We start from the raw sequence: 59,355 nt of genomic DNA on the forward strand, positions 1-59,355 counted from the left end.
AAAGCGCTTACTTGAACCATATTTTTCATATGCGCATTATTCTCGCCCCCCAGTTTCCGGACGTTCGACTATTCCCAAAGCGATACTGGGCCCAGTGCGGCCCGAGCGCACATACAGCTCTTCTCCCAGTGGATCGCGGATGCCAGCGACACACCCAGCGTTAAAAAGCTAATCCCAGCGTTTTTCTCCCATCGTACCAGTGCGACCAGTGTCTTTCCGGCACTGCTCCACTGAATATCACAGACCTCCACCGTTCCCAGCAGACCCAGTGTGAAACAAGCGCGAAAATCTTACTCGTTTCTCACTGGAAGGCACTGGTGTCACACAAGAGACGCACTGGAAGACTATAGGGGGTATTCACATGACGTCACAGCTGACGTCAGTATGCAGCCGACGCCATCTTTGCGTCCTGTTTTGACTAGTACTAGTACGGGGCGGCGGTTAGGTTAGCTGTTCGTGCGCGTTCGTTTGCTCTGTCACTCTGTCTCATGCCAGCACTGTTATGAAAACTCAGTCGGTATCACGAGTGACAGTTCGATATATCGGCAAAGTGTGCGCGATGCAGACAGAGACCTAGCTGTACGAAACAAAACTTTGGTACCATTTCCCGTGTGCAGTCGATATGCGCAACTGCACGGTAAGCGTCGGCCTGTGCCCACGCATAAATATGTGCGACATTTATGAATTCCTTGTCCTACAGACGAGCTTCATCACAAGAAACCAATCGCAAGCCTACTGACCACTCGAAGAACGCAACTACGTTACAAGCTGCTGGGTTAAGAGCCGCGGTTGAAGCAGACGAACTCGCTCTTTGTGCAATTACGTGCGTGCCGTCCAACGTTTATACCAACTAAACCGCCGAGTTTTTGTTGCCGATATTCTGCAGAGAAATGGCGTTTAGTATTCAATATCTTTTATGCAAAACTTGTTTGGTGGCTTGCCTCAATCGATCAGAACAAGTCGGATGTTTGCATCGTCTGTGGCGGTAAGGAAGCAAAAGAAACCGCTGCCACACGCCATAGCGACAACAGCGATGACACCGGTAGCGCCACCTCGTTGCCTTGCGGGCTCGAAATAACTTTTTGCAACAAAAGTCTTGAAATACAGCGCAGTTTTGGCCAAGCTAAACTTGATTTGTTATTAGAGATATATACGTTTATAAAGTTCTTAAAACCTTCTGCAAAACAACTCTGCCCGCCTACGTTCCTGCGCCGAATCTGCATGCGGTCTGCTTTGATTTGCAGCCGACACAGACGATGCGAACATCCGACTTCTTCTGATCGAATGAGGCAAGTACGGCAAACACAAAGTTTACCAAGTCCTCTTTGAAGGATTTTATTGCAACAAAACACGAGGAGGCGTTGGCGGCGCGCTGAATGCATGCGCATGACTGCAAGCGATACATTGCTGCGCTGCTCGTTTACCGGGAATGTGTCTTCCGAGTGCGTGAAGAACAGTCGTGCACAGACAGTGACAAGGGCTGGCTGCTAGGGCACACCCAGAAGATTTAAGTCCAGCCCATGCTGACATACATTTCTCATATTCCATGATAATTGTGCGGTTGTGCCGTGCCAGCCATATGTGGCGTCGCATCTCAGGGAAGTGTCTCGTTCGGGTAGAGTTGTTCGTGTGTACTTCCCGGAGGTGCAGCGGTGGCGTAGCGGTAGAACATCCGCGGTAGAACATCCGCCTCGCATGCAAGAGGACCGGGGTTCAAATCCCGGTGCCGCGCAATTCTCCACCGGATTTAAAAAAAAAGGAAAGAAAAAATCCGCGTGTCGATGGAATTGCATAAACAGGTTTGGGGTGCGACCTGATGCCGGTGAACACCTCCGGCAACGCACTCCCTCACCAGAACAGGAGTTGGCCACCCTGGTGCAGTAATTGGCCGCAACCTCTCATGATAAGCTCCACAAAACCCCGGCCCTCAGTCACCAGCGGCTGCGGAACAACTGACCACGGCGGCGGTCAGACCTGTGACGCAGCAGGGGGTGCTAAGAAAGCCTGGCTCCGCTGGACAGGCCGCCATTGGAAACTGACCCTGGCAACATTTAATGCTAGAACCCTAGCTAGTGAAGCTAGTTTAGCAGTGCTCTTGCAGGAACTAGAAGGTATGAAATGGGATGTCATAGGGCTTAGTGAGGTTAGGAGGCCGAAGGAGGCATATACTGTACCGAAGGATGGGCATGTACTGTGTTATCGAGGTTTACTGGAGAGGCGAGAACTAGGAGTAGGTTTCCTTGTCAATAAGTATATAGCGGGTAATATCGATGAATTCTATAGTATTAATGAGAGGGTGGCAGGCATTGTAATTAGGCTTACTAAGCGGTATAAACTGAAGGTTGTACAGGCCTATGCACCTACATGTAGTTATGATGACCAGGCAGTTGAAAGCTTCTACGAAGATGTAGAATCGGCAATGCGAAAAGTAAAGACGCAGTATACTGTACTAATGGGCGACTTCAATGCCAAGGTAGGGAAAAAGCAGGCAGGAGACAAGGCAGCAGGTGACTATGGCATTGGTTCTAGGAATAGCAGGGGGCAGTTACTAGTTGAGTTTGCAGAACGCAGTAACTTACGAATCGTGAATACCTTCTTCAGCAAAAGGAAGAACCGGAAATGGAAATGGAAAAGTCCGAACGGGGAGACTAAAAATGAAATCGACTTCATAATGTGTTCAACCCCCGCCATTATGCAAGATGTAGAGATAATCGGGAAAGTGCGATGCAGTGACCGCAGGATGGTGAGGTCCCGAATTAGCCTAAATCTGAAGAAGGAACGCAACAGATTAGTAAGAAAGAAACCCATCAACGAATTAGCGGTGAGGGGGAGGGCAGAAGAGTTCAGGATCTTGCTACAGAATAGGTATTCAGCTCTAACCGAGGATGGTGACATTACCCTAGAAGCAAGGAACAATAATTTCAGAGATATCATTACTGAGTGCGCGGTAGAAGTAGGCGGTAGGACAGTTAGAGAGGATACCGGTAAGCTGTCTAAGGAGACGAAAGATTTGATTAAAAAACGCCAGAGAATGAAAGCTTCCAATCCAACAGACCGGATCGAACTGGCCGAGATATCAAAGCTAATCAATAAGCGCAAGGTGGCCGATATAAGGAAGTATAACATGGAGAAAATTGAGCATGCTGTAAAGAACGGGGGAAGCCTTAAAGCAGTAAAGAAGAAATTGGGCATAGGCAAAAACCGGATGTATGCGATAAGGGACAAGGCGGGCAACGTCATCACTAATATGGACATGATAGTCAAAGTAGCCGAGGAGTTCTATACAGATCTCTACAGTAGCCAAAGTAGTCAGGACCGTAATGAGATTGGCGGTAGGGAAAAACAATCAGACGTTCCACCAGTGACGAAGGACGAGGTCAAGAAAGCACTAGAAACTATGAAAAGGGGGAAATCAACTGGAGAGGATCAGATAACTACAGATTTGCTGAAGGACGGGGGGGATATCGTGCTAGAAAAACTGGCCACCCTGTATACGCAGTGCCTGGTGTCATCGACGGTACCGGAAGCATGGAAGAATGCAAACATTATCGTCATTCACAAGAAAGGGGACTCTAAGGACCTTAAAAATTACAGACCAATCAGCTTACTGTCTGTTACGTATAAGGTATTTACTAAGGTAATCGCTAATAGAATCAGGACGACCTTAGACTGCAATCAAGCAAAGGATCAAGCAAAGGATCAAGCAAAGGATCAAGCAGGGTTTCGGAAACGGTACTCTACTATCGATCATATCCATACCATCAATCAGGTGATAGAAAAATGCTCGGAATATAACCAGCCCTTATACATAGCATTCATTGATTACGAAAAAGCATTTGACTCAGTTGAAACCTCGGCGGTGATGCCGGCATTGCGAAATCAGGGGGTAGACGAGCCGTACGTGAAAGTGCTGGAAGATATATATATTGGCTGGACAGCAACCATAGTTCTGCATAAAGAAAGTAACAAAATTCCCATAAAGAAAGGTGTTAGGCAAGAGACACAATCTCCCCAGTACTATTCACAGCTTGTTTAGAAGAAGTATTCAGAGACTTGGAATGGGAGCAGTTAGGGATAAGGGTAGATGGAGAATACCTCAGTAATCTGCGATTTGCTGATGACATTGCCTTGCTAAGCAACTCGGGAGATGAACTACAAATAATGATTGATGACCTAGACAGGGAAAGTAGAAAGGTAGGCTTGAAAATCAATATGCAGAAGACTAAGGTAATGTTCAACAGCCTAGGGAAGGAACAGCAGTTTACATTAGGTAGCGAAGTACTGGAAGTAGTAGGCGAATATGTCTACTTAGGACACGTAGTAACCGCAGATCCCGACCATGAAAAGGAAATAACAAGAAGAATAAGATTGGGATGGAGCGCATTTGGCAAGCACTCGCAGATTATGTCTAGCAGCTTACCGGTATCGCTAAAGAGGAAAGTATATAACAATTGCGTCTTACCTGTACTCACCTATGGGGCTGAAACGTGGACGCTAACCAAGAGAGTTCTACTTAAGTTGAGGACAACCCAGAGGGCTATGGAACGAAAGATGGTAGGGGTAACATTAAGAGATAGGAAGCGTGCAGAGTGGGTCAGAGAAATAACTCAAGTTACCGTCATTCTAGTAGACATAAGAAATGGACATGGGCAGGACATGTAGTGCGAAGAGAGGATAACCGATGGTCGCTTAGGGTAACAAACGGGATTCCAAGGGAAGGAAAGCGTAGCAGGGGGCGGCAGAAAGTTAGGTGGACGGGTGAGGTTAAGAAGTTCGCAGGGGTCAAGTGGATGCAGCTAGCACAGAACCGGGTTAAGTGGAGAAATATGGGAGAGGCCTTCGCCTTGCAGTGGGTATAGTCAGGCTGATGATGACTTCCCGAAACCTTAAAATGCCGAGGTCTTTCGCGCAGCTCCTCAGCTTTCGTTGTTTACACTGTGCACGCGTCTATTTCAGTCTACGATAGCTCAATAAACAACATATAGCTGCGGGTGCCACTGCTTGTAGAACCGCACGACAGCACTTGATATGTACGTTCGCCCTGTTCATTCCGTGGACACAAAAATGGCCGACTGGGGGTTTATGTTTCATCGCCGCCGCTGATGTGTCCGTCCGGGGCCCGGGCTGTCTGCAGGCGGCGGTGGGGGAGGGGGACGCTACGGGCGTGCAGTGCAATGCGTCTGGCCAGACTTCAGTCGGGATCGAGACTCTGAAAGTGGTGGTGGTGTGCTCGCTAACCGCGCGTGTGTGTGGTGCGTCAGCCAGGGAGCGCCTGCTCGTCGCAAGGTGTCCGGCCCAGCGAGGAATGTCTCAGGCGAGCCGATGACGACAGCACAACGCTCACCTCGGATCGGACCCTACCACCCCGAACAGCTAAGCACTCGCTACACTGTCATCTTGGGAACTCTTTCTTTAACTGTTCCCTCTCAAATTCTTCTGTGTTGTATATTCTTTCATCTGTATATTTGGATGCTGTTATTCTGTTCTGTTTATTCTGTGCCACCTGCTTTTCTGGATTAGGATTTAGCAGTTTTAAATGGGCTGATTTTTGTTTAGAAAAAAATCCTTTTCCTTTCATTCCCGACTCCTGTGTCGTACCTCCGGTCGGTCGCTGATCAGGCGTGGACCTATCGCCTGTTAGCCACCTGGACCTGAATTAGATTTAACACACGGGTAGAGGTGTTTGTCCCTCTTCCCACGCGCGTGCTGGCTGCAGTCGCGCAGGCAAAGTTGAGGTTGGGTTCCCTATAAGGCTTTTAAAAGCCTCAAGTGAGTTTTATACATTTCTGTGCAGTTGGCCCCACGTCATGCGGGGCAATTTTACATCGCCAGTCATCGCTAAAGCTTGCTTGACGTAGTTATCTCGGGATGGCTCGGAAATTTGGATCCCTTTCGGTTGTATCGATTTTACACTCACACAGATGAGGTTGAATACGATTACTTGAGGGGTTAGGTGGGAAGCATTCGGAGGGATCTAGGGACTGACCGAATTTGCAGCATGAGTGTTTGGAGCCCTGGTAGCCATAGTCACTGTCCACAATCCACTCACATACTTTGCGAGCTCTATTTATAATTGACAAAAAACTCGTTGCTTTAGACCTTCAGCACTACAATATGAGTGTTATCGCCAAGGCGACAGCCATTCTAACGCTGACGCGTTGCCTCAATTGTCATTGTTTCTGCTAGGTTCTGACACCTTAGTACTCGCTCAAGGGGTGGGGCTTTTGGATCAAATGGGCATTGAAGAGGTACGCTACTCGGGAACGATCGGGTTCTTGCGTGCTCATAATGTGCACATGCAGTTAAACTCGTCTGAATGCTTGCGTGCCGAATCTTTTGTATATCCAGCTTACGTGATCTCTCAATTATTTCGCAGCCTGGGAGCGAAAATGTAAGCTTCGGTGCACCGATTTCCTTCTTTTTGCGTGTTCTATTGTATATCGTGGGATTGTGGGAAAATTAAGAAACAGATTTTAATTTTATATCTACTGAAATTCACAGCTTTCTTCTAACGCGTCTACAAAGAGCTACACGGGCATGTGAACTCAACGACCGCATGGGCCGAGGAGCGCGGCGGAGATGTCAGATGCACTTGGTTTGGCCGCTGGAATCTGGCCTGTTTGGGAGGTTCTGTTCTCCCCGCTGGCGCAATTGTGCGGTTCATACGCAATGCAACGGAATATGAAGGTAATTGCCATAAAAGAGATACCATTTTTTGTGGAGCTTGAATCTTTAAAAAGAGCACTGCGGAGAGCTCTAGAATATATCCTTTACTATTATATTTAGATAGAGTGAGGAATAATTGTGCTATTTATTACATATCGCACTGATTTCAGTTTTTACCTTGTTTGAAGTTAAAAATCCCCACGCTCGAGAAGCTGCGAAAGAGTTCGGGGTGTGGCCAGAATACTTCGCCAATGAGTCAATTTCTCTAGAGCTTGTGTCGGGGGGAAGAAAGGAGGGTAGATAGAGACTTCGTGCTCGAGTAACCCGAACAAAGCTTTGTGGAGCGGCTAGAAATAGAATATTTGTTCATTGTAATATGTTGCAAATACTTTTTAAAGATTTCTAGCTAATAAATTATTTCCTTGGTCTCTCACGTTTACTTCAAACCCGTCAGTGAGAAGAAGACAACAGTAGAGAGAGAGAGAGACAGAGAGAGAGAGAAATAAAATAAACTCGAAATCGTCCACGGAGTTGGGTGGGTGTTTTACTTAGCCTATCATCGTAATGGATTGGGCTGCCTTCCAGGAGAGACACGTGTAGACAGCTTCATCTTCCGCTCCGTTTGGATGAGAACTCGAGTGTTTATTTCTCCAATTGTTTGCAATTCCGTGTCATATGGATGATTCCAGGGACTTCTATACGTGCGGTGCATGTGTTTCTTTTTTTTTAATTTCTTGTGAAGGCGAACCTAACTTCCCTTTACCTTCAGCGTGCCTCGAATGAAAAAGCCTTGTTTCCGAGCCATATTTGTCGCGCAAGAGATGAGGAGGTGTTAAACAATCTCGGACCCGTGCCCCACGCAGTGGGCCGTAAGGAGGCCCCGAGAGGTCCGGCAGATCACTTCTGAGATCCAATTAGCCGCCGTCACGTCTGGACCCGTTCGCAACAGCGTGCTCTCCCCTCACATGCAACTGTCCCGCAGGTGTTGTCTGAGCGGAGATGTCGTCAGCGCAGCTTGACCGCAAGGCTGCGTGGGCGACCAAAAAGGATCTTCCGGCCTCAGAGGCCTGTTTGCTTTCAGACTGGTTTAAGGCCAAGGTAAGTGTATGCTAATCCCATGTATGTGTTCGTGCTTTTCTTTATTACCAGAAATGAAAATCGTCAAAACACGCAAAACAATGACTTTCGGCAAAACAGTGCCGGTACGCGAGTGTCAAATTGCACTGTGGCAATTCGTTTACTTGGGAGGCGGGTTGAATCGCAAAAGTTAATATTACAGCCTAGAAGGAGAGTGAATCTGCATATTTATAAGAATTATAATCGATGACATTCTGTAAAGCAGAAAATGAATACCGCTGGGCCGTTTGGAAGGTTCATGGTCTCCCCGTTTGCCTTTGTGTGCAATTGTGCGTGTCATATACGCAGTACAATTAAGTATGAGGGTAATTGCCAGAAGGAGAGCGCTAAACCCCTATACCACATTGTGGAGCTCAAAGTAAACCGGGTATTACGGAGAGCTCTAGAATTAATGCTTCAAAATATCTGCCAATATAGTGAGGAATAACGGCGCTATTTATTATATATTGCACCGACTTCAATCACTGAGAGCTCTAAAATATATTCTTTACTATTATCGGCGGATAGCGTGCAAACAATATATACCGCACTGATTTCAGTTGTCGCCTCGTTTGGAGTTGTTATAAGCGGGTGTCACCACGCTCGAGTAGCTGCGGAAGAGAAAAAAAGGAATAGGATTATAAAGGATTAGAAAGGAAGAGCAAGCGACACCCCAAAATGTAATGAAAATTTTTATTATCTCCCAGAAAAGATTCTAAAATCTGCAAATGGACAAATTACAAGCAAACCCCTGCATGAATGGGTGAATTGCCATATTTCTGTATTATGCATGATTTCGTTTTTTCTATTTGCCTTGGCAACATTCCTTGGGAATACTTATTTACACGCCTAGACATCGTCATGATCATAGATTTCCAAATGTCTAGTATTGAGCGGACGGCTCCCTCATTTTCAGCGCCGAAGGCCAAAGTGCAGCGTCAATCGTGCCAGTTTTCTAATTTCATATACTGACACGTCTGACGCCGCGTGCCATGTCTTTCTTTCAATGAAGACGAGCGCATTATTAATCGTGGACGAATGGCCCACTCGAGACACACGTACTGCTGTGTATAAATCCTCTCCCCACGAGATGCGCTTTTCATAGGAACTTTGTCTTCTTGGCATCAGCGAGGGTATCATTGATACGCGCTCAATTGGTCATTAACTAGAAATTATATAGGGCGAAATGACATTAAAATGTTTAGCCTAGCCGCGGTGACTAGTTAGACTATAAGAGTGCTAAACACAAAGACGGGGTTTCAATCTCGACTATGGCAGCCATTTCTCGATAGAAGCTAATTATGAGGTGCCTGTGCACTTTGTGACGTCAGCGCACATTTCGGAGCTCTCCACTGTTGCGTCTCTTATAGCCTGAGTTGCTTTGGGACGTTACACCCCATGAACCAAACCAAGCGTCACCCCAAAATTTAATGAAAATGCTGTTTAGTACAGAAAACAGATTCCAAAACCCGCAAATGAACAAATTAAAAGCAAACCAGTACATGAATGGCTTTATTAGCATACTTCGGTATTATGCTGTTTTTTTTTGCCTTGGTAACTTTTCTTGGGAATAATTATTCAGACCGCTAATGTTTTCATCGAAATGAATATCCTTCTGAACCCTTCGATTCGCAGATGTTGATAACGAAAGGATGGTACGTTGGCTCCGAGTGTGCCTTGTCCTTTGAATTCTCGTGAAATGAAAACACGATGCGCCATATTTGAACCTCGTACCAATTACTCAAACACTTGAGGGCCCGTTGGATTCGTTTCCTATCCTTTTGAACTTAAAGTTCATCAGAACATTGTCAGCAATAGCACACTCATACTTATTAGTTGTTCAAAATGGGAAAACTTGTATGTACTAAAAATGAACATGTCCTGTATCAAAGCAGAAAATTCTTGTGATTGAAACCTTTACATGTTATATATAATGGTGACACGTGCAATAGACGAAAGTGTCACCGGAATGCCCCTCCTTGCGTGGCCTCTAGAAATGATCCTCCGAAGAAAGTTGGAGCGTTTGCTCACCGTACGAATGTTTTTTGCCAAAGGTTTTTGCCTTTTGCGATAAAAGAATGGATTGTCTGTCGAAAAGTGTAGCCAATGTTCCATCTACCATGTATTCCACAGCCCTACTTCAGGTCTGGTTCCAGTGAGTTTCGCTGCGGTTTCTGTGGACAAGCACTCGGAGACTTCAGATATGCGTTCCGCGAAAGCTACGGAAGTATTCCGAAAAAGGTGTCGATACTCGTGCGAAAAATTGGTAACAAGTACCTTGGACTGTCCACAGTTAAGATGGATGAAACTGCGAGCCACGCAGACTCCCTGCGTCAACAGTAACGAGAGGTTAGTTTCGGCTATTGCATCACCATCGTGAAGTGCATTGCATTTGACATTAACGAAGGTGCTGGTTCGGGGTGGCAGCGTGACACTGTCCGCATAAACGCGAAGCACATTGAGTGGTCGCTGTGTACTGCTGAGGGCCACTGCTTTCTCAGTAGAAAACGAGACCTTAAAATCCCGGAGGTCAATAATTGCGCCATATTCACGAAAAAACTCTACGCCCAGAATTAGGTCACGTGAGCAGCTTTTCAGAAGGAGGCAGCTTACCACAAATGTCGACTCTTGAATTTGAACCCTGGCCGTGCACATGCCTAGAGGAGTAACCAGATGATTACCCGCAGTGCGAACGTGTGTGCCAGCCCACGGAGTCAAAACCTTCTTGAGAATTGCGGCAAACTGTCTGCTCAAAATAGAATAAATCGCGCCAGTATCCAACAAAGCTCGAACATGGCGAACATCCAGTATTACGGTATGTCCAACGAAAGCTGCTGGCGAATATCAGGCTTCAGAGTGTTTGAGTGCTCTGCGTCGGTGTACGCGGTATGCTTCACCTGCAATTCGTCGTTGTTTCAGGCGCGTTGTCGCGTCATCTGTTCCACCGGCAATTCGTCGTTGTTGCGGGTGCGTTGGTGCGTCGTCGGTTCCACTGGCAATTCGTCGTTGTCGCGGGTGCGTCGTGGTGGCGTCGAGGTAGCATTATAATCGGTAACCGCGGACTTTTCCAATGTCGAGGCGTAGTCTTTCCGTGTCCGCGTCGATGGGGGATCTCCCGCGCAGCGATGTCCAGCGAGCCTACTCCCGAAGGTCGCTGGTTTCAGTTTTCCCGCCGGGGGCTGGGCGATCGGCCCTGCACTTCCCATGAGGACCTCGCAGCAGATGGCGAAGGGCGAGCCCTGGGCGACGGTGATCGAGATTGCCGCAGACGAGACGGAACACCACGGCGCTGGTATTAGACGACATCTTCAACGGCTCGGGGCCGTTCGGCGTAGCGAGGCCGCGGAGAATCGGCAGAAAAACCTTCGAGGCCCAGTCGACGGTAGGGACAGCGCCGATAGACATGACCCGGTTCGCCGCAGTGAAAGTATAAAGGCCGTCGGTCGGGGGTACGCCACTCGTCTGCGTTCCGTCTAGACGGTCGGGAATCCGTTACGTAGTGGATCACGGGGCTGGTGTTGTCGGTGCAGCTACGTTAGCAGGAATGAGGGTCGGCGACTGGGGTGGAGAGTATTGTAGCACCTCGGCGTATGTGGGGCGGTGACAATCAGGTGGCGTAAGAGGAGGCGCAGGGTGAGGTTCACCGCTTGGAAACGGAGGCCGGAGCGCTTGCTGCACTTCGTTGCGGACAACACTTGCAATGAAGGTAGAAGCTGGTTGAGGTGCGCCATACAGCAGTCTGAGTTCGTCGCGCACAATCGAATGTACGAGCTCCCGTAGCGCCGATGCGTTCATGCCATGCGATGGTAACTCAGCAGAGACGGAGGTGGCGTGGACGGTACGATTCTGCGCCGAAGCTCGCTGCTGAAGCACTTTTTCTATCGTGGATGTTTCCGCAAGGAATTCTGCGACAGTTTTCGGTGGGCTGCGCACCAGGCCAGCAAAAGCTGCTCTTTGACGCCAAGCATGAGGTAGAGCAGCTTTTTGTCCTCGGACATTGTAGGGTCTGCCCACTTGAAGAGGCGTGTCATGTCTTCGATATATGCCGCGACGGTTTCGTTAGGCATTTGAACCCGAGATTGGAGAGCGCGTTCGGCCCATTCGCGGCGATCTGAGGTACCGTCAGTAGCCGCAAGATGACGCTTGAACTCAGTCCAGGAAGACAGCTGCTCTTTAAGGTTCTCGAACCATGTCCGAGCGTCATCCTGAAGGCTGAAGTAGACGTTGCGAAGCTGGGCGGCCTCATCCCAGAGGTTGAAGGTAGCTACCCTTTCGCAGTGCTGCAACCAGTCGTCGACGTCTTCATAGGTGCCCACGTGAAAGGTCTTTGGGACGCGGGGGTTCTGAAATGTCACGTAAGTAGGGGCCGCTCCAGTCATGGCCGATGGGGAAAACTCCGGTGGTAGGCCTCGTTGCCTGCGGCTGGTGCGGCGAAGAGACGTTTCCTCGAATATATGACCAGCGATCCTGCTTAGCGGAGGGGTACGAGACATCAGACATTACCTCCACCAGATTTGTCACGATGTTGGGCACTGGGGCTAGCTTAACTGAGCCGGTACAGGCGAAATTCCACGGTCCGAATTCTAGGTATCTCCTGCAAGTGCGGAGCCGATTCACTTCGTCTTTCGCTCCGAGCGCCCCCTGGAAATATACTCAGAGGTATTTTTAAATTCTAAGCAATAATTTATACGTATTTATGAAAACGAGCAGCGAATACGCATAAAAAAGCGCGTTGCTGCACCGAATTATGAAACCATTCGGACGCGAAAAAAGCGGCTGACTGCCTAGGCGTCGATATAGCGCTGCTCTCCCACAGCCGGTCTCATGGAGGAGGATATTTTTCCAGGTCTTGGGCGCGCAATCACGTAACAGAAGAGTGATGTCAAAAAGACATCACTCCTGCGTGTCCCGTCTATTATTTTGTCTTTATTTATTCTACTGGATGGAAAAAGGGTGATTGCAAGAGGTCTGGAGGAGGGCAAGCGTCTAGACGTCGTACAAACAAAGCGCACAGCAGCATGCAGGCTTTCTTATTTTTGTTTTCTTAGCAGTGAGGGGCGGGCAGGCTAGCAGCTAGCTAGCGCAGACAGCGCGGTTTCAAACCAATGACGGCTTGGAGCTGCCATCGGTTAAGTACAGAGTAGTATGCATGTTCGCTTAAAGCCCCTCAATGCTCGCTCACTTCCTTCCTTTCTCCTCCGCCCCCCCCCCCCCCCCCTAGCAGTGAGGTATGGGCTGATTGTACCTGAGCGGTGGCCGAGGTACCCCTAAAGATCTTACTGCTTCCGTGCGAAGCGCATTAGCTTTTGTACCTTAAGTTACGCCCGTTATGTGAAACAACTATAAGGACGGAAAATTGTCTCTCCATAAGCTATAAGCAACATCTTGTATAACTTTGCAGCTTGATTACAGCTACGCGCCCTTAGCAGATTCTCTCAGTCTAGAAAGTGATGTCTTTTCCGCCACTACCAGACTGCAAGTTAGCCGGCGCGCGTTCGAGCATATTACTCATGCGCTGCTACTCAATATATACGGTCAGTACTCTTGCACCTTTTCATACAATGAGGAAAGGAAACGCAAAATTTCTGCAGTACGCTGCGAAGTAGTAGACCCCCAACTCCGGGTTCATGTTTCTCCTCGAATATCACCACACCACCCAACCACCAAAATATTGCGAACGCACCGAATCGGTGCTTATTCGACCCCCCCCCCCCCCCCCATCGCACCTTTTACTGAGCAGCGCACCTCTCTCAAGAAAGCAAAAACATATAAAAGGACGACGGGCATCGGGAACGTGACGTATAGGCTACGTCAGTCATGTGTCACGTGTTTGCGCACTCAGGACCACGGTGCCCGGGACCTGCGATGATTCTCCTGTCTCACGGGGCGCTCGCGCGCTCTCTGTCTGCTTCGATGCTGGGCGTGCCAGCCCGTTGCCAGCTCCCCCGTTCGCCGCTGCTTATACCCCCTTCCCCTCGTCCTGCGTGGCGGCGAGGGTGCTCTCCGGTTGCCGAAACGCCGGCTCGCTATCAGTGGATCAGGGTGCGTGCATCCCAAGCCGAAACGCAGAGTCACGTTCTCTTTACTCGCTAGCGATGTCAGCGGCATCAGTCTCTCGCTGCTACCTCTTCGCCACGCAACGTTCCTATTGGCTAGCGCCCTGCCTCCCGCGACCTCTCGATACCTTAATTGCTTTCTTCGCTGCTCCTCGAATGCCACCCTTGTGCGGGGATAATCAGAGTGCCCGATCGGTGGCGGCGGATCTCGATATCCGCACGGCCCGAGCCGAACGCATAGCCGCCGCCGTTTTCCACTGCCAACCGCCTGCCTAAAAGTTGTTTGCAATTGTACATACATGTCTTGCTCGAATTTTATTTGCCCCAATCTATCGAAAAGCTGGAACAGCTGATGAGCTGCGCTCAAATTTCTTATTAGGGAGTAACGTATTCGTCAACATTTTTTTTCACTATGTACATTTTAAATTGCACTGTACATTACGTGCACTATTTGCATTATTTTTATTGCTCCTAATTAGGCTAGTTGGGAACGAATTCAGAAAAGGTGATAGCCTACAAGAAAGACATACACAGCAGGTCCTGTCCTGTCCCCCTATCTTCTGTGTGTCGGTCTTGTGCGTTAGCAACATGTCTAGAGTGCCCTGGATATGTTTGCCATTTTCTTTATCTTGAAATAAACTTTTATTATTCTGTATTGCATACTACGCTTGTAATCCCCCTAGACTATTTGCTCATGGGCGATGTACGTACATAGAGCATTAGGTTATTAAATACAAAATAAAAATACTGCACCAAGTTCGTGTTGCTTTCTATAGCACTACTTTAGTTTTACTTATGTGTGACCACGACATTTTGGCCACATTTAGCTAAAGCGGGTAGAAAGGACTTCCCTTTCTACGGCGGAAAATGGGAGCAATTAATGACGATTATAAAGCGAATTTTAGTATCCGCCTAAAAATTCTTACCGACAGTGTTCATGGTTCCTGTCTGTTACTCGCCTGATGAGTCCTCGTTCATGCGTATGCGCTCTCCTCTTATCTTATTACTTAATTGTTGCCTCTATTATTTCGGACATGCTCATTCGGATATGGTAGCAAGCCTCAAAATGATGTTAAAGACAGCTCATCATAGGTAAAACGCCTCGCTATAACAAAGCCGTAAGAATGTGCTTGCGTGGCCGAAGAGTAACGTGTAGAAGTAGTAGTTCTAGTAGTCGTAGCAGTACTACTAATAGTAGCAGTAGTACTACTAGCAGTAGCAGTATTGCTAGTGGTAATAGTGGTTCATTTCGACTTGTTGTACAATATACTCCTGACGTGAAGATAAAGGATGAAGGCAAATAAAGCCTACTGGCAACGCCTACACCCCGGACTGCATAATGTGGCAAAAGGTGGCCGATGAGTCAAAAGCAAATCCACAACAATCGTGCTTATGCAATAACGATATAGTAATAATAGCACAGTAGCCTAGTAGAGGAATACACTCGTAAAATACGAAATGTAAATAAAGGATGGTAATTGGTTATTTAATAAATATATATGAAAACCAGAAGGAAAAGGTGTTTGCCGGCCCCTGTATCTGCAGCTATCTACTATCTGAAGCACTTGAACTGGGGTGGCGGAAATAAAGGAATAGTAAATAAAGGATAGGGAAAGTGAAACAGGTGAGCGAACGGAAGTAACAGTCGGGCGGGATAAAAATACAAATGAAGGTATATACGCTATATACGCGAAATATATTACATTGATTGAGGCTCACGATCAACTGGGGGTTCTGTAGGCCGAAGACATCAGGAGCGAATGACGTTACAGCCGACACGGATCTAGCATCCGGCCGCGGCATCAGGTGCCACCACCATCTCAGTCAGAAGGCGGGGCTAGTTGCTGAGTCATCATTAATTAAAAGGCTAGAACGTGTAACTAGTACAGAGACATATAAGAACACAGAACGAGCGCTAAACATGAGCTGACGTTTTAATTCTATAAAATGTACGGAAAAGGTAAAATGTGACATAAATGCACTTCCGATGCGCACGCGCACACTGGAATACAACAATGCAAGAAATACCTAACCAAAATCTGTTCCTGAGGTGCATTTCTTCCTTTCTTGGGAAGGCAAGTGAGGAGTGCTGACACAGCTATCACCTTCCCTGCTAGTACCCAACAGGCCTCACATATCTCACGTCATCACCCTGTGCCTCCCTTATCGAGCACACACGTGACATCAAACGCCAGTACGCGCCCGCAACGCTTACAATACTTGGCTAAATGACCGCCCCTCAGCAACGAATCCACCAGCGTGCGGTGCTCTCGTAGCCGTTCGTTTAGGCAGCGTCCAGACTGCCCCACGTAGCATCTGCCGCGGGAGATTGCTATGCGGTATACGACGCCAGTAGTGCAAAGTACAAACTTGCATACGGGCGTTATGCAATAGTGAGAAAAGTTGGAGGGAAGTGCTGTGTGGACGTTTTGTTCACTGCCCTCGAAAAGCTGGTCCGCATGTGCAAAGCCGTCAATGAGGAGAAGAAGCCGGTCTGCACCGTAAACCACAATTGTAAGTTTCAGAAACATTTTAAAATGACACCCTGTGCATACACTTATTTCGCGGCATTTAACGATAACAGCAAAAGAGGTTCTTCATGTCAGTGGTGCTATTATGTACCCGAAGAAGGGAGTCAAATAAAATTCGTTTTGCCGTTTTGGAGCTCTGCATACTCACTAGCGAGAGACATGCGCCGCCAGCTGGTCACGTAATAGGTGTAAGAGCAACAAAATTAAATCTGTTAACCGCTACTGGAGTATAAGTTTCGAAACCCCTCTCCAAATGCAATCACTTTTATCCCATTTATGAGCAGCTGAATGCTGTCATGGGGATAGAGATGCTGTATCATTCATGGATGAGGAGCCGAGGCATATCATAATTGCAATTTTATACCTGATTGGCAACTTATTTTGCGACGAGATATTGAAATATTTCATAAATGCCTTGGTTTATATACAGTGTATAGATTGTTTACAATGTACAGAAATAAATTGCCTTTAGATTTATTACAGCCCTAAGGCTAGTGGCGGCTACGGCGGACACCATGCAAAGGCAGACTACTTTAATTAGTTCGGTAGTAGCTGAAGGCATTAATAGAATTTTATATTTCATATTATGAGGTAGGTTGTATTTGCAATGCTTTATTTTCTGAATTCGAGCTCGTCCTCTAAATAGTATAAGTGAGAAGCAAAATGTCATACGCAATTTACAGCGCACATTAGAAGGCCCACAAATGTCGCCCTTAAAGACGGATTCCCCACCGTTCTAAAGAGCCAGCCGCCTGTTAGACGCAGTTCTCCAATGAGAGATTTTTTCACTAAGCTGCCATCACCCGAGAGCCACACAGGCAGGCGACGGTTTGCTGTTAGTTTCATTTCAAAATGGCCACCGATGATAGCCGCCGCGTCGGTAAAGAATTAGCGCACTTATTCCGCTCGTAACTGGACTCAAAGCGGCGAGGAGTAGCTGTCTATGCCATACGCGCCGCAGGTGCAGCGTTATAATGTGAAGCCACCTATCAGACTGAGATCAGAATTATTTCCTTTGCGGCGTTATTTTGAAGATGAGCTGCAATTCTTGAATACAATAAACCTCGCAAAAGAAAGTGAACTTTTGGTCGTTCTACAGACATCCATTATTTATTATATTATTACGGGGGTTGACTTATAATTTACAAAATAGGCGGGGAATGCAAGATAGCAAGGAACAGTTGGAATTTCGCTTGTCCCAGCCCAAGTCCACGCACTTCCACCTCGTCCTTCTCCCCCTCATGCTTAACTGCGCGCAGAACAACAAAATTGGCGTAAAATATATAGCTATATAATCAATATTTAATAATTACCAACAATTTAATGTTCACAGGTCCCGCTGAGCATCGTTTTCGATATGTGCGTTTTAAGCACTATTCCCGAGCAGTTGTCAGGGATATAGGTGATGCTAGCAGAGAGAAAGAGAAATAATAGAACGGAAAGTCAGGGAGGGTAACTAGGTTATGACCAGTAGGCTACCATACATTTGGGGAAGGGAAGAATGGGAGAGAAAGGGAAAAAATAGTGCCAAAGAAAGCAGTCTGCCATATGTCCAGATACTTATAGTACAAGGAGGTAGAAAGCGTATACATTTCGAGTATGGAACTCAACCCCGAGTCCTTTAAAAACTTGAGCAGCGCCTTCACTGCTTTACGTTCGTAATAGGTGTCGTGCGTGAGCCTAGCGTCTTAGCTTCTTTAAGAGAGTCCAAGGGGCGGAGTTTAGTAACCTAGAAAGGACGCTCACGCTCAAACTGATAGTCACAAAGTATGTGCGCAATCGTTTCAACTCACTCCCACTGCTCATGCGCTGGATAGTGTCCCATTCCGATGAGACGGGAATAGCCGTTTATAAACGCCACGCCTAGCTACAGGCGACGCAGTATTATAAGCATCACAGTAGGGGGGGGGGGGGGGGGCGAATAGTTTATGCAGAAAGGTATCTGCAGGTCAAAGTTGTGCGAGCGGGATGTCCAGCCTCCAGGCGTAAAACACCTGGAATGTTCCAGAAATGCGGCTAGAAAATCATGCTGATGCTAGCAGACCTTTTAAAAGGTCAGCCACTTGTTTTTTGCCAGGTACACTTATGCCAATACGTTTGTTTGGCCACTCATATTGATCCCTCTCATAATGGTTCGACAGAATCTCATATACGCCTTCCGAAAAACATGAAAATATAGAATATTTTGCTACAGTAGAAGAACAAATTGTGACCCGAGGTAGGCCATAGCACTGAGATTGTTTGCGAACAGAAACTGCAGTAAAGAAACAGTGACTGTGCTTAGACCTTAAATTAAGCACTCATCTTGTGCTTTTATATTTTTACCACTTTAGCCAACCTATGCTCTTCGCCAACGAACTTCAATATAAGGATGACACATGCACAGTGCACCGTGCGAACTACGACTCTGGCAGCACTCGTGGGGGTTCCTCTAGCCTCTGAAGAATACAACGTCATTTTCTGGAGAAAGAAATACTCTTCCTTCGCTCAGGCTTGGGGAACAGATACCCTCACCGCATATGGCTATGGATGTAACAAAATGCTTTGTCGAGTGCATGAGAAATACCCACGCTACTCAAAGCATCGGCACAAAATGGGGAAATGATTCGAATGTCTTGGGCTCTATAAATCCCAGTATATTGCCGACACACTCGTACACTGAGCCGATGTTTTTTGCTTTACAGGAAACATTTGGTAACAGTGACTAGTTTTGTGAGCTTGTTTTATGAATTCTTATAAATGGTTTTCAAGCTCGGTCACTGCGATATCTAATTTGAAACAGATGCGAGGCAGATGCAATGAACATCTTCCCTGTTTATTACATTGAAGTGCTGGAACCGCGCTAAGCGTTTGTAATGGATTCTATGAAACACGGTAGAAGAGGGCGATACAGATATAGTGAAAGCCTTCCGCGCTACAGCCTTCACTCAAGTTTCACGTGGACAGGTCTGCCATCGAACTGACATCACTAAGACCAATATCCTCTCTGTGACAAGAGAGAGGAGGAGCAGCGTAGGAAGCAGAACTTGTCTCTGAAATACTTTTCTCATCTCGCACTCTCCGAGCCCTGACCTCTTGCTTTCAGGCCGTATTTCTAGACCCATAATTGCCTGCACAGCGAGCAATGAATTTTATTCAGCGGTTGTGATATCTTGCTCATTGAAAACGTCCCGAGAGGAAAACGTGCGGCACAATAATAAACCAAAACGAAAGCGTAAAAAGCCATATTTGCATCAAAGGTACCTTGACGCAAACATTGCAGCTAGCTGTTTTTTAAAGCTAACTAAGAGTTTTGGATTTATACGCTTTACCTCTAGCCAGTTAGTACAATGTTAACTCCTTTAGTAACCGGCAAAGGTGTTATTAACGGGCAATTCTGTAGAAAATAGTCTGCAGACTATTCTGTAGCTGTGAACAGCCCTCAGATTATTGAACCGGCCTACACCACTCCGTCTTTTAATTAAAATGTTTAGTGCATATATTGCACGTAACTATAGATGTAGAACTACACAACTGGTCAGCAAGGATAAGCAAAATATATATGACTGCTAAAATGTGAGGCGCAGAAACAGACAAAAAGTCTTCGTCCAAACACATTCAGTTGATTAAGGATTTCTAAAGAAATCGCCTTTTATGGTTCAAAGCAGATTGGAATGTGTGAATAGCTTCCTCCGAACCGGGTCAGCGTTTAATACACGTGACGTAGTGCTCCTCTAAGATCATTCACCAGCTGCGGAATGTTGCCCGTAACCCACACACTTCACCAGCGTCTCTTCAAGTCCACAGCTTTTTGATTACGCAACGATGCCTGTTTGCAAGTGCAGCATCCGCGCTGCGGTCACGCATGCTATTCAGCTCCTTATTGCGACAGCTTTACCAATGATTCACCGTGTACGCATTCATGAATCTTTTGCTTTCAATAAAAACAGGCCTCTTTGTCACGACTCGCAAGCGTTAAGGAAGAAAATTGTGCTATTGTGGAGTATGACCATGATTACCATGTACAGCTGGAAGTTTCACTTACTGAGGACATCTGTTTACGCAGAAAACATGGGCTGGCCTATGCTTAATCGGTAGTCAGCGCCTCGGACCGGCGTAAGCGGTCGTCTACGCTTGTTGCCCCTAAGAGCATGGAACCAGCGAGAGATGGAGGCACGCGACGGCTCATGTCGATATTGTTGTCGTTTCTGCTGCTAGGGTATTGCCTCGGGGTCGCAATGACAGAGTCATTGTTCGAGATGTACGCGGTCACACCTTACCAGACCGGTGGAGGTACGTATAAAGAATTTTCAGCTAATCTATGAAGCATTGCAACCGGCAGGCGCTGCATGATTTTGCACACACGAGCGGGGTAATTTCATCGAGCCGATATGCAATGTCGACAATTGGAAAGTATTGAGTTTTCCGGGAAATTGAAAGGGGCTGACTAAAGTGAAACGTGTATTTCTAAAGCATCCACACGAGCATTTGAGGAAGATAGCGCAGAGTGAAAGGTGAGCTCAGGATATTACAGCCATTGAGCTTTAGCTGCAGAGTTATTTGGAATAGCTGCCACTGCCGAACAGCTAGGGACTGCTACTAAGAACAGGCTCAAAAGAAACAACTCAGGGAGTATCCAGTTAATGACGTGAAGCGGTTGCGTGGAAAAGCAGAATGAATTTGTAATTACTTACAACAACGCTCCGGGTACAGGCAGAATTTCCAACGTTATTTAGAAAGCTGGAACGGTTAGGTGCTGCCACTCCTTGCATTGCGTTCGAGGTGAATACTTTACAGCTGAGCGTGGGACAAATTGCAGCGCGCCCTCTTACAGAATATGTCCATGCAGATGTGTACTGTTCCGGAAATTCGGCGCATGGGTACGATGACTCCCAGTGGGCAGAGTATTTTGGCGGCGGCTGCGAAGGACGCCAGTGCAAACGCTCGAGCACCGGCGACCTGCTAGTGCACCACTTCAGGTACATAACTGCACACGAAACGTGATGGTTGTTGGCGCTAGACGAGAAAGTACCAAAGCTGCTTCGGTGCACGCCTTCAGACTGCTAGTAAACCCTGCTCATTGTAAAACCCCAGTACATATTTTCGGTCCCCATTCTTGGCAGAAAAGAAGAAAGCTACATGGGCTGACTGCCCGTAAATGTGTTATTCCGCCGAACTGTTCGACCGCGCCGGAGCGCATGGCGCTTTGCTCCCTTTTCGGAGCTTTCACATTATTGCTGGTGCAAGTGGTGCCATCTATGGAAATATCTTTTAAACAGAATCGCCTTGCATTTATTTGCATGAATAAATGTTATTCATTTTGAAATTTCACAGTTTTGTTAGGAATATGCTCTAAATATTGAACATTGACAACGTGCCCATAGGTTTGAGTATACTCTAGAGCGTAGGATTTAGGGCTTGTTTCAGGTCCGTATCTTCCACTCACCCACCAAAATCACTTAGCGGAGCATAACCTATTCAAATCTTTGACACTATTAGCCTACCATGTAGTGTGTTGCAAATGTACCGTGAGCATTTACGTCACCAGTGCGCACGTTTTTGTTCGTCCTGTCATGTGCGAGATTCCTTTGAGGGCGCCAGGTATCTGACACCTATGCGCGCGCATGCCGATTTAAGACGATTTTACCTGCGAATACTGCCGGTGAGCGTTCTCCTGATATCTCAAAAGCGGTAACGCGGTATCTGGTTCAATATGAGATGTATGTATTCATACAGTGGTGACGGAAGCCCGGTGGACAGGTAGGCACAGAAAGCGCCGAGAAAAAATCAGCTGGCTGGTTGTGCCCACAAAGAAGGGGATAATTTGAACGGAGCGATAACAAGTTGCGTGTCAGGCGGTCCTCAGAAGAAAGAAACCTTGCCGCTCTTGGCATCACTTGATTCAAATCCAGTAAAAACATTCAGAAGGCATAGCTTGATAAAACAGACCTCGTTCCAGCGCATATCACCGGGGCTACCTTCATTTCTGTGATATGCGCTAGAACTATGTCTTTTGAATATAAACACAAAATCTCCCAGATTTCCGCATTAAATATCTTAACAAGGCGTGAGAAAAATCTACAACCATGCAGGCCAATATGGAAGCTGCGACGATTCGCGATAAATCTCGGTGCGTCGCCGACTGTTGGCTTCTTTCCTTCACACACACACACACACATATATATATATATATATATATATATATATATATATATATATATATTGTGAAAGAAGGCCAGATCGAGACGCCAAAGTCGTGACGGCAAGGCAAGGTACGCCGTGACAGCGTTTTAATCTGATGGTGAACCCAGGCGCGAGCTGGAGCCGGCGCCGCGGGACGATGACGATGATTTGTACAAAAGAAAGAAGAAGATTATGGTATGTACAAATGAAAGAAGATCCGTGGAAGGCTCACAATATATATATATATATATATATATATATATATATATATATATATATATATATATATATATATATATATATATATATATTGGCGACGACTCCCGTCACGATGTGGCAGATCACATTTGCTCGCTTTAAGCGCGGAGCAGACGTACAAAGCTTCGCGGCTATGCAAATCAAGATATGCAGGATTTGTCAGTGGGTTTTTAACAAGGCGTGAGAGAGAGAGAGAGAAAACTTTTAATGTGCATAATAATGAGCATAATAATTCGCAGTAGCTGGGTGGTCGGTGCCCCTAGTCCAGGGCTCCGCTGGCAGCAGCTGACTTGCGGACTAGCTGGATAATCCAGGCTTGCTGGTCCAGGTTGTCGCTGGTCAGGGCCGCCTCCCACTGCTCTTGTGTCGGACATGGCACTATTAACAAGGCGACAATACGGGCCCCGAGAAACTCGGTAATGTCTCTATAAACAAAAAAGTATGTACCTCGAAAGCTTTCTCAGTCATTTAATACTAAGTGCTCCTCTAAGCGATAATGAATGCAGCGGTATATAAGAATGAGCTCAAAAAAATTTCTTATTTAGTATCTCCACAGTGGTGTAGCATTTTGCTTCCTCATAATTCTTATAATGTGGTTTTTCAAAAGTGGTTGAATCACTACTGTTTTCTTATCATTCCCCTAATCATTGTAATTCCTGTTAAGGCAGTCATATCTGCAAAGATATAAGGGGGGGGGGGGGGGGCGGGTTATTTTTAAATGTTATCATACAGATTTCTGAACTAATTTCGTCTATAGAACTGCCAGGGCAAAAACAAAATTTACTTTATGTAATCGAATTCATTTTTGACACGTCTTAAACTAAAAGACTGGTTGACATTTTTATAACTTCAAATGGGTCAGCCAACCCCGAGTTTGGAGCATGATGGCCTTAGATTGTGCCATAAAACAAAACACAACACAACTCAAAAGGTCAGCCAACCCCGAGTTTGGAGCATGATGGCCTTAGATTGTGCCATAAAACAAAACACAACACAACTCAAAAGGTCAGCCTTGTTTTAAGTACGGATTAAATATCTCTCGCTTACCTGTCGCGTTCACACTTAGTATGATTTATTCTTTTTGGGCGGGATATCCCAACAAACGTAGCAACGTCATACATTGACTACATTTCGTAAGCAATAATTAAGAAGACGGCACGTTTTGTATAATACAATAATTTCACCTCTCCAATCAATTTAGGCGTGATCGGAAACGCTGACAATTAGAAAATTAACAATTTTGCATTTACAAACATGCATGAAGGCCTTCAAGCTATTTGAGCCACAGATGAACCTTCCTTTTCAGCCTCATTCAGCTATCCGGAGTATCGGGGATATATTTAATAATGAGCAAACGATCTGCCGAAAATATTCAGTACCTCTTTCAGTACCTTTTCATTGATTATTATTCAGTATTTATCCAGTAAAATATTTAGTACCTCTTAAAATGTTTCTCAAAACCAAATTGGCTAACTTTGTCGCGCATTGAATGTCTATGCAGCCGTACACAGCGTTTCCTTCCCATCAGCATTCATTTTCCAGAGAATGCAGTGGTCATATTGCCGCATAGACGAGGACGCAAAAGAAAAAGCGCGAGACTGGAAGAAGAAAGAGGAACCTTTAGCGCAAGACTCGTTCCAGTCGATTATTAAAACCTTCTTATCTTAGGTCCTCCTTGGCGTTCTATCGAGACGTGACACTGGTGGAGCGCGCTGGGGTATGCATAAAACTCCTTCCGGCAGTCCACAGAGGATCCCAGACATCGACACGCCCGTGCATCGCGCTAGCCGCCACCTTTTAGGCCTATCCCCGGAGTTCAGCCAACTGCCAAACGACTCTTCAAACGCCCAAGTTCACCAGGTCTCCCAAGCAATGGCACATCCCAACCCTACGCCGGTGACTCTTCAGAACACCAAGGTGCCAGAGTGCTTTCGCGGGGAAGCGTTTGAAGATGTGGAGGACTGGCTTGACCAGTTTGAGCGAGTGACCAAGATAAATCAATGGAGCGCAGACCAGAAGCTTTCCAATGTTTATTTCGCCCTTCAGGACAATGCGAGAACGTGGTTTGAAAACCACGAGGCCAGCTTATCACATGGAATGACTTCCGCCGCCAGCTGGTAGACACATTTGCGAGAAGTGATCGACGAGACAATGCGCTACGCCTGCTTGAAGTGCGCGTCCAGAAGCCGAATGAGAGCGTGGCTATGTTTGCGGAAGACATGGCACGCCTTTTTCGCCGTGCCGACCCTGATATGAGTGAGCCAGGAAAGCTACAGCATCTCATGCACGGTGTTAAAGAACAGATGTTTACCGGCTTGGTACGCAACCCACTCAAAACCGTGGGTGAGTTCATTAAGGACGCTACGGCTATAGAGCGAGCCTTCCAAGATCGCTGCCGCCAGTACAACCGTCCTGTCAACTGTGCCGCGACGACTACGGCGGCGCTGACTGCAACAGATAAGACCACTCTTCGAGACATAATTAGAGAGAATGTCCTTGAGGAGTTGCAGCGAATTACGGCTGCGAAGGCTCAGTCGTCAGGGGACCTCATGGAAGCTGTGAGGAATGAAATTCTGTGTTCCCTATCACCGTCTGCACCACGCAACGAGTCTCGTCCAGTCGACAACGTGGCGGCCATTTCCGAACCATACCACGCTCCCCAACCGGTCAGCTACAAGACGGACATTCCTGCATCTTAACACGAGCTGCATCCCGAGAGCTATGCCGCGGTCCTTCGTCGCCCACCTCCAGACCACGCCCCACCGAGCTCACTGAGCTCACCGAGCCGTCCGGAGAGGCGGTACTTCCAGGGACCTCAGTGGGCGCCTTCCAGGCGCTCTCAACTGCGCCGAACTGACAGGTGGCGCAGTTATGACAGCCGACCACTTTGTTTCTACTGCCATGTATATCGGTACTGCCGCTACCGCGAAGAGGGGCAAGCCTTTCTGCCTGCTTCTGCTCGCCGCCGCTTCGACACTGACTCTGTCCAAATCGAGGACGACCCTCCGGTCAGCAGGGAATCCGAATCCCCAGGCTTCCGCCGCCGCTCCTCCCCATCGCCACAACGTTATTCGCCGATGCGTCGCAGTACTGCTGACGTTAGCGGACGGCGGTCCCCTAGCCCTGGCCGGGGAAACTAACAGCCGCAACCTCGCGAGGGGAGGTTGCAACCAGTCGAAAAGTGTTAAAACCCTCATCACCACCGCAATTGCCGACAACCCGTGCTTCTGACACCGCCGTTAACATTGACATTGCCGCACTACCGCCGAAAATGGCGTCTACGTTACCGACGAAAATGCCGCACCAGATGATCAGCCATGACGACGAAGCTGACAGCGCCGACCTTGCCGCACTTCCGCTTCAAATGCCGAAAGAAACGAGCAAGCCAGATAACTTTGCTAGCGCTGACCTCGCCGTTTCCGTTGATGGGCTGAAGGTACATGCTGTGGTGGATACCGGGGCGGATTTTTCAATTATTAGCCAGAAACTGGCCGACACACTGCGAATAGCCAAAACTGAATGGACTGGGCCAGTAATAAGAAGTGCTAGGGGTCAGCTACTGGCACCGACAGGGAAATGCACTGCTCGGATAGGAATAGGAAATGCGGTGTTTGTTGGCAGCTCCGTTATTCTCCCTGACTGCTGCAAAGACCTCATCTTGGGTATGGACTTTCTGCGTCTTTATGGGGCTGTAATCAGCATCCGTGACAGCGTCGTTGCCATCACTAATAACCAGGAAGACCTTGGTTATGCGCAAGTACCACTATTACCCTTACGCATTGCCAATGAGACGGTGACATTACCTCCGCGATCATGCTCTCTTGTTGAAGTGAAATGCGACGTGGCGCGTACAGGCGATGGCGTCGCCGAACGGCCAGTTACCCTGGTGCTCAGCCGAAGTGTTTCTATAGCTCGATGGCTGGTCAACAGGATCAATGGGCATACCGAAGTGCTGCTGACAAACTTCAGCGACGAGCGTCAGCAAATTCCGAAAGGCACAACTGTAGCCTTTTTCGACAGCCTCCAAAATGCGCAGCACTGCTGCTTGCTGCAACAGAAAGGATCAGCGTGCAAGACACCCGTAACCATCGTCGATGTGAGCCCAAATTTGTCTTCTTCAGAACGGGACCGCGTTTTGGATCTCATAGATCAATTTCGAGACTGTTTTGCTTCAGAATCGCGGATCGGTCAAACGCCTTTGACAAAACATCGGATTATCACGGATGACTCGATTTTCCCGATTCGACAAAATTCTTACCGGGTGGCTTCAAAAGAACGTGAAGCCATTCAGCACTAGGTGGCCGAAATGCTTAGAGACGACGTTACCCAGCCGCCACAGAGTCCCTGGGCTTGCCCCGTGGTAGTTGTCAAAAAGAAGGGCGGCAGCTTACGAGTTTCCATAGACTATCGCAAGCTCAACCAAGTAACCAAAAAAGACGTTTACCCTCTCTCTCGCATCGACGATTCCCTTGATCGCCTACGAAACGCACGTTACTTCTCATCGATGGACTTGAAAAGTTGATATTGGCAAATCGAAGTGGATGAGAGGGATCGCGAGAAGACAGCATTCGTCACTCCCGACGGATTGTATGAGTTTAAGGTCTTTCCATTCGGTTTATGCTCGGCGCCAGCAACATTTCAGAGGTTGATGGACATTGCACTCTCGGGACTTAAGTGGCAAACATGCCTAGTGCATCTTGACGACGTGATTGTGCTTTCGACCACGTTTGAAGAGCATCTAATCTGTTTGCTAGCTGTGTTTCAGGCGATAAGACCTGCGGGCCTCGCACTAAAACCCGAGAAGTGCCACTTCGGTTACGAGGAGCTTCAGTTCTTAGGTCACGTCGCTAGCCAAGAAGGTGTCCAGCCTGATCCTGAAAAGCTCTCCGCAGTCACCAAGTTCCCAACGCCTACGGAGAAAAAGACATGGCGGCGCTTCCTGGGTCTTTGCGCCTATTACCGTCGGTTTATTGCTGGCTTCTCACGAATTTCCTGGCCATTAACTTCCCTGACGCGTGACAACGCTGTCTTTCGCTGGAGTGAAGAAGAGCAACAAGCTTTCAATGAGCTGCGGAGGCGTCTACAGCCACCACCTATCCTGGCGCACTTTGATGACGACGCCCCTACACTGCTTCATACAGATGCCAGCAATGTGGGCTTATAGGGGCTGGATTGGTGCAGCGACAGGATGGTGTGGAAAAAGTAATTGCTTACGCCTGCAGGACCCTATCTAAAGCAGAAGCGAACTATTCGGCAACCGAAAAAGAATGCTTTGCAGTGATATGGGCGGTTATGAAGTTCCGGCCTTATTTGTACGCTCGCCCTTTTCAAGTCGTCTGTTGGCTGACGAATTTAAAGGACCCTTCAGGGAGACTCGCGCGTTGGAGTCTTCGATTACAAGAATTCGACATGGCAGTTATATACAAATCTGGAAAGGAGCACACGGATGCAGATTGCCCTTCGCGAGCGCCGGTCGAACCTTCCACTATGACTGATGAAGACACTGCGTTTTTAGGTGTCATAGATGACGCAACGCTTTCCCAACAGCAGCGAGAGGACCAGGAATTGCTCCCTCTAACTGATGTCTCAGCGAAGCGAACTACAGTTGTGCCTAAGATTGTCGCCCGAGTAATCTCTTCATTCTTTATTGGCAATAACGTACTTTCCAAGAAGAACTTCTGTCCTGGGGGAAACAGTCATCTACTCGTCGTCCCATCGGCTCTCCGCACTGAAGTTTTGCAAGCGTGCCAGGACGAGCCAACCGCCGGTCACCTAGGCTACACGCGCACGTTGGCTAGAGTACAGCACAGATACTACTGGCCAAAACTGCCGGCGACAGTGAAACATTATGTACGTACGTGCATAGACTGCCAGCGCCGTAAATCACCCCCTATAAAACCAGCCGCCCTACTCCACCCTCTTCAAGTGCCAACGACACCTTTTCATCAAATTGGTATGGACATCCTGGGACCATTTCCGACGTCTACAGCCGGGAATAAATGGATAATTGTCGCCACCGATTATATGACCCGCTATGCGGAGACCAAGACTCTGCCAAGGGGTACCGCTGCCGAAGCAGCTAGGTTCTTCGTTGAGAACATTGTCCTGAGGCATGGCGCTCCGGCACTTATAACTGACCGAGGAACTGCATTTACGGCCGAGCGTTTGGAGACCGTTCTTCGCCTCAGTGGTACTAGTCACCGTAAAACTACGGCCTATCACCCTCAAACCAATGGGTTGACGGAACGCCTCAATAAGACCCTCACAGTCATGCTTTGCATGCATGTCGACGTGAACCATAAGAATTGGGACGAAATACTTCCCTACGTCATGTTTGCCTACAATACGGCACGCCAAGACACCACTCGCATGACACCATTTATCCTTCTTCACCGGCGACCTGTAACAACTATGCTGGATGCAATGTTGCTCCCGAATGCCAACACCGATGATCTCGATCAGGACGCCGAGTAATTCGCTCAGCGTGCAGAGGAAGTTCGCCAACTAGCGCGTATGCGGATCAAAAATGAGCAGGAGCATGATGCACGATGCACCAGTCATAGACACCGACATGTAATGTACGAACCTAGCGACAAAATGTGGGTCTGGACGCCTATTCGCCGCCGTGAACTTTCCGAAAAACTATTGAGGCCATACTTCGAACCCTATGTTGTTCAGCGACATTTAACCGACGTCACTTATGAGGTGGTGCCAGACGGGGTGTCGACGTCAAAGCGACGCCAGCACCAAGCTAACATCGTCCACGTCGTACGTGTGAAGCCGTATCACTCGGGCTGACCTTTTGTTCTCATCGGGACAATGCTTCCTGTGGAGGGAGTAAATGCCGCATAGAAGAGGACGCAAAAGACCACGACTGGGAACAAAAGCGCGAGCCTGGAAGAAGAAAGAGGAAGCTTGAGCGCAAGACTCGTTCCAGTCGATTATTAAAACCTACTTATCTTAGGCCCTCCTTGGCGTTCTATCGAGACGTGACAATATGCTGTTCCTGCTAACATGTATTGACCAAGTACCTCACCTGCATTTAATTCAGGCTGGGAACTTTTTAATTACACAGTATGTTCTCTAATCCATATTACTTTATTTCTCCTCCATACACTCCCAACTGGCAATGCTTATTTGGGCTCATTCTCTACAGGTTTGTTTTTTACCTCTTGGGAGTACTACGAGCATGTTAATGATATTCAAAATTACACTTAGCATTGAATGCCATCAATTGATACGAATGGCTTCCCTAATGGGTCTGTGTGCAGACTAGGTTATTATGTGCATTTTAAGACATTTTAGCCTAACAAGAATCTTCACTCTTCTGCTTTATCTCCTACAGATGCCGCCCGGGCACCATTTCGCCGTCTCGCCAATGTCGGAGCCAACAAGAGGATAGCTTTTTTCCCAATTGCTGCCTTCCTGTTTGCAGCGATGCACTGTACTAAAAGCGACAGCCGCTCAGAACGCCTGTGTGCTCGAAGGCTTGCAAAGATGGCCACCATCATGATTCATCCTCTTAAAATAAAACTCGTCACATAATACAAACTGTTTCGTCGAAACGCATGCTTTACCACCATGAAAATTCATGCTTTTAGAACAAAACTCGACACACAATAAAATGTAAAGACGACGTTGCCCAGTTACAAAGTGACTTATCATGTGTTCTTGAATGGTGTTCTAAATGGAAAATGAAGTTAAATACTAAAAAATGTGTTCATGTTACGTTTTCACGTAAAAAACATAAGTTAGCCTCACAGTATAGCATCAGCGGTATTGTAGTGACACAAAAAGTGGCGCATAAATACTTAGGTGTGACACTTATCGCCGACTGTTCATGGAATACACATGTGGATACCGTAGTTGCAAAAGCCGCCAGGACCTTAAGCTTTATACAGCGAAATCTGAAACACGTGCCGCCTTGTTTGAAATCAATAGCCTACTTAACCTACGTTCGACCACTGCTCGAATACGCTTGTGCCGTATGGGACGCTTGGCAAATAACACTCAGCAATAAAATTGAAAACATTCAAAATAGAGCAGCAAGGTTTGTCCTGTGACGGTACTCGAGAACTGATAGCTGCACTGTCATGGAAAATGAATTAGGATGGGAAACCCTCTCCTCTCGAAGAAGGAAATTAAAACTTAAACTGTTGTACCAAATTTACCACAACAAAACAGGCATTCGAAAGGAAATATACTTACATAGGCCACATTATGTTTCTGCTCGCACAGATCATTGTTTTAAAATTTTGGAATACAGTGCCAGAACTAACATGTATGCCAGTTCCTTTTTTGTTCGATCCATCAGTGAATGGAATCGGCTTTCAAGTCATCAAGTGTTCTCCATAAACGAAGATGTGTTTTTTTCCACTCTGTGACCCCCCTGCTGCAGCGCCCTCGGGCTAAGCGGGGTAATCATTGAATAAAGAATAAAGAAATAAAGAAATGAATGCTTTTTTAGAACAAAACACGTTCCTTAATAGAAACTGTTTCGCTGAAATGAGTGCTTACTACCATGACGATTCGTGATTTAAAACAAAACTCGTCACATAATAGAAACTGTTTCGTCAAAATGAATGCTTAACTACCATGACGATTCATACTTTTAGAACAAAACTCGTCACATAGTAGAAACTATTTCGTCGAAATGAATGCTTTACCATCATGGCGATTCATGCTTTCCGAACAAAGCTCGTCATATAACTCGTCACAGAAAAGAAAGTGGGCAAGACGGCAGCAGGTCTGGAACCATGCTTACCTGGCGTATATTTCTTCTTGTGCAGTTGTTCAGCGCCTTCATAATCGGAAACGCTCCCCTATCATATGCTAATCTGCGGCATGTAGACGTGGAAATTCTTCAAGACAGCATGGAACCTACCGACCCGGAAACATGCGATGTCACTGATTTCCAGACACCGACTCATTCCATCATCAACGGTTGCCAGTCCTCCTTCCATGTGATGTCACACTGCTTTGACTATTTAAAGCCTGAGCTGACGGCCTGGGCCTTCAGTGGGCAAGACGGCAGCAGGTCTGTAACCATGCTTACCAGGCGTATATTTCTTCTTGTGCAGGTTAGTTATTTAGCCAATACAAAACGTTATCGAAGTAACGACGTATGTCTTGTGCTTCTGTCTTGCCCTGACACATCTAAACGTGTGTTTTTGAGTTGTCGGCGCTTTTTTGCGGACTTTCTTGTTCAGTGCGGAGACATAGAGCAAAATCCAGGGCCTAATAATTTGGTTCAAAATGATAACTCGGGCAGTAATTCAACCACTGCATCAGGGACCAATCATAACCTCCTCCTCAGTGTTCTAGACAGTCAGAATGAAATCGTTCGCCCTATGAACGAATTCTCTGTAGCAAAGGCTTCTCTGACAGACGCGTCATTACAATGCAGGACAATACTTGATTTTCTGGAGTCCTCCGTCTTATCGGCGGCTCACGAGAAAGTCGTCGTAGTCGAAACTCTGGTTCAGACAATTAATTGAAAAGAATGTTGCGGCCAATGCAGATAAAAATGACGAAATTGAAAACCGTAGCTGTCGAAACAATATTATCATTCATGGTCTCGAGGAACCAGCCAACGAAAGCCTGGAAACGCTGCGCGATACAATAATTGAAGATGCTGGGCAGAGTAAACTGAAAATCAGAGTTCATGGAATAGAGAGATGTCACAGGCTTGCAAACGAAATCCGCTAGCGAAATTGTCCGGTTATTGTAAAGCTTACTGATTACCGAGGAAAGGTTTTGGCATTAAAGAACTGCTCAAAACTGAACGGATCTAGGCAATACGTCACTGATGATTTCTCGCAGAAAATACGCGCTATTTGAAAAAAAAAATTGTGGGACTGTACTGCTAGCAACAGGGACCGTAAAGAACGCATGAAACTAGTATTGGATAAAATATCAGGGAATGGAAATCTTTAGCTATGGAATTTCGATAAACTACAAAAGTAGCCGTTCCAAATTGAACAAAATCGTGACAAGAGAAAAGCTCCTTCCCATTGGAGCTCTTGAACGTTAACTGCCGAAGCGTTGTAAATAAAGTTGCAGATTTGAAATACTTGATTACCATTTATGACCCTGACGTGGTAGCAATTACTGAAACCTGGTTACGTGATGAGATACGTATATGACATCGAATTTGTTCCCCCTGACTTCGAAGTTTATCGTCTGGATCGCAACAATAGGGGCGCCGGCGTTGCGCTACTATTGAAGAAGAAACTTAAAGTTCTGCGCATGAATGATCGAACTAACCTGGAATGCTTGTTTTGCAAAATGATCTGTGGTGACCACTCTGTAATTGTTGGCGTTGTCTACAGACCACCAGGTTCTGGTTTCGATGTGCTAGAGACCTTGAAAACCTACATTATGAACAGCACGACAAATAATACAAAGATTGTGCTGTGTGGCGATTTCATTCTTCTGGGTATAGATTGGCCTACATTTTCGTCGGGTAGTAGTGATGTTGTCCATAATGAAGAGCTCATTGACATTGTGTTGTTCTGTTTCGATTTTATCTGTTGGTCAGAGATTACACACGTTTTCAGGGTAACAGTAAGTCGGTTCTAGATCTGGTTTTTGTACGTGGCAACATCCCCGGTGAAATTCAATGCGAGGTTGTTGATGGCATTTCAGATCATAAAGCTGTCTTAGTTCGCTTTAGCTCAATTAAGCAAACATGGTCAACTAATATAGCTCGTGCGCCAGTTTTTTCTTCTACAGATGACGTTAGCATTATAGATAGATTATAACTATTATTTGGTGACCGTCTATTTGGCGCTAATAATAATTCTGATGAAACTCAATCTGGTTGAAGTTCAAGACCACTGTATTTGCCTGTATTCAGCTGTTCGTTCCCTTTAAACTTAGGAGAACAAACGTGACTAATCCATGAATCACGACAGATGTAGTTTATTTAAAAAGAAAAGTTAATTGTCTTAAAAACAAAAGAAGAGACGCAAAACTCAAAACATAGGTGATGAAATGAGGCTTTTGTCCGTGAAGCTAAAGAATAAAATTCATCACGAATGGAACAGTTTTTACAATGGTCACTTGAGTAGGCTATTATATGAATCTCCGGCTAAGTTCTGGCGATTAATATCACCAAAAACATCTCGCGCTGACACTTTTGTGATAAACAATCGGTCAAGATCTGTAGAAGCAGAAATCTCAGTCGCTTTCAATGAGCATTTCAAAGTGGTCTTCGCACGTGATAACTCATGTACACCTCATTTTGCTGAATTTGATAGCCTGGCTGCCATTGATAACTTGGAAATAACCGAACCGGGCGTGTTTAACCTTTTATTGAATTTAGACGAGAAAAAATAACCTGGGCCCGATGAAACACCCAATTCCTTTCTGAAGAGGTACGCTGAATGGTCGTCGAAATTTCTGACAGCTATCTCAACGCATCCCGCTCGTGAAGTACTTTGCCGGAAGACTGGAAACTGTCAAAAATAAAGCCGTTGCATAAAAACGGGAACGAGCAACTGATCTCGTATTATCGACCAATAGCCCCAACCTGTACCTGCTGTAAGTTATTGGAGCATATCATCCATGAAAGCTTTAGCGTATATGTCGATACTCACTGTATCACTGTATTCTTTCACCAGCTCAGTACGGTTTTAGGAGGCGTTTCTCGATTGTGACCTACCTTGTTGAAGCAATCCATGACTTTTCATCTGCTATAAACAACCGAAGTCAAGTAGACGCATTGCTTTTGGACTTAGCTAAAGCATTCGACAAGATCTTTTACTCAAAACTACTAATTAAACTTCGTACCATATTAAACAATTCTATACTCTGTATTTAGTTTCAAGCGTACCTGATATCTAGACATCAATATGTTGTTTATAGAGAACTTCCTTCTAAATTTTTGCCAGTTGAATCAGGCGGACCCAAAGGATCAGTAATGGGACCTTTACTTTTTCTGATTTTTATTAATGACGTTTATGGTTGTGGCGCAATGCTCCGGTTAATGCTGACGACTGTGTAATAATTCTGGTAATAATTCACATGAAGATTATGTTAAGTTGAATAATGACCTCAATCGGCGTCTGAAGTGGTGTGATACCTGGCCGGTGTGTGTAAACTATGCCAAAAGTGTTGTTTTAACTGTGACAAATAAGAAGCGTCCACTGACTTTTGACTGTTCAGGTCACGGTAACCAACTTGTACGAGCTTCTGAATGCAAGTACCTAGGTCTTCACATAACTCACGATTTGCATTCGGACCATCATACTGCAAACATTTTTAATAAATCTATGACAAAATTGCATTACCTGAAGCCATGTCTCCGTAACTCGTCAAAGGCTGCTAGCGTATAAATCTCTCGTGTTACCTCTTCTTGAAGGCGGTAATATATTTGGGATCCGTTTACGTTAATTGTATTAATAAAGTGAAAAGAGTACAAAAGAAATCTGCCAGGTTTATCTTCAATCAATGGGGCAAAACGTCGGCTACAGAACTCAGGGATAGAGCAGGTTTGATTGCATTGTCAAACAGAAACAAGATAGCTCACTTGCGTTTCCTGTTCAAAGTTGTGAAAGCCAAAGTAAGTAGCAACACTCGTGGATTTGTCACACTTTCTTTTTGTTATGCTACGAGACGCAGGAATCCTTTTACTTTGTTTCAATTCTTCCCTCGTACGGTTGCGGAATGGAACGGCCTCGATGGTGCATGGTTTGAGGTGGAAGACATCCAGCAATTTCAGGCGTTCATTGAACGTAGCATGTGAAATTTAGTCATTGTCATTTACAGTAACTTTTTGTTCTGTAACTCCATTCATGTGTCTACGGTTTCATGTATTTCATCCCTTTTGACTTTATTTTATTAATGTTTTTACAATTTTGGTGCCCACTGTTGTCATTTCCACCCTGCCACGGCTCTTACCTTAGGGCGAGCAGTATTGCAAAAAAATAAATCATTAAGTAAATAAATATTAGAAACTGTGTCGTCCAAAATAATTCTTAACCACTATGGCGATTCATGCTTTTTGAACTAAACTCGTCCCAAAATAAAAACTGTTTCATTGAAATGAACGCCTAACAACCATGGCGATTCATGCTTTTACAACAAAACTCGTCACATAATAGCATCTGTTTCGTCGAAATAAATGTTAACCATCATGGCAATTCATGCTTTTAGAATAAAACTCGTCACATAATAGAAACTGTTTCGTCGAAATGAATGCTTATCCACCTTGACGATTTATGCTTTTGGAACAAAGTTCGTCACATAATAGAAACTGTTTCGTCGAAATGAATGCCTAACCACCATGGCGATTCATGCTTTTAGAATAAAACTCGTCACATAACAGAAACTGTTTCGTCGAAATGAATGCTTAACCACCATGACAATTTATGCTTTTGGAACAAATTTCGTCACATAATAGAAACCGTTTCGTCGAAATGAATGCTTATCCACCATGGCGGTTCATGCTTTTAAAACAAAACTCGTCACATAATATAAACTGTTACGTCGAAATGAATGCTTAACCATGCTTTGCAGATATCCTCAAGCATAAATGGCTCATGCTTCCTGAGCTATGCTTCTTCTTCAAGCTTCTTTCACGGAAACTGCACCGTCACTGGCCCTTCATTATGTACTTCTTGTCAAATGACAGATGGCAATGCATCTAAAGCCTCAACTCCCGTCGTTCTCTCCTGTCTCGACCGCGCATACCACAACACTGGAACGTCATCGACAAGCCCCCAACGTTACACAAAAGCAACACACCGGCCAATCCTCTTCAGTGGGTCTGGCAACGGCATGGAAAACGGTTCTTGCAAACATGTGTGCTTCATTTTTAAAGTAGCCACAAATACGCTTTCAAATGCTATAGGAGCGGTGAGCGTCTCTTATTGCTGCTGTCCGACCCTCAGCACTGTGTGTATTTTTCTTGCGTACTGCATTCATTAAGACCTTTGTTGCAACAGTCCGGCGATGTCGAGGCTAATCCAGGCCCAAAGCTAAATAAATTCTAACAAAACTGCTAGCCGTACAAGCACAAATCAAAGCAGAGCTTTCCGCGCTCCTCTCTAGAATGGCTTATTTTGAACAGAGTATTACAATAATAGAGGCGTTGGCTCCACCTGCAAACGGCACTCTTCAGCGCGTTCATAATCTTGAGAAAACTATTGAGTACCTTAACGATGTCATCACTAAACTTGACCGCCAAAACGATGACATGAAAAACGCATCCTATAGAAATTACGTAATCATCTACGGCTTGTAGGAACCATCAAATGAAACTTTTGAGACGCTATTAGCTTCTGTATCGGAGTTGCTGTATTCCGAACTTGGAATTAAATGTGAAGGTATTCAACACTGACACAGTTTAAGCGCGCAAAGAAATGAAACGACGAGACCTGTGTTTTAGAACTGCTAAACTCCAAAATAAAGCTTTCATCCTTAAAAGCGCTAGAAAATAAAATGATCTTACACGTACATTAGCGAAGACTTTCCTGCGCATGTACGGGAAATTTGAAAGGCTCACTGGGACAACAGTAGATACACTGCGCAAGGTGAACAAGACGAAACATACAGACACAGAAAAGGCGCTACTGCAACTGAAATGTCTGGTGCAAACTCGCCTCTTATAGCATGGTGCGAGCTGAAAAGAGCACAAACACAACTACCATGGCTCTGTGGATGCAAGCTTGTGAAATCAACGTATACGCTCGGCCAGGAACCAAAGTTTATTTTTGTTAGCGAAGCAGAAGGCGTGCTGACACAATCTTCACCTGCTTTTGTTCCCAAAGCAACAGAAGAGGCCAGCAAATTCGCCTCTTCAGCGTGGTCGCAACTTCACCTTGCCGCCGACTCTACGAATGACCTTGAACCAAGAAGAAGAAGAAGGGGGAGGAGTAGAAGAAGAAGCAGAAGACGAGGAGAAGGAAACCGTTGGTTATAAGTAACAAAAACTGTAGTTGCCTCCCTGGTAGAGACGAACGACAACAGCGAGTTGCCCGAACCGAAAGCTTTCGCTCCACATCCGGTTCCGCAGCGTTGAACGCCTCTAATATTTTCGATTGAACATCTTTTAACAAAATGTCTCTTCTTTCTATCTTTGTGCTTATTGATATGATGCCATATGGATGTTACCTTTTTGGATTTGGGCACATCACTCGAACTTCATTTATTTGGCCTTCCTAACTTCATAATTAGCTGGGAAATTGTCTTCATGCAAAGACAAGTTACTGACATTCTAGCGGAAATCAAGAACAAGAAATGGGCATGGGCAGGGCATGTAGTGTGAAGAGAGGATAACTGATGGTCGCTTAGGGTAACAAACTGGATTCCAAGGAAAGAAAAGCTTAGCAGGGGGAGGCAGAGAGTTACGTGGGCGGATGAGGTTGAGAAGTTCACAGGAGTCAAGAGGATGTAGCTAGCGCAGAACCGGGTAATTAAGAAATACGGGAGAGGCCTTCGCCCTACAGTGGGTATAGTCAGGCTGATGATGATGATGTCTTCATGTATGACTAACCGAACTTAAGCTGTTTGCATTGATCATTTCTCTAACCTTCTTTCAAAATCATCACGAGTACCCCAGGATAATGTACGCGGGCCACTGGTGTTTCTCACTTATATTAATGATATTATTACGGGCCGGCAAGCCGAAGAACATAGAAAACGAGAAAAGGCAGAATGTGAGCAATTGCGATGAGATGAAGTTTAATGAATCCCAGCCGGCCTAATGCAAGCCCTCCTGCCCGCGCCACTGCCCGCTTCTCCCTCCTCCATAGCACTATCCGAGGCCACCGAGAGATCGTCTCGATCTTGGGCAGGGAAGAATGACGAACATGAACAGGTGAATGAGTTGACGATGGGCGAGCCTAAATGAGTGAAGACAGAAAAGAATGAAGGTAACGGTTTGCCACCACGATGATCCCCGAGTGAAACCTGGCCTAGAAAGCTTGCGGCCGCAGGTGCCCAAGAGTCCCAGCCGAGCCCAGGAATGCATCCAACGGCATGGTCAAGGGCTATGTCCTCCTGTGTGGCAGTGTCTCGGTTCGGAGTCCTAATCGTCGTCTCGGGTGAATTGGATCCTGTAGTCGGGTTTCTCGTCATTTCGTTGGTCGTGTTGATGACATCTTACATTAGTAGGGTCCTCTAGCTATCTGTGCTTCATCATATCTTGTGATCAGGCGGAGTATGGGCAGGGAGGGGGAACGACTGCGTTGTATCAAGACTGGAGGGCTAGGGAACAGTCAAGCGATGCGTCTCGGAACCCTTCGGCCAACGGCGGAAGGGAACGTGGACGGCGAAGCTCCAATGTCAGGATGAGATGCCGTACCCGCACCTACAAAATTTTGCGGGGTGAACAAAAAAAAAAGAGAAAAGCCCGAGCGTAATCGATGGCGATGATGCGATTTTTATTAAATACAGGCTGACCAAACGCAAGCGTTCCTGCGCTCCTCTGCCTGCTTCTACCTCGTCCGTAGAACATTATCCCTGTATTAGCTGACTCAAGTCGAATTCGGCTACTTGGAGACGATTGGGTTGTGTCATGAAATGATCAACCATAGCGGCTAATTATTGCTTAAAGCCGTGACAGAATTTAAGAATGTGGAGAGAACGGAATATGAATCTTAACATAATTTTTCTCGCTGCATGCTGAGGTGCTGTGTGTATGAGAGGCTGACACCCGTGAGGCACCCGTGCGGTTCTGTCAGCCTCTTAGAAAGACCTGTGCATTTGTATCTCGTTTGCGTGAAATAAACCTTGATTCATAAATTGATGGATTAAGCTTTCTTCATGACAATAACAGTTCAGCGAATCACAGATTGATTTTGTAGCAGTCATTAACTGTATTAGGGATAACAAACTATCATTATCATTTATACAAATGATCACCAGCATCATCAGCCTGACTATCCCCACTGCAGGGCGAAGGCCTCTCCCATATTTCTCCAATTAACCCGGTTCTGTGTATGTTGCATCCACTTGACCCCTGCGAGCTTCTTAATCTCATCCGCCCACCTAACTTTCTGCCGCCCCCTGCTACGCTTTCCTTCTCTTGGAATCCAGTTTGTTACCCTCAGCGACCATCGGTTATCCTCTTTTGACACTACATGTCCTGCCCATGCCATATTTTCTTAATTCCCACTAGAATGTCGGTAACTCGAGTTATTTCACTGACCCACTCTGCATTTTTCCTATCTCTTAACGTTATCACTACCATGTTTCTTTCCATAGCCCTCTGCGTTGTCCTCAATATAAGTAGAACCCTCTTTGTTAGCCTCCACGTTTAAGACTTATAGGTGAGTACAGGTAAGATGCAACTGTTGTATACTTTCCTCTTGAGCGATACCGGTAAGCTGCTAGTCATAAATGAGAGTACTTGTCAAATGCGCTAAACCCCATTCTTATTATCTTTGGTATTTCCCTTTCATGGTTGGGATCTGCGGTTTCTATCTGTCCTAAGTAGACATATACAAATACCCTATCACTATAAATTATACAATACCATATCAATTATTATTATCATTTATACGAATTGATTGCTGTCGACCATGATGTCGAATAAACTTCACAGGAAGTGCAGTTTTATATCATGTGCTTCTCTACGCCGCAAACTAAAGCAAGCTCTGCCTAATGTAAATCTGTTAGCACATTCATCAGTCACAAGGCCAAAAGATGAATATTCCTAAAATGGCGGGAATTGGGCCTAGTCGGTTATTCATAGTGGTTTCGCCGCACTAACACATAGAACGACAATATGTGGTGTTGTCTTTATTGTCGTTCTATATGTTAGCGTGGTGAAACCACTTTGAATATTCCTATAGTGTTTGGGACTCGTACACAATTCTCAACATTTTCGCACTCGAAATGATTCAAGGCAAAGCTGCTCGTTTTATTTTTCCAACTATAGCGGAACGGACCTAACGACCTAACTGATGAAGCAAACTAACATCCGTATACACTGCAGTTAAGAAGAAATATTGCAAGACTTCAACTTGTCTACTTGTTGAAACATAATAAATTGTGCATGAACTATTTCCTTTACCTGAAATCTTTCAACTTTCATATGACCTTTTTTCCGCGCACAACAAAGGCTGCAGCCGACTGCCACCTCATGTAAGAAATACCATCTATTCAAGTAACGTAATTTATTCTTGACCACCTGAGAAAACCTGCTGAGATGATTCTGCTTGAAATTATATTTCTGTGGGTTTAAAATGACGATTGTTTTTCCTCAATTGCTGTGTTACGTATTCCCTTTGATTATTGTCCAAATCATTCATTTATTCTACCCTTGGTTGTTGCCATATTGTGTTCCGCGTAAATGTTTTTGTGTTTTTGATTTGCTGATAATATTGCATTGTTGTCCCTCCCTCTAGGGCCCTTCAAAGGGTCTGCAGTATATTGTAAATAAATAAAGTAAGAGGACTATGCGTACGCCTCAATAGCGATGCAGTAAACGTTCCTCTGTTCTCTGCCGGACGGATTAGTGTGCGAAGAAAGCGTCGACTTTGTTGGAGCTTGGGAGCACACTGATGTTTGCTGTCCTTTGCAGATTTACACAGAAGGCTGCAGCTGCGCGATAGAGGGTGAAAATATATCCGAAGCTTCACCTGTTTAATCTCGAGACAAACAGCAACCAACCGTAAAAATCCGAATGCGCCTCTGACAGCACTCCGGCCGCTACCAGTGTTGCCAGAACATTTATGATATTTAATATCCGCTGATGGCGTCATGTAGCGAATATGTGACATCAATCAACACCTGCACACCACAGGTTGAAGAGCGAAACAAGCGAGCTCGAATCATGGAAGACGATACCAAATTTCTGGAGGAAGATAAATGATGTCCCCGAGATAATGGAATTAGCAATACTGTCTCGGGTGCCGGTGTAATCAAACAGGTGACAATAGGAAGGCGCAAGAAGTGCGCTGAGCGGCGATTTGATCGTTTCAAGGACGAGCTATGCATAAGTAAATAAATCTTAAGTGAAGGATTGGCCCCTTATGATTTAGAGATACGGTTCTTAAACGTAGCAGCAGAGCGATCTAACGGAATCCTAAACAGCTAAGTGCCCCCCAAAATTGCACGAAGTTTTTCTTCAGCGTGTATACGAGAAGTATATTGAAAACTATCTGTTGATTATATGAACATTGATTTTCTAGCCACACATCCGCTCGGAACGCCATTGCAGAAACGCCGCTGCTATCACAGAGCGACACTCTAGAAGACGCACTAAAAAGAGAGCGCAGTTCATCTGAAACGTAATTGTCGTTTCAGACTGATGATTGGTGCTCCAGTCACATTAAGTCACATGCGTTTACGCGCCTCAATTTCAGAGAAAAATAAGGAGCCGTGAAGTTAAACTCATGGGCTTGTACCGGAATACAGCGACAACTGACAAAGTCCTCAGGTCCTGCCTTCTTGCACATCGTTGAGCACATAACAAACTATGATGATACGCTAGGCAAATAGTGCGCAACGTTCTGCGCCGCCACAGGGTCCAATTCATGTGCACTTTATTTTACATTAAACAATAGGTATGGTTAGATACAAGCTTAGCCAAAAAAAATCCATTGTTAAATAGCCGAGGGCATTACAAGGGGCAGCTAAGGTTTTCAGCGCTTATTCTGTTGCTAAAATAGGTGATGGTTAGAGCTCAAATTTACTCCCGCAAGAACCAAAAGTTCAGCACTGCGTTTCCACTTTAGACAAAAAGCTTCCAGAAATCAGGAATGATCTTAGCACTACTTTGCACGTCCCATTTGATCCAGCGCAAATTCGTTCTCTTCGAACGTTGCGTGATTATAATGGAACGGAGGTTTTATTAGATTTAGCAAGTCGAAGGTGATCACTTCATTGTCAACTGTGTCGGCAGATGTCTTAATTCTACCTGGTTGATATTTGGTCGAGTTGCTTCATCGTGTATGCCGGCTGTTTTGAAGCGAAAGCTTCACTAGGCCATGCAGAGCTAAGATCGCCGTGCATGGCAAAAGCCACTATTGCGCGTTGCGCTTTAACCATGGCAACCAGCGGTGCGGTTCCATAGGTGTTCCGCCGCTGTGCTCGCTACAGAGATGAAGAAGGTAGCGCGTGCCGGCGCGGAGAGGGAGAGAAGGGTAGTTTTCGCGTTGCGCATTCCCACCCCACCGCAGAGGCCCGAGCGAGCGGAGCAGGACATGTCCCGGCATCACGTGCCCAGGGCATTAAAGTTGATTTTGCTAGAATGCCGGTGACCTTTGATACTATAAAGAGAACGCTGGTTGTTTTTGATGCAACACCCGGTCACCAGCAGCCAATGCTTTCTTTAGAAATCAGTTTCCAATTTACGAGAAAAAATTGGCTGTAGCTTATCTTCGGTTATACCTAGTGTGAAGCGATAGCTGAATTCGGTCATTTTTGTTACGGTTGGTATTGACGCAGAAGCAGCGGCAACGGTGGTGGGTTGGATGGGGAGAGCGGAGTATCCGGCTCACAAAAAAGACATTGAAGCGTATTCTTGGACTCAGCTCTCTAGCTTCGAAGAGCTGCAGACAGTGTTGTGCGTAGTAGAAGCTTATATCAAAAACCGACGAGCTGTCCCCACTTACTCAAGCTCATTTCTTGCTTGCCTTCAACAGCCGTTGGATGCAGTAGAACTGTAATCCAAACAGTAGATCTTCAAAGGCACACCCTCCATCCACATAACTTCTCCGGCTCTCTATGGGCTCGGTGACGACGTAACTACTCGCTACTTTCGCGTTCCGCCGATCTATCGGCCCCCTGCGCTTCGACTGGCTTCGGGGATGTCGTCCTCGTGCGCGATGACCACATGCCCGCCATTTGGTCGAATATTGCCCGCGTCACCTGCCTGTACCCGGGCCGTAACGGCGTTGTCCGATCCTGGGAAGGAGATAAGACAAATGGAACGGTGCAAGGACACGATCACAGGAAAAGAGGATAGGTAGAAAGAGCACCTACTACCAAATGAGTTTATTGCAGTGTACGCCAGTGTATGTCAGATATAAAACATTGCCAACATATATAGAACGATGCAACAATAATAAGATAAGGCGCCCATTTCAGCAGCTGTAATTCATGGATCACTGCCTTGTCGTGGCGGAAGGGCTTGCGAAACTCGATGAAGTCGTGAGCTCTGCTGTGTAGGGCCAGCCAAGACAGACAAGTCACGGCAGAGAGTTCTGACAAAATGTGATTCACTGGAGAAGGTACTGGCAACCCACTCCAGTATTTCCTGCCAAGAAACCCCTATAGCCAGTCACAATAGCAATAATGATATGGCGCCGGAAGATGAGCCCCCTAGGTTGGAAGGCGTCCCACATGCTACTGGGGAGGAACAAAGGGCGATTCCTAGTAGCTCCAGGACGAATGAAGCGGCTGGGCTAAAGCCAAAAGGACGCTCAGTTGTGGATGTGTCGGGAAGCGACCGGAAAGTCCGATGTTGCGCGGAGATATATCACATAGCAACATGAAATGTAAGATCTATGACGGATGTCAAGCGAGAAATGGACAGATTGAACATTGATATCTTGGGTATCAGGGAGCTCAAGTGGACCGGAATGAGAGAATTTAACTCCGGCGACCATTATGTCTTTTATTGTGGGCACGAATCCAAGAGAAGGAATGGGGTCGCTCTCATAATAAACAGAAGAATGGGAAAAGCAGTGCTACGGTACAACCCCAAAAACGACTGAATAATTTCACTTCGGATCCAAGGTCACCCTTTCGACATAACAGTTATCCAAGTTTGTGCACCAACCCCTACTGCTGAAGAAGCTGATGTTAGGAGATTTTATGCTGGCCTGCAATGCATTTTCGACCGCACTCCATCATCAGATGCCCTTTTTCTCATAGGAGACTGGAATGATAAGGTGGGGAGTGAAGAAATATCTGGAATGAGCGGCAAGTTCGATCTCGGTGAGCCAAGTAAAGCTGGGCAGAGGCTAGCAGAGGTTTGTCAAGAAAACAACCTGACCATAGTGAAAACTCATTTTCAACAGCACAAGAGGCGCCTGTACACATGGACTTCACCGGACAGTCTGTACAGGAATCATCCTCATCATCAGCCTGATTATACCCACTGCAGGGCGAAGGCCTCTCCCATATCTCTCCACTTAACCCGGTTCTGTGCTAGCTGCATCCACTTGAACCCTGCGAACTTCTTAATCTCATCCGCCCACCTAACTTTCTGCCGCCCCCTGCTACGCTTTCCTTCCCTTGGAATCCAGTTTGTTACCCTCAGCGACCATCGGTTATCCTCTCTTCGCACTACATGTCCTGCCCATGTCCATTTCTTCTTCTTAATTTCCACTAGAATGTCGTTAACTTGAGTTATTTCTCTGACCCACTCTGCACGCTTTCTATCTCTTAATGTTACCCCTACCATTTTTCGTTCCATAGCCCTCTGGGTTGTCCTCAACTTAAGTAGAACTCTCTTGGTTAGCCTCCACGTTTCAGCCCCATAGGTGAGTACAGGCAAGATGCAACTGTTGTATACTTTCCTCTTGAGCGATACCGGTAAGCTGCTAGTCATAATCTGCGAGTGCTTGCCAAATGCGCTCCATCCCAATCTTATTCTTCTTGTTATTTCCTTTTCATGGTCCGGATCTGCGGTTACTACCTGTCCTAAGTAGATATATTCGCCTACTACTTCCAGTATTTCGCTACCTAATGTAAACTCCTGTTCCTTCCCGAGGCTGTTGAACATTACCTTAGTCTTCTGCATATTGATTTTCAAGCCTACCTTTCTACTTTTCCTGTCTAGGTCATCAATCATTATTTGCAGTTCATCTCCCGAGTTGCTTTGCTTAGCAAGGCAATGCCATCAGCAAATCGCAGATTACTGAGGTATTCTCCATCTAGCCTTATCCCTAACTGCTCCCATTCCAAGTCTCTGAATACTTCCTCTAAACAAGCTGTGAATAGTACTGGAGAGATTGTGTCTCCTTGCCTAACACCTTTCTTTATGGGAATTTTGTTACTTTCTTTATGCAGAACTATGGTTGCTGTGCAGCCACTATATATATCTTCCAGCACTTTCACGTACGGCTCGTCTACCCCCTGATTTCGCAATGCCTGCATCACCGCCGAGGTTTCAACTGAGTCAAATGCTTTTTCGTAATCAATGAATGCTATGTATAAGGGCTGGTTATATTCCGCGCATTTTTCTATCACCTGATTGATGGTATGGATATGATCGATAGTAGAGTACCGTTTCCGAAACCCTGCTTGATCCTTTGCTTGATTGCAGTCTAAGGTTGTCCTGATTCTATTAGCGATTACCTTAGTAAATACCTTATACGTAACAGACAGTAAGCTGATTGGTCTGTAATTTTTAAGGTCCTTAGAGTCCCCTTTCTTGTGAATGAGGATAATGTTTGCCTTCTTCCATGGTTCCGGTACCATCGATGACACCAGGCACTGCGTATACAGGGTGGCCAGTTTTTCTAGCACGATATCCCCCCCGTCCTTCAGCAAATCTGTAGTTATCTGATCCTCTCCAGCTGATTTCCCCCTTTTAATAGTTTCTAGTGCTTTCTTGACCTCGTCCTTCGTCACTGGTGGAACGTCTGACTGTTTTTCCCTACCGCCAATCTCATTACGGTCCTGACTACTTTGGCTACTGTAGAGATCTGTATAGAACTCCTCGGCTACTTTGACTATCTTTTCCATATTAGTGATGACGTTGCCCGCCTTGTCCCTTATCGCATACATCTGGTTTTTGCCTATGCCCAATTTCTTCTTTACCGCTTTAAGGCTTCCCCCGTTCTTTACAGCATGCTCAATTTTCTCCATGTTATACTTCCTTATATCGGCCACCTTGCGCTTATTGATTAGCTTTGATATCTCAGCCAATTCGATCTGGTCTGTTGGATTGGAAGCTTTCATACTCTGGCGTTTCTTAATCAAATCTTTCGTCTCCTTAGACAGCTTGCCGGTATCCTCTCTAACTATCCTACCGCCTACTTCTACCGCGCACTCAGTAATGATATCTCTGAAATTATTGTTCCTTCCCTCTAGGGTAATGTCGCCATCCTCAGTTAGAGCTGAAAACCTATTCTGTAGCGAGATCCTGAACTCTTCTGCCCTCCCCCTCACCGCTAATTCGTTGATGGGTTTCTTTCTTACTAATCTGTTGCGTTCCTTCTTCAGATTTAAGCAAATTCGGGACCTCACCATCCTGTGGTCACTGCATCGCACTTTCCCGATTACCTCTACATCTTGCATAATGGCGGGGGTTGAACACATTATGAAGTCGATTTCATTTTTAGTCTTTCCGTTAGGACTTTTCCATGTCCATTTTCGGTTCTTCCGTTTGCTAAAGAAGGTATTCATGATTCGTAAGTTATTGCGCTCTGCAAACTCAACTAGTAACCCCCCCCCCCTGCTATTCCTAGAACCAATGCCATAGTCACCTACTGCCTTGCCTCCTGCCTGTTTTTTCCCTACCTTGGCATTGAAGTCGCCCATTAGTACAGTATACTGCGTCTTTACTTTTCGCATTGCCGATTCTACATCTTCATAGAAGCTTTCAACTGCCTGGTCATCATAACTACATGTAGGTGCATAGGCCTGTACAACCTTCAGTTTATACCGCTTATTAAGCCTAATTACGATGCCTGCAACCCTCTCATTATTACTATAGAATTCATCTATATTACCCGCTATATACTTATTGACAAGGAAACCTACTCCTAGTTGTCGCCTCTCTGGTATACCTCGATAACACAGTACATGCCCATCCTTCAGTACAGTATATGCCTCATTCGGCCTCCTAACCTCACTAAGCCCTATGACATCCCATTTCATGCCCTCTAGTTCCTCTAACAGCACTGCTAAACTAGCTTCACTAGCTAGGGTTCTAGCATTAAACGTTGCCAGGGTCAGTTTCCAATGGCGGCCTGTCCAGCGGAGTCAGGCTTTCTTAGCACCCCCTGCTGCGTCACAGGTCTGACCGCCGCCGTGGTCAGTTGTTCCGCAGCCGCTGGTGACTGAGGGCCGAGGTTTTATGGAGCTTATCATAGGAGGTTGTGGCCAATTACTGCATTAGGGTGGCCAACTCCTGTTCTGGTGAGGGAGTGCGTTGCCGGAGGTGTTCCCCGGCATCAGGTCGCACCCCAAACCTGTATATGCAATTCCATCGACACGCGGATTTTTTTTTTTTTTGTCATCCGGTGGAGAATTGCGCGGCACCGGGATTTGAACCCCGGTCGTCTTGCATGCGAGGCGGATGTTCTACCGCTACGCCACCGCTGCACTGTACAGGAATCAGATTGATTATATTATTTGCCAGCAGAGATGAAGAAGCGCTATACAAGCAGTAAAACAAGCAGTGGGACCGATCATCAGCTTCTTGTTGCCAAATTTAAGCTTCGATTAAGGCAAACGCAGAAAATTAGAAGGCCTCTCAGGTATGATCTGGATCAAACTCCATCTGGATATGCTGTGGAAATGAGGAATCGATTTCAAGAATTAGATCTAGAAGACAGAGAGCCCGCAGAGATGTGGACTGATGTCCGTGATATAACACAGGAAGTTGCTACTAAGGTAGTTCCAAAGCAAAAGAAATACAAGAAAGCAAACTGGTTATCTGAAGAGGCTTTGCAACTACCTAAGGAAAGGAGGATGGCAAAAAGTATGGGGGAAAGAGAAAGATACAAGGTTCTCAATGCGGATTTTCCGACAATAGCAAGGAGAAGTAAGAATGCCTTCCTGAACATACAGTGCCAAGCAGTTAAGGGCAACAGCCAATTGAGGAACGCAAGAACTCTATAAGACAATCAAAGATATCAAAGGAAACTTCTGTGCTAAGCTGGGCGTGATAAAGGACAAACGAGGTAGGCACCTCACTGAAGCCTCAGAGATAGAGAAGAGGTGGCAGGAATACACAGAAGAACTGTACACGAAGGGCCCGGATGTGCAAACCCCACATAAGATGGTTGTGATTAATGATCTCGAGCCGGGAATTCTGAAGAGTGAAGTTGAATATGCCTTAGCCAGCCTTGCTAACAACAAAGCTAGCGGAATTGATGGCATTCCAGCTGAGGTGCTTCAAAACCTTAACCATGACGCTGTGAACGTTGGGCAACCCTGGGCAACCCTGGGCAACCCTGCAGTTGTCACAGGATTGGAGGAGGTCAGTTTACATCCCCTTTCCAAAGAAAGGCAGTGCCAAAGATTGTTCCAGCTACCGCACGATCGCGCTTATTTAGCATGCTAGCAAGGTCATGTTGAAATTCCTCCAAGGTAGGCTGCATCAGTATGTATATCGGGAGCTTCCGGACGTGCAAGCTGGCTTTCGCAAGAGCAGATGCACTAGAGACCAGATTGCCAACCTTCGCTGGATCATGGAATAGGCAAGAGAGTTATAGAAACCCATCTTCTGCTTTATTCACTATGCGAAAGCGTTTGACTGCGTAGATCGCAGAAGATTTTGGCAAGCTCTCCAAGAGATGGGAGTTTCAATTCAACTCATCTGTTTCCTCAGGAACCTGTATGAAGGGCAAGAGGCCACAGTGAGAGCTGGCCATGGTCTTACTGACTGGTTTCCGATCGAGAATGGAGTGAGATAAGGCTGCATACTGTCGCCCTGCCTATTTAACCTATATGCTGTGGCAATCATGAGGAAAGGCCGGACTGGACGAGTGTTCAGCTGGATTGAAGATTGCTGGAAAACGTATCAACCTTATATATGTGGATTATACCACTTTAATGGCAGAAAGTGAAGTGGAACTGAAGAGACTTCTGATGCGCGTACAAGAAGATAGTGAGAAGTTTGGGCCTAAACTAAACATTGAAAAGACAAAAATCATGGCGTCTTGCCCTATTAAGTCCTGGTACATCCAGGGCCAAGAAGTGGAAGCTCTGGCAGATTTTCTCTCTTAGGGCTCCAAGATTACCCCGGAAGGAGACTGCAGTCATGAAATTAGGAGACGCCTGCTTCTGAGAAAGAGACCCATGGCTAGCCTTGACCACCTAGTAAAGAGCAGACATTAGACTGCCAACCAAGACGCGTATAACTAGTGCTATGGTCTTTCCAGTTCTGATGTATGGATGCGAGAGTTGGACTGTGAAGAATGCTGACCGCCGAAGAATTGCCGCGTTTGAATTGTTGTGCTGGCGGGGACTCTTGTGAGTTCCTTAGATTGCCAGAAGATCAAATCAGTCGATATTGTCGACCATAAACCTTGACTGCTCATTGGAGGGTCAAAATCTAAATTAAAGCTCAGCTATTTTGGTTATCTGATGAGAAGAGAGGAGTCGCTGGAGAAAAATTTGATATTGGGAAAGGTTGAGGGTAACTGGAGAAGGGGTAGGCAGCGAACGCGATGATTAAATGGCATCCCCGAGGCGCTGCAGATGAAGTTATGTGATATCAGGAAGATAGTGAAAGACCGGAAAGCGTGGCGGGCAATGGTCCATAGGGTCACGAAGAGTCGGACGCGACTGAACGACTGAACGGAACTGAATTCCTGTAGGTGGGCCCATAACCAAAAGCCTCGGGCGCAGGCGGATATCGACAAAAACTTCGCAGAGCAGTGTGAAATCTCCATTGCAGAAATGCGAAAGCCTATGCGTTGCTGGTGGACACGGTGCATCACGTTTGCTCTCATTATCAACTAAATGCACCGTTATTATCATTGTATCATTGTCATTATTTCTAGCTGCAGTGTCACTGTTACCGCAACTATCACCCTCACGGTAGACAAGGAGAATTATGATGTGCGTTGCACCACTGCGGAAACAGTGTTCTATGGTGCGGGGGGAAACTTCCTGCGCAGGTTCGACTTCCTGCCTGGTTACCTTTACTATATGCATGTAAATGTCTCCCGGAATGTTGATCCGTTCGCACAGTGAGAGCTTGATGCTGGTGTGACTGTGCATGACAGACTGCGAGTTGCGACCTGGTTATATCGGACTTGAACTACAGTCTTTGTCAAAAGTATAGAGCCCAGGGGTCTATTTCTGAGCCATACTATGTGGCTGGTAAAGCATTTCTAGGTTTCGAAACTTGCAGAAAGCAAAACGATTTTTCGTTCTTCCCTCTCCAATGACAAGGACGTCCACGATTCTATAAAGAAGTCATAATATACGGCTTAAAAGTAAACACTCTGGCCTCTAAACGTTTGAAAAAGGCTGTACTTGCATGCAATAAAGAAAGAAAAATCCCCGGCGTGGGGCAGTTCGGTAAAGCGCTCAGCCGAGGACCCAACCGATGGAGATTCGATTACCGGTGGAGACATGGTTTTATCTTTTTATGACATTATTCTATTGACTGAACGAACGAACGCCGACAGTATGAGCCGTTAAATGCTCTCACCATACTAAAGACTAAGTGCCTTTTGTACCGACCTAGCCCGCTCGCTCAGGGGCTCGGGCAGATGCTTGCATCAGTGGCATAGGCCATACATTTGACTGCGGTCTTTTTTTTTTCTTCACATCTGTCCAAGCTCTCAGAGGGGTTAACAGTATCTGTAAATAAATGAGTAAATAAAAAAAAATTTATTTCAGACTGCGAACTGAACTATCACCCGAAAATTTGGACGACTTGATCCCAGTCCCACTACCATCAGCGCCAATATTTTTGCTTTTAATGCCTGAGGTCATTCACCTTGGACAGATGCGTTTGAGGTGTCTGAGAAATGAATGGCGGTTCCATGAGCCGTTTTTGTTGCGGAAGCAGCACTACGTCTGCTAGACCGTTTCTTCGCGGTAGCAACGTCGTGCCGTCGCGCTGTGGTTACCAAGGCCTCCGGCCGGCGGCTTTTTCAATCACAGCTGCTCCTCAGTGGCCTAGCAACACGGTACAAAGGCACTGGACAGCCGTAAAGCTAAAAACATGCAACTTCAAGCAAACGCCACAGAGCAGTGTCCTGTTGAAAATGGCCGCCCCAAATATACGCACCAGGCCATTTTGATATAATAATTTAGGCCCTAAACTTGATTGCGGTGTTCTGAAATCTTTGAACTCAACTCTCTCAGCTTGCACATCAGGACAACTACCATTTCAGAACTCTTCCGCCAAAGGCTGCTCTGGAGAAGGTTTCTGAAGTAAACTTTTCTTGGGAACAGGATAAGGTACTCATTGGACTCCCAGTTATTGCGTAAGAAAAAATACATTATATCTGTATATAATGTAGCGGGAGCAAAGAAGCCGCTAGCCAGCTGCTCATCGCAAGTTTCGTGAGCTGACTTGAATAAGTGACCCCATGACGTTCGATAAGAAAAGGCTGCAGTTTGGTGCTATCTCTCAGTGCTCTGGACCTGCTCTCCTGTGCCAGTTGGATCAACCCTCCATTAAAAACCAACCTTCTGGTTACGGGCCTAAACGGCTACATCACTCTGGTGGAGGTGCGGCCTTGAACTCCATGTCTCGGGCCTGTCGCAGCCGCTCATCGAGTCACGACTTGCTTCCGCTCGTGCCCCCACCTGTCCATCATTGTAGCCGTCGACACCGGAGTCTGGCGCCGGAATTTGCTCCTGTACCTGAACCAGCGCCATCCGGCCAGCAATTTGAGACTTATGCAATGATCCAGGCAAGTCAAAATCATTTGCTGCTTCAGCAGCCTCGTGTGTCCCCCAGGTTCCATAGCGGTACTGGGGAAGATGTCGACGATTGGATCGACCAGTTCGAGAGAGCGGCGCAATTCAATCAGTAGAGCCCTGCTCAGAAGCTGCGCAATGTCTGTTTCGCACTTGAGGATTGCGCTATAACGCGGTATAAGAATAGGGAGGCCAGCCTTCAAAGCTGGGATTCCTTTTTCCTGCAGCTGCTGGATACGTTTGCCAGTTACGACCACCGTCATCGCGCACGCCGCTTTCTAGAAGCTCGTGTGCAACAACCTAACGAGAGCGTGGCCATGTTCGCTGAGGACGTGACCCGTCTTGATCGGTGGGCTGACTCCGACATGACGGAATCAGCGAAGTTGCGCCACCTTATACAGGGCGTAAAAGAACCCCTCTTCGCTGGTCTGGTTCGCAGTCCATCTTAAACCGTCGCGGACTTCATCAATGAAGCTACCCTCATTGAGCGAGCCCTGCAGCAACGATGGCGGCGCACTGAGTCTGCCTGTGGTCAGCCCTTCAGCAGTGTTGCCACATTGTACGGGTCCCGTTAACACCACTATCTGCGTGATCTGATTCGGGGAGTAGTTCGCGAGGAGCTCCTCAAGTTCAATCTTGAATCGCCTAATCGGGCTACCGCTGCTGTCACCGAAGCCGTGCGCGAACAAATCCGTCAAACAATTTCACCGTCTAAGTCGTTGTCGGAGCCACGTTCTATGATCTACGCAGCTGCTCTTCGTCGACCTGCAGTGCCTCCCGCGAAACAGCTTCTTTCGAATCACAGCCATCGCCCGCTCTGCAGCCACACTTCTATCAGCCTTCCTACCAGCCGCCATCCTAGTAGAGCCTCGTCATGCAGCCACCGGTTCGGAAGGCAGATGTCTTGCGCACTCCTCGCCAATGGGCGCTGTGCTACCACTGCGGAGAACACGGCTACTTGTACCGCAGTTGGCCTTACCGTGAACTCGGTCTTCAGTGTTTTGCTCATGATTTCCCGCGTCCCCGGATCGGCGAACGCCCTCCCGAAATCGAGGAGTACCTAGCAACCCGTGCAAACTCTCCGTCCGACTGTAGACAGTCGTCCTGTCCCGGGCACTACTCATCACCCAGCCGCTGTGATTGTACTGATTGGTCGAGGCGCCGGTCGCCAAGCCCACTCCGGGGAAACGGAAGGTGGCGACATCAGGGGGGCAGGTTGCTGATGACCGGAATCGACGTCCCGAAGACCCCCCCCCCTCCCCCCGTGACGACGCAACCCGATGTAGTGACTACGATGGCGCCGCCGCCGCATGAACCCGAAACTCTGAATCCACTTCATGCCAATCACGTTGATAGCACCGGCCTTTCCGTTCTCTTCGACGGTCACCCAGTGACCGTTTTGTTAGACACCGGAGCAGACTTTTCGATAATAAGCAAGAATTTCGCAGATCGCTCTCCAAGGTGAAAACTGAATGGCTGCGGACGCAAATTCGTACTGCTGGCGGTCACCTTATAACACCGATCGGACGGTGGACTGCCGAGTAACCGCCGCCGATTCAGCCTTTGTAGTCTGTAGCCGTTTTTGTTATCCTGCTGCACTGCTGCAAGGTCTTAATACTTGACGACGTTTTACGTGAGCATGGCACTATTGTTAACGTTCCTCGTCGTACTGACCCGTTTTCGACGCCTACGACGACGACCGCCGACTCCGAACTACGCCATGCATCTTTACGCATCATTGAAGAGGACGTATCCTTGCGCCACGTTCGTCTGCTCTCGTCACAGTCAGGTGCGACGACCAGTTCTGTGCTGGCGGCGTTGCCGAACAGAACACAGAGCTTCTGCAACATCATGGCGTCTGTGTTGCATGCGGTATACTCCATCTTACCAACGGCCTACCGCACGTGCTAATTACGAACGTCGGGAACGAACGCCAAAGCATCGCAAAAGGCACCACGGTAGCCTACTTTAAAGTTGTCACAAAAGAAGCTCACAACTACTTTGGTCTTGAGACGAACACATCAGGCATTCGCGAGAAGACAGCGTTCGTCACGCCCGATGGACTTTATCAATTCAAGGTTCTGCCTTTTGGATTGTGCTCTGCTCCAGCAATATTTCAGCGAATGATGGACACAGTTATATCTGACAGTTCGCCGTTACTTGGGCCTCTACTCCTATTACCGGAGATTTATCGAAACCTTTTCGCCCATTGCCGCTCCGTTGACACGTCGTACCCGACATGATGTCACCTTCACCTGGACAGACGAACAATAAAAGGCAGTCGACGAATTACGGCACCGCTTGCAGACAACACCTGTGCTTGCCCATTTCGATACGCGTGCCGAGACTCTGGTCCACACAGATGCCAGCAACGTGGGTCTCGGTGCTGTACTCGTCCAGTGGCAAGACGGTGCCCAGCGAGTTATCACATCGACAGCAGAACTTCGTCCCGTGTCTAATCGAACTATTGCACAACCGAAAAAGAATGTCTGGCTGTTGTATGGGCGGTGATAAAATTTCGACCCTCTCCTTATGGCCGGCACTTTCGGATCATGGGAGACCACAACCCTTTGTGCTGGGTAACGAACTTGGGAGATCCTTCCGGACGCCTTACACGATGGCATTTACGACTACATGAGTTCGCCCTGACCATCGTGTATAAGTATGGAATTCAGCACGACGCCAACTGCTTGTCCCGTTCACCTGACGAGGCTGTGCGTGTAGACGTAGCACCGGACTTCCCCTTTATCGCAGCCGTCGACGCGCTGTTTCGCAGCAGCAACGGGACGACCCGGCTTTCGCACCACTCATCGATTTTCTGGAAGCGCGTCCTACAGAAATTCGCTGTCTCTTTGCCAGAGCGCCGTCAGCGTTTTGCATGCAAAAACATGTGTTCTACAAGATTCACTACGCTCCGACGGGAAGAGATTATCTCCTCGTTGTGCCAGAGTCTCTTTGCGAAGACATCTGGCAGGCATGTCATGACGAGACCAGCGCCGGTCACCTGAGGTAAGCTCGAGCTCTGACCCGAATTAAGAAGAGTTATTACTGGCCAAACCTTGCGGCCGCAGTACGACTTTACTTGCGAACATGGCATGATTGCCAGCGACAGAAAACCCCGCCTGTGAAACCGGCCGGTTTACTGCATCCTGTTCAGGTGCCAAGATACCCATTGAACAAGTTGGCATAAATCTGGTGGGTCTTTTTCCAAATTCTGATTACAGTAACAGGCGGATAATTGTCGCTACAGATTACCCAATGCATTACGCTGAAACAAAGGCCCTCGCAGATTATGACAAGCAGCTTACCGGTATCGCTCAAGAGGAAAGTATACAACAGTTGCATCTTACCTGCACTCACCTATGGTGCTGAAACGTGGAGGCTAACCAAGAGGGTTCTACTTAGGTTGAGGACAATTCAGAGGGCTACGTAACAAAAAATGGTAGGGGAAACATAAAAGATAGGAAGCGTGCAGAGTGGCCGGGTCAGAGAAATAACTCAAGTTACTGACATTCTAGTGGAAATCAAGGAGAAGAAATGGGTATGGGCAGGACATGTAGTGCGAAGAGAGGATAACCGATGGTCGCTTAGGGTAACAAACTGGATTCCAAGGGAAGAAAAGCGTAGCAGGGGGTGGCAGAAAGTTTGATGGGCGGATGAGTTTAAGAAGTTCGCAGGGGTCAAGTGGATGCAGCTAGCACGGAACCGCGCTAATTGGAGAAATATGGGAGAGGCCTTCGCCCTGCAGTGGGAATAGTCAGGCTGATGATGATGATGAAAGGCCTTCCAGATGTTCACTGTAATCGAGGCAGCGAAATTTTTCATCGAACGCATTGTCCTTTGGCGCGGCGCCCCGACAGTTATAATTGCGCACCGTGCCACTGCTTTCACTGCCAAGCTACTGTAATCTGTCATGCAGCTGAGCGGCACTACCCATCGAAGGACAACCGCCTATCATCCACAAACTAATGGCTTGTCAGAACGCCTGCACAAAACTTTCGCTGACATAATGTCCCTGTGCGTAGATGTTCAACATCGGTCTTGGGATGACGTCCTGTCGTAACTTATATTTACGTACAACACGGCGCAGCAGGAAACAACACAGAGGACGCGGTTCTCCCTAGTGTATGGATCCGAAGTTTCGACAATGCTGGAAGCCATGCTGCTCCATGACGACCGTGACCTCGAAGTTGGCACCGAGGAGTTTATTCAGTGCGCAGAAGAAGCGTGACAGCTGTCGAGGGCACGCATTCGGAACCAGCAAGGCCGAGACGCCCAGCCTTACGAACACTGCCACTGTGTAGTGACTTTCGAACCAGACGACAGAGTGTGGCTCTGGACTCCGATTCGACACCTAGGACTATCCGAGATAATTCTGAAACAGTACTTTGGCCCATACAAAGCGTTTCGCTAGCTGAGTGACGTCACGTACGAAGTGCTTCCGGACGGCTTTTCTGCTACTCGTCACCAGCAGAAACCCTGGGTTGTTCACGTCATGCGCATGAAGCCGCATTTTTCACGAGAACTGCCCTAGAAATTTAGCACACCGACTAACGCAAGTTTTTTTTTATTTTTTTTTTCTGTTTTCGAATTCATCAGGTTGACGCTTACTTTTCTGAGAGAGGGGTAATGTAGCATGTGCAACAGCAGCCGCTAGGCGGCTGCTCATCGCGAGTCTCGTGCGCTGACTTGAAGAAGAAGTGGCCCCGTTATGTCATTCACGGCAACTTGAGATTTCTCTAACAAGGCTGCGATGTGTATCCCACCTTTAAATTTCTATCTTTACAGGTCTGGTTTGGCACTGTCTCCCGTCTGCGCATTTTGCGGTGAACAAGAAACATTAGATCACTTTTTATTGTTTTGCCGCCGTTTTACTACGTTGAGAAAACAGTTGATGCAGAGGCCATTGCAACAGCTTGGCCTTAGTTTAAGCAGCCCAACATTGTTATCATTTGGCGCCACCATCCTTGGGCACAGTCAAAGGTCTATTTTTACCGCCATGCGAAATTTTTTACTGGACTCAAATCGTTTGCCTTGCTAATTATTTAAACATCACTTGTTCTACAATTGCAGCGTCAATCTCCCGTGAGTGTTACCACTTTTCATTTTATATTTCACTTATTTCCCGTTTTGTGTCCATTACTCTACCCCTCAAATCATTTTTATGCAAGTATACTTAAAAAATAAAAAAATGATAAAATTAGGAAAAATAAAAAAAAGAATGTAATAGGGCGTTTATTGACGCTCAGATGGAGAGCTGTGACGAGAGGACCTTGCAACGGCGAGCCCAGCTGTCACGAAATCGGCGCCCATTTTCATCAAGCCGGCACGGCGCGAGGCCCACGCGGCGTCGCGTGGAAAGCATGTAGAGAAAGCCCCCTTCCCCGCGCGGGAGAGCGCGTAGCTTTGTACGCGTTGCCGTCACCCTCTTTTCCATTGCCCGGGGAGGACGGTGATTCATCGGACTGGAATCAGCCAGAAAATTCTAGCATCCTCTATGGGACCTAGCCAATGACGACGCGCGGCTCGACGGGAGGAGAAGAGGGAGCTACAACCAGCGAAGCTATGTGTGTGTGCGCGCTAGCTTTGGCGCGTGTTAACAAACAGACGCGGCGCGCCCTATTTAAAGCGACCGCGCCGCTTGTTGAGCCAGTCAGCCAGTCAGTCATTCAGTTCGTCAGCGTTTTGTTACGTGATCGCCTGCGCTTCGGCTGGACTCCCGGGGATCACCCGCTGCTGGCAAGCCCACGGACTTTCAAGGGAGCGGCGCTCGTCTCGTATGGCGGCCACATCGTGACTCTTGAGGCGTCGGACTGCAACAGTGCCCGGTGAACAATTTGGTGTTTGTTTATGTAACTCTCTCGTGTTTCATCTGTTGTAAAGCCTCTACGTTATTGGATACCTGTGTAATTGCATGCTTAGCGTTTGTATTCTGTGAACCTCTCGTCTGTTGTACTTCAAGTGATATTGTGTATTCCTTTGTATCGTCTCTTGCTGTGCATAAATTGTGGTTTTGTTTGTTACCTCTGACTCCGATCCTTACTCTGGTTTGAACCGGCGACCGCTAGGCACCAAACGACCACCCCCCTTCTGTCACTACAAGGTAGTTGAATTCCGGCTGAGCTTGCCACGCAAGTCGAGGGCATCTCCTTTGCGACCGGAACAGCTACCCCCACTCACTCTAAGGGTGTCTGGGAGTGTGCGCACCGTTAAGGGCGCATCGTTAATAATACCCCCTTAATTATTAACGGGTGACACCAGCGTACTTCTTCTTTGTCTTCGTTGCACAACGCACTGGTGCATGTCGATGGCTGAAGTGCTGACTATCACAGTACATTTTCCCCCCGGGTAAAAAAAGGAGCCATCCTGGCGACTTATGGCGCGGAAAGCACAACGGGGTCATAGAATGGCTTCAATCGGTTCAGGTGAACTGTTTCACGACCACGGCGACGCGAGTCCGCAGAGGGCTTTACGGGCTCAACTACGTAGCTGACTGCAGATGTTTGCTGGAGGACCCTATATGGCCCGTGGTAGCGAGCAAGAAATTTTTTTGAAAGGCCAGGGATTGTGGAGGGCACCCAGAGCCACACCAGAGAGTTCGGCAGATATGACGAAGCTTCGCCGGTATCACAGAGGTATTTTTGTTGCCACTGATTTTCTGTTGTGAGAGAGCGGGCGAGCTGACGGCATTCTTCTGCGTATGTGACGGCATCGGATAGCGGGGAAGATTCGGAAACGTCAGGGCGGTAGGGAAAAATTGTGTCCATGGTACAGGGTGGCTCGCGCCCGTAAAGGAGAAAGAATGGAGAGAATCCAGTAGTGGTCTGTGCCGCGGTGTTATATGCGTAAGTAACAAACGGTAGAACTTGGTCCCAATTGGAATGGTCGGTGTTCACGTACATAGCCAGCATGTCACCGAGAGTGCGGTTGAAACGTTCTGTCAGTCCATTCGTCTGAGGGTGGTACGAGGTAGCGGTGCGGTGTATGATGCGGCATTCTTTCAGGAGAGCCTCAAGAGCGTCTGATAAGAAAACGCGTCCGCGGTC

The 59,355-nt window shown here is 46.8% G+C and overlaps 1 protein-coding gene across 1 annotated transcript; it reads left to right on the top strand.

Moving 5' to 3' along the window:
- Positions 1 to 20,586: 20,586 nt before the first annotated feature.
- Positions 20,587 to 30,240, top strand: LOC146194397 (uncharacterized). Its single transcript, XM_084596546.1, has 3 exons — positions 20,587 to 20,641; positions 21,198 to 21,327; positions 30,135 to 30,240. Exons 1-3 carry the CDS (start codon positions 20,587 to 20,589, stop codon positions 30,238 to 30,240), a joined length of 291 nt encoding a protein of 96 aa, XP_084452672.1.
- Positions 30,241 to 59,355: the final 29,115 nt, after the last annotated feature.

This window comes from Amblyomma maculatum, chromosome 3, assembly GCF_055883805.1.
Source record: "Amblyomma maculatum isolate TAMU_Amacu chromosome 3, ASM5588380v1, whole genome shotgun sequence".
Classification (NCBI taxonomy): domain Eukaryota; kingdom Metazoa; phylum Arthropoda; class Arachnida; order Ixodida; family Ixodidae; genus Amblyomma; species Amblyomma maculatum.

Bases quoted from the DNA above. Each gene is read 5' to 3' on its own strand.
- LOC146194397 (XM_084596546.1), top strand. From the start codon at position 20,587: ATGACAGAGTCATTGTTCGAGATGTACGCGGTCACACCTTACCAGACC. The intron at 20,642-21,197 runs GTACGTATAAAG...ATGTCCATGCAG, and splicing joins ACCTTACCAGACCGGTGGAG to ATGTGTACTGTTCCGGAAAT. The intron at 21,328-30,134 runs GTACATAACTGC...TATCTCCTACAG, and splicing joins CTGCTAGTGCACCACTTCAG to ATGCCGCCCGGGCACCATTT.